We start from the raw sequence: 72,089 nt of genomic DNA, 5'->3' as shown, positions 1-72,089 counted from the left end.
GTTTCTGGGAGGAAGCTGGGATGGATGCCAAGAAGGATTGCCCAATTTCTAGGTTGAGCAGCTGATTGTTTCCCAGGATTGCGCAATTTATGCGTTGAGCAATCTTATTGGGCTAGATTGCGCAGTTTTTCCAAGGAAGGTTGACAGGCACAACTGTGCAATTCCTGAGGCCAACAGGCTGCCAGTCAATATTGCACAATTTCTAGAGGGAGGTTGGTTCCCCTCCATAATTGCACAATTTCTTGAGGGAGTTGTTTAGCCTGTAGCGGGACAAAGTCTGGGGAAGCAACCTGTGAGGGGAATGCAACAAGATATCATGCACAGGCTATCATGTTGCTAGAAAACCATTGAAGCTTCTATACTTGGTAGGGAAAGACATGGTGATGAGGATGGTTGGTAGGGAGGCTCCAAAATGAAGAAAAGGAAAAATTTTGGAGGGTGTTTGTAGCTGCTACAACACTTAGCAACACACTGGTGGAACTCCAACTCTCTGAATGGACCTTGTTTGTGAAAAGCAAGTCTAACACCTCCAAAAGTATTGGTCAGTGCTTTGTTTATCTTGGTTTTCAAACTTTCTTGATTGTAAGATGTAGCATCTTCCAAGCCCTTGGTCGGTTGACACACATTCCAAGCAAAGCCAACACAATTTTTTCAATTAGAGTTGAGGGGTATATTGGTGCACAAGCAGTATAGTCATCAGAGTTTTAGTTTCATCTTTGGTGTTGCTCCACTGCCAACAGGCCTGAACAGTACCTCAGCAGAGTCATGTAGAAACACAAGCATCACTCTGCTGCCAACAAGCCTAGTCAATACCCCAGTGGAGTTACTTGCATCACCTCTCTACACAGGAAGCCTTTCTCTTCTTTCGCCTTATTCTTTTTTTCATTTTTCAAAATTTTTCACTTTTCATTTTTTTCATTTCTTCATTTTTCATAACTGTGCATAACACCTATTCATTTCAGGGGGGGGGGAGTTGGATCCCGACTTATTGAGAGCAGAAGAGGTTGTTCCTTCAGAGAAGTAGTTTTATATGTACCTCTGACGTACTTGTTAAGGTTTTCCCCCTCACCTTACTCTACTTGACTAAGCTGACAAGGGTTAACCCAAAAACAACCGACTAGAGTAGGTGACACTAGTTAGCGCTGTTGGCTTAGTGGGGCTTGACCCAGGTTTGGAAGTGATTTGGCTAAGAAAATCTCGGTACTATTGGCCCTTTCGGCAACAGTCCGTGGAGCGCAAACTGAGGTCTCACCTGAAGTAGTATGGGAGGGTGCTAGAACCAAGTTTTCGCACCCTGGGGATGTCTGATATGAGGTGATTGATATGCGGTCCAACCTTCGCACTTACTGCGCTACGCGCACTTGCGGGTATCTTGCACCCTGTGATATTTTCTTCGCACGGTTCCATTCACAGCATGACCCGTGTTATTTACCCAAGTCTTCCTTAATTAGTCTCTATTAGCTAATTACTTAGATTAAATTCACATATAAGCATTCATACAAGTATTCATCAAGTGCGCGTAGTAAATAAACAGAGTACAAGTAATGAATAACATCAACATAAAGATTCCAAAACAGATGCACAGAATAAACTTCGCTTTATTATCTTTTAATTCCAAGTACAAACCCAACTCCGCCCTACACACTCAGCTGCGGACTCTACTAGGCCTTTGCACAATTAGTTGCAGAGCCTCTTACTACTACTACGACCCACTACACTTTAGATTCCACTCTAGGCTCTAACCATGCCTTTGCTATTCTATCTATTCTCTACTTCTCCGCTCTCTTTACACTTAGAGCCTCGCTCTATTTATACAATCCCATGATCCATGGACCATGGGTAGGCTGACACAACTTTACATTAAATAACAATATTTTAGGGCGGACAACCCTATGACTCATCCTAGACTTCACTCTCCGTGCCCGCACTTCGCGGAGTTCTACACCATCTTTGACCAAACTTGGGCTTTGAGCCCCAAAACCTACTGCGGGGGATCCCATGCCTAACAAGCCCCCAACACAATCATCGTGACTCGTCGCGAGTCACTCTACTGGTATGTTGATCTTGGCATAGAGCCCCTCCAACTGTGCCTGGGTTGTACGAAGGTGTGCAGTGCACTGTTCTTTCATCTGCTAGATCTGCTCCATTTCTGCTTTTGAATCATCTATGTCTGACTCAAGTCTCTTCTTTGGTACCGGCTTCTAGTGCTTTTGTTTATAGTCGTACACTCCTGTCTGGCTCCTCAAGTCGCGAAGACTGTGCTTTGATTGGTTAGCCAGATAGCCATCCCACCTGTGTAAGGCTTCAGGCGACTGCCATTTAATTTTCCTGGGAAGGGTTCTCCATTAAGTTTGACTAGCTAGACTGCGCCTCCGTCTGTGACCTCTTTTACCACATATGGTCCCAACCAGTTCATTCTGAATTTTCCGAGAAATTTTTCAAACTTGCTGTCATACAACATCACTAAATCGTTTACCTTGAAGGTGCATAGCTTTATATGGCAGTCGTGCCAGGCTTTCTCCCACTGCTTTTGTACCTGCTGGTGATATCCGGCCAGAAATCGTTCTTCCTCGAGTTCTTCTAATTGCGCGAGCCTTTCTTCCAGAGCTTCACAGTTCATCATGCTTGTGAGTGTTCCTATTCGCGGACTAGGTACAATGTATTCCATTGGCATGATTGCTTCCGTACCATAGACCATCCGGAATGGTGTCTGTCTCGTCAATTTCTTGCATGTTGTCCTGTACGCCCATAAAACAACGGGTACACACAGGTCCCAGTTGTTCTGCTGTGCGTTACATATTTTGGTCAACACAATCTCCTGTATTTTATTGAATGCTTCTACTGTTCCATTAGCCTGTGGGTAGTATGGTGTACTTTTTTTGTGATAAACCTAGAACTCTTCTGTGAGCATGCTGATGGTTTCATTCAAGAAATGTGTTCCGTAATTGCTCATTAAGATTTTCAGGCAGCCAAATCATGTCAACACGTTTTCGAACAAAAAACTTGCAGTCATGGCAGCCGTGCAGTCCTTGACTGGTTGTGCTTCTGCCCATTGTGTCAGGTACTCATCGCGGTGATCATGTAGCGTGCACCCGTCTTTCCCTGAGGTTTGATTGGGCCCACAAAATCGATTTCCCATTTCTCAAATGGCTGCAATGTCATTTGGGTATTTAACAGCATCTCGTCCCTTCGTGATGGTTTTCCCGTCCTTTGACATATATCGCAGGTATTATAATGAGATTTCGAATCTTGGTGCAAGGTCAGCCACCATAACCCTACACGCAGAATCTTTTGTGCAGTCGCACATCCTGCATAGTGTCCTCTTGCAGCACCCCATGTGCTTCTGCGAGGATCTGACCTCATTCAAATTCGGGTACGTATCTTCGAAATATCTCATCTTTGCCCATCTTGTAGAGGTGCCCTATGATGATAGAAAAGTCCGACGTGCGCACCATCAATTTCTTCTTCTAATGGATTGAGTACTCCTTTGGCACAGTCCCTATTGTTAAAAAATGGATTATATCTTCGAAGTGTCCATCCGCGACGTATACTGTAAAGAGCTGTGCATCAGGTAGTCCCTCCTCCAAATTTGTTGGTTCCTCGCCTGTCTCAATTCGTGACAAGTGGTTTGGTCCTGCGTTTAAGCGTCCCGGCTTGACTATGACCTCAAAATCATATTCTTGAAATAGTAGCAGCCATCTGCATATGCGCCCCCCCAACACAGGCTTGTTCACCAAGTATTTCAATGCGGAATGGTCGGTATACATCTTAAAATGTCCTCCAAGTAAATAGTGTTGGTATTTCTGGAGTGCGTACACCATTTCCAACCCCTCGCGTTCAGCGATAGAGTAGTTCTTTTCTTCTTTGGACAATCTTGGACTCGCAAACGCGATCGGGTGATCCACATCCTCTGTGCCCTCCTGTGTGAGTACGGCTCCCAACACAATACATGATGCATCAACATGTACATGAAATTCCACGTCCCATTTCGGGAAGACCAAATTGGCGTGGAGGCCAGTTTCCCCTTTAGGACATCCAAACTATTCATGCAATCATAATTCCAACAATATGTCACATCTTTTTTCAATAGCTTCTCCATCAGCGCAGTTATTTAGGCATAACTCTTAATAAACTTCCTATAGTAGCCAGTGTGCCCCAAAGTAGTGCGTAACTGTTTGACACTGCGCGGTGCTTTCAGATTCAGAATAACAACAATCTTCATAGGGTCCACCATCAGGCCTTGTTTGCAAACCACATGGCCTAGCAGGTTGCCAAATGGAACGAGGAAGGTGCACTTTTTAAGGTTCAGTGCAATCTGGTGTCAGGGGAAAGTATCTAGCATCAACCATAAGCTCGCTACATGGTGCTTAACTAATCCAAAGAGAATTCAATCATCCAGATAGACCTCCAAGAACTTGTGGATGTATTCTTTGAACGCCGCCACCACTATGCGCGAAAATACCGCTGGTGCGTTCTTTGGTCCAAAGGGCATAACCGTGTACTAGAAGTAGCCCCATTCTGTTGCAAAGGTTATTTTGCTCCTATCTTCCGAAAAGATCTTGATCTAATGGTACCCTGAGAAGCCATCCGTGAATGAGTAAGCCTCATGACCACCAACATTATCCAATACTTCATCTGTGAATGGTGTCGAGAATGGATCGTGAACACAGGCATCATTAAGATTCTTGAGGTCCACACATATTCTTATTTCGCCTTTCTGTTTTTTCTCCTGTACTACCATAGGACTCACCCAATCAGATTCTTCCACTGGTTCAATAATTCTGGCTACGAGCATTTTGTCTAATTCGTTGCGGACCTTTTCTTTATACTTTGGGTTCAAGCAGTAAGGTCGCTGCTTAACGGGCTTCGCGTCTGGTTTCAGAGTGATCTTCATCGTCCCTAAGTCGCCAATGATCCCTTTTAAGTCCGTGATTTTGGTCGAGAAAAAGTCTTGGTATTCGCGGAGTAACTCAGCGACCTTATCTACCATAGCATCTCCCCAATAATCCCCAAGCGTCGCATACTTCGGCTCTGCTTCTATGCCAATGTTTACCTACTTTGTTTTTAGCAGCACGGTGATGTTTGGATCCTCAATTTATGGTCCTTGAACCTCGTGACAGCCTTCGGTTTCTGGAATATCAATATTTCAAGGTTCGTCATCATCGTCCTCCACGTGCACGTTATAACATTCTAGAGCACTGCTTAACTGGGTTGCCCATACTGGTTGCAGCATTTCCAATGGCTCCTATGGTATTTTGAAGATGGCAGATTTTACTACTTGCAGCGCATCGTCAACAGTATCCTACCACCGGTATTCAAATGTGAATGTTAACAAAAATCCCTCATGCAAGACATCCCATTCGCTCGTACCATGTCGAAGTTCTGTCTCAATATGCTAGTTCATGGGTATGACATCCAAGGTATGGTAGAATAAGTGTACCCATTCGGGTTGTGGTTCTTTCCCGTAGACCTTGATCCATTTTGCAAGGTGCATACGCAGGTCATCTCATCCATCGTATTTGTCTTCTAACCATAGCTATGGCTTCCCAAACCGTAGGTGGATCATCCTTCTACATCTGCGCCAATCCTTGAAAATTTCCTTGATGTGTACCCCACCATCATGCGGGTGTTGCGCGCAATGCCTACTTCAATGCATTGAACCACTACTGTTCCGGTACTGTGCTTTCGAATTTGCTCAGGAATTCATCCACCGCTGTCAATCGATCATATGTTGGCAGCTCTCTTGCTTCCGTTGTCATGCAGCGCAGTGATCTAACCATCATGTTGCAATTCAGTGTTGTCACTTCATGTGACCGATTCTGCCAGCATTCTAATTCTTCATCTGAGTCCAAAGTGCAAGAGCTTTCGTGCTCCCACGAGATCCTCCCATCTGTAGTCAAATTCACCCAATCCTGGTCTCGCGTCGTTATCTTGTAAATACAATCAAGATCATTGTCACTGTCATCGTCGCGCACTGGTTCAGTGTAGTGCGCTCCTTCGACTGGGTCTAGTGGGACTACTACACCTAGTGACATTTTCTCGAAGATCATTTTACGCTTCTTCAGATTGATGACTCCATTCATATCGATGGCCTAGTCTATTCCTAACAACGTGGGATAGGGATTTCTGTCATCGACAATCTCTATTACTTCAAAATCCGCCTGTGGACTCGCGCCTTCAATATCAACTGTTACCTCTTGCAACCTCCCCTTGGGGAAAATCTTCTATTGGTTCGCCATTCGTAATTGAATAAGGGACCATTGTAACGCGAGCCTTCCCATGCGTTCCCATGTTTTCTTTGGTAATACATTCGCATCCGAACCTAGATCTAGGATCACCTGATCCATTTCATATTCCCCAATCTATGCAGTCAACCTCATTTCCCTTCCAGTGTGCAATGCATGCTTCCCCAATTTCTAGGCTACACGTGGTTCTCCTGACCCCACCACCTGGTGATCAGCTCTTGTAGTCCCTTAACTGCCTTGTTGTCGCACATCAATTTCATGCATGGCTCCATAAAGGTAGTGATCATTGAAGGATCCATTCCTGGCTCTGGTTGATCCTTACTATCTGAAGTGGAGGCCTCCACGAAGTTCTTCTTAGCTTCCATGAATGTATCCTTTGCGCATTCTAAGTTAAACTTGGGTTCCTTCGCAGGAGCCTTGCGAACCCACGTATTTTCCTCAGGCTACTTTCCCTTATCTTCTCCTGTGGCCATACCATTTCTAAGCATCATGTTTACATTTGGGTCCTCTTCGCATAGCTCAGACCTCATCATTTGTATATTCTGAGGTGGGGGAGGCTGGAATACCCCCTTTTTGTGCATCTTTGTGATCAATGTAGGACAGTCTATTATTTCATGGTCAAACTGAGCATAATACGAATAGGATATCCTCGTCGGGTTCATACAATCGCGGGCCTAGTGCCCTGGTCCTCCGCTATTGTAACAAATTAACTGTATGTGGCCCCTTCCTGGTCCCATTCCACCTTGTCCCTGACCTTGCCCTTGAAATCCAGTGCGCGCCATCCCCGCATCTGGGCTGAGGGCTCACATTTCAGTTGCATCCTATAGGTTGGGGTCCGATCCATCATTAGCTCATAACTGCGACAAGTGCACTCATCGTGGCCTATCGACCTGCAGAAATTATAAAAAAATTGTTGGGGTGTATGTGTATATTTCTGCAGCAAATGACAATTGTCTGTTGTGTGTTTCCCTCCTATCTGATAGATCGCACACCATAAAGCGGGTGCCGCACTCGGCCCTACCTGCGCCTCCAGTCTCAGTGGCATTGGCCCTCCTCCTGCCAAGTAGTTCGCGAATACTAGGCAATGATCCTTGTCATGGCCCTAGCCTTTGCACTTTATGCACCATACTTCCTCACGCGCCTCTGGCCACGGTGCCCTATCCTGCTTCAAGCTTTGCATTTCCAAACACAAATTTTGTAGTTGCGCGTGGATTTGTTGAACTCCCAACCTAGGGTCTTGTATCGAGGTCTCATGTAATCTCATCGCCATTTCCAATGCTTCGGCCTGAGTGGAAAGTTTATGTTGTGACAACGCCATCCTTAAGTGTGGTGTCAGAGATGCTACAAACCATTCGCCATGTTGTGCATCTATCAACATCATATTAGCTTCGCGGGTCGTACTCTTCAGCTGTTGATCCAGATCCCAGGAGTCTCACCTGGGAGCATCGCAATCTCTTTAAACCCGATGATTGATTGTGTTTCTAACATTGGTCTGCTAAATTCCATGTTCAGCGGGTTTTGGATCTCTGTTATCCCTGTGTTTGGGTGGTCGTTAGAATGCTTGATATACCATGTTAATGCACGATCCTGCAATGCGCTCACCATGTAGCCTTCTTAATATTGTCATCCATGACACCTTGTTTTTCCCATACTGCTCTTACCACAAACCAGAATTGGTCTGGATCCTCATTCCCTACCCCTCTAAATATTGGTAATTTGATCGCGCTCGCCATACTAAACCATGGAGGTGGTGGAGGTGGAGTGGGTGGAGATTGAGGTGAGGTAGGTGAAGCGCATGCCGGTGTGGGTGGAGGTGGTAACCGCGAAATCCGCTGCCTTATCAAACTGACCACGCTTCTTGGAGAAACCTTCGCAAGCTTGTCCTCGCTCTCCCGCGAGGGTGAAATTAAGGGACTGTTTTCTAATTCTTCATTACTTCTGCTTCTATATCTCTTTCCACTCCACGTAGTCCCAAACATTAATTTATTCACATAACCCGCTTTTCACATAACAACATCTTAATCCAGGTATTCAAATATTTAATATACTTACCTCGTGGTCCCTTGAGAAAGCGTCTCTCTCCCTTGCTGCAACCGATGGTCGTGTCCACCATGAACTCAGTGATAAATCCTCCTATTATTCGGTCGAGCCAATGGTCTACAACTCGTGCTATATTATCCTCTGAGGCTTCTAGTCTGCGCACTAGTTCCAGAGTCCACACTAGTGGTTTGTCAAGCCTACACCTTCCTTGGCTATCTGCTAACTTCACGATCCACTCATACAGCTCTGATGGAAAGGATCCAAAGAAAATCTTGTGGATTTTTGTATACAAGTAGTGATCCAACCACTTTTTCCCATATGCTTGCGAAGTTTTGTTTTCCTGTGTCGCGAACTCATGAATCTTCATATCTAACTGCTCTTCAATTTCTTTCTTTGTAGGATTCCAGTGGCATGACATCAGACATCCCTTATGCAGATCCCAGTCCCAGCAACGAAACCATTTGTTGGCTTAGTGGGGCCTAACCCAGGTTCAGAAGTGATTTAGCCAAGCAAATCCTGGTACTACTGGTCCTTTTGGCAATAGTCTGTGTAGCGCGGACTGAGGTCTCACTCGAAGTAGTATGGGAGGGTGCTAGAACTAGGTTTCCGCACCCTAGGGATGTCTAATATGAGGTGATTGGTACGCATTCCAACCTTCACACTTACTACGCTACGCGCACCTGCGGGTACCCCGCGCCCTGTGATACTGTCTTCGCGCAGTTCTAGCCGCAGTGCGACCTATGTTATTCATCCAGGTGGATGTTGGTGGCCACCCACCTATCCCATTTGGACCCCCACAACTGTTTCTTTCAGTTTTTCAGTTTCCTTAATTATAACACAGTTTACTATTTTTAGTAGTTTTTCGGGTCCTAAACTTCTGGAGCCGTTTTGAGGCCCTAAACGACGTTTTCTGGGAAATCTACGGCCAACAATTTTTTATCAAAAAAATTTCTTTTCCGTCGTAGTCCTCAGAGAGATCTTTCCAACGGGCTATCATGCACGTCAAACGGAGATAATATGACCAATTCGTGACCCCGGGAAGTTGGCTGTCCAACTCACCCCAAAACGGGGCCCACAATTTGGCGTTTCATCTTCTAGGGTTAGGTTTTGGGATGTGAAGGGTTTTCCATTGTTTCTAAATAATAAATAGGCCTTCAAGCCTCATTATAACACAGTTGAGAACAGTTCAGAGGCAGGTAGCCACCACATCTCTTCTCAGAGATAAGCTACCATCGCCTTAGCTGGTTTATTTCCATTACTGTTTGTAAGCATATTTCAGTATTTTACATTAATGAAATGAAGTATTATTTCCACTGCATATCTATGTTTATGGTTATCTCTGTAATTTGTTGTGTCCCTGGTTAAATCCGAATCAGTTATTTACCCAAGTCTTCCTTAATTAGTCTCTGTTAGCTGATTACTTAGATTAAATTCACATATAAGCATTCATACGAGTATTCATCAAGTGCGCGCAGTAAATAAACAGAGTAAAAGTAATGAATAACATCAACATAAAGATTCCAAAACAGATGCATAGAATAAACTTCTCTTTATTATCTTTCAATTCCAAGTACAGACCCGACTCTGCCTTGCGCACTCAGCTGCAGGGGTCCGTGCACTCAGTTGCAGACTCTACTAGGCCTCTGCGCACTCAGCTGCAGAGCCTCTTCCTACTACTATGACCCAGTACACTTCAGATTCCACTCTAGGCTCTAACCATGCCTTCGCTATTCTATCTATTCTCTACTTCTCTATTCTCTTTACACTAAGAGCCTTTCTCTATTTATACAATCCCATGGTCCGCGGACCAAGGGTAGGCCAACACAACTTTACATTAAATTACAATCTTTTAGGGCAGACAGCCCTATGACTCATCCTAGACTTCGCGCTCTGTGCCCGCACTTAGTGGAGTTCTGCACTGTCTTTGACAAAAACTTGGGCTTTGAGCCCCAAAACCTGCTGAAGGGGATCCCATGCCCAACAAGTGCTCAAAAATTTTGTTTTCAACAAGGTTCACTTTGAACAATACGTATTTTCCATCGGAGCATCATGCACTGAAGATAACAAGTTCTTCATACAGAGGCAGGATGATAGATAACCAAGTAGTGACAGTTTCGTAAGGCCTCTTGTACTTCACCCAATGTGTTTCAAGAGTCACACATGGTTGCATGTGAAACTAACATATGAGCACAAAAAAAGCAAACAAATAATAAAACAAAGCAGAAGCAGAAGTGCATGTGAAAGCCAAGAAAGTAAGCAAACAAACAAACATGCGAGGTAAGTAAGCAAACAAGCATGCAAACAAACAACCAAAAGAAAAAAATACTCCTACTCCTAAGCTAAAGGTGCATGGACCTAATCATGTGAAGTGATACTTCCAATGAAACCACCGGCGCATTGGTTGACCAATGTTGGTGAAGGCATGGTCTACAAGCAACCCGATTGTGCAAACCAAAAAACAAGAAAGATATAACAATGAAGACAAACACACTCCATGTTTAAATGTGTCCACATAACATGAGTGAGTGCAACTGCATGACATGTAGTCCGTGGGCTTGGCATGGTTCTGTGCGACACTACGTGCACCTATGAAGCATACGCATTCTCTTGATTGTGACATGCAAGAAAAAAAAAGAAAAAAAGACAACTTGTGTCGTGCACGTTTTCTTGCAATGTAAGATTCATCCAATGCATGAGTGATGGGATCGTGTGGTTCGAGTGGAGGAAGTATGATCTATGTGTGATTTTGATCTTCAATGCATATAGATGAGTGATGAGGAGCCTTGGGTGTTTCAAAAATTTCCCGATCGGAAGTGAAACCGACCAGGTGCATGGACCTAATCATGTGAAGTGATACTTCCAATGAAACCACCGGCGCATTGGTTGACCAATGTTGGTGAAGGCATGGTCTACAAGCAACCCGATTGTGCAAACCAAAAAACAAGAAAGATATAACAATGAAGACAAACACACTCCATGTTTAAATGTGTCCACATAACATGAGTGAGTGCAACTGCATGACATGTAGTCCGTGGGCTTGGCATGGTTCTGTGCGACACTACGTGCACCTATGAAGCATACGCATTCTCTTGATTGTGACATGCAAGAAAAAAAAAGAAAAAAAGACAACTTGTGTCGTGCACGTTTTCTTGCAATGTAAGATTCATCCAATGCATGAGCGATGGGATCGTGTGGTTCGAGTGGAGGAAGTATGATCTATGTGTGATTTTGATCTTCAATGCATATAGATGAGTGATGAGGAGCCTTGGGTGTTTCAAAAATTTCCTGATCGGAAGTGAAACCGACCTCAAGACAGTGAGGGCCTGAAATAACCATCAGCTCAGGCTGAAGTGCCTCGACAGTCTGGGGGGTTTCAACTTCATCGATAGATAGATCATCATAAACAAGTGGCTTCGATAAATCAACTACGATAGAATCATCATCGTGATCGGATATGGGAGTAAATATATCACAATAGCTACAATCAGTAAAATCAATGATTTCATCGACATCCTCATGATCTGATGAATCAAACACAGGAGCAGATGAGAAACGGACAAATTCACCCTCTGTGTTGTCGGAAAAGGCAGATGAAAATTCAAGTGGATTTTCAATGAATAGTTTATCCTCTCCATTGTCAGATGATGGACTGGAATCCAGTGTGTCCTATGAATGATCAACAATGGCTGCATCTGTAGACAGAGATACACATGCGAAATCATGGATGGCAGGTTCACCGAAGATGTTAGGAAAGAAGAGAGGAGGATCAGACAGAAGGGAGTCATCCTTTGCCAAGTGTTGGTGCTCAAGCTCCCAGTCATACTCCTCATGAATGACAATGCATGTTGGTTGTGCAACACCAACTCCATCGATGGCTTGATCCTCGTTCACAATAAGTGTAGAGTCCGAAATGGAAGAACAGAAGATAACATCATCCGGAGGATCATCCGAGCACGAAGACGGAGGTTGTGGTACAAAATGCATGTGACGACTCAAAGGAATCACAACCAAATCTGTTCAAAAATTAAGCGAAGTGATTTTGGGAGGATGTGATAGTTGAACAAATGTGTGTGCATGTTCTCCCACATCACTCTGCAGTGGTGGAGCTATTTGATGAGGGACAACAAACAGTCACTGGTGATAGTGACCGTATATGTCTGTGATTGCGTATCTCAATCACTGAAGTATGCTGAGTGAGGTTTGCGCTCAAACTTCTTCTTGGGATGGACTGATTTGTTAAGATAGAACTTGAATCTATCCCAAAGATAAGGAAATTTCATCTGGCTCTTTAGAGCTTCAAACTGCAAAACACGGAAGTGCTGCCAGAAATCCATAGGCAATTCATACAAGGCCTTCTATTGTTGTAACAGTTTTCAGTCAAGATGTTCTGGATCAAAATGATGGAAAGTATCTTCAATGAGATCACAGAAATGCTCAAGTGAGTGCACACTATTAGCGAGTAGGCTGTAGCACCACCGTCATAGGGATTCACAAAGTGTGTGTGCAAGCAGTAGATTGGCCTATTCATCAGAGCTTCCATCTTCCTCGTCAAGCATGGCAAGGAAGTCATGTAAGAGTACAGGCCAGGCCACTTCGCCTTCACCATCATACGTGAATTCGAACAAGAGATTAAAAAACTCCCTCGTGATGTTGAGATGTTCGGCATGCGAAAAACAACGTGGAGGGGTGAGAGTAACATAATCCATGATAGATGTGAAAAGGTTCAAAACAGGATGAGAAGACATAAATTTTCATCTGGCCCTCCTTCTAACACCAGAAATGTTGACGGTGATGGACCCTGTTGGAATTATGATATAGGTGTTGTCCTTGATGGAAACTCACATATATGATGAATGATAGCAGTTCATAGTGAAATAGGTTAATAACAACGGATTACAGATCAAAATCCAGATATTGAAGAAAGAGAATTGTTTCAGAAGTATACGCTGGTTCAATTTTTTCCAAGCAGCATACACAAGTGGGTTAATAGAACAAAAGGAGCATTATAATATGCATGCACTTTCACAGAAGGAAAAGCATGTATGGGATGGAAAATCAAGGTTTTGGTCTGAGGTATTGGTCCGAGGTTTTGGTCCGAGGTTTTGGTCTGAGGTATTGGTCCGAGGTTTTGGTTCGAGGTATTGGTTCAAGGTTTTGGTCCAAGGTATTAACAAAGGATCTAAGTATATAAGAAGGAGAAGATCAAAAGGCTAAGTGTGCAAGTAATGAATATCCTATGAAGAGAAAATATGCATGTTATGGGTTTCTGGTGCTTTGCTTGATCTGAACTAAGGATGAACCTAAGCGGTTCATGATGGATGAGATCTAATGATGGATCAAGATCATGAGACCTAAAATGTATTATCATTATGTGGTATGATCATGGATAATCTAGATCTGGATGCTAACACATGTTTTATTCTGTAAATGTTATGATCTAGGTATGACTGAAGTCTAGAATAGTTGTGAAGCTTTTAGTTAGTATTTGCAGATATACGCTGGTTCACCTTTTTCAAGGCACGTATACATGCTGATTTGGTACTTAAAACTAGCATATACATTATGAGATGTGATGTTTGAAGTTGTAGTTGGTTCTGGTTGTTGATGCAGAGTTTTGGGTTCTGCAATGTGTTTTGGTGACCATGTTCTGGTGATAGTGTTCTGAATGTTCAGATTGAATGATTGTCATTTGCGTCATTGTTGATGGATTTTCATTGATTGGTTGTAATGAAGTGGTGATTGATTTTGAGCTTCAATGTTGCTGATGGGTCTAATATGAAAATTGGATGAAACACGGCCTTCATATTGTGTTATTGTGTACCAGGAGTTTCCAGTCTGAAAATTTATGAAACGTGGTACCTGGAGGAAGAGAGAAGGTCGTAGCCTTCTATAGTTCAATGCCTACATAATGGTAAACATATTGGCTAGTACAAGAGCTAGGGGGTTGTAGCTCCCTTCCAGTAGCAGCTACAGAACAAGTGAAGGTTGGAGCCTTCTGTGGGCTGACGCCTTCGTACTAGTAAACATATCATCTAGTACAAGGTCTAGGGGGTTGTAGCCCCCTTCCAATAGAAGCTAGAGAATGAAAGAAGGTTGTAGCCTTCTACAGGTGGGTGCCTATGTAATTGTATGAGTCTGTGCCAGTACAAGATTGTAAACACGTTTTTCTTATATTAGAAGAAGATAGTGATAACAGCAGCAGGTGGTTTTTCTCCCGCATTGGGTTTCCACCTTAAATCTTGGTGTTCATGTGTGTTGCTTATGTGTGATGGTTTATTATGTTATTACTACACATGGTTGTTGTTTAAATGGTTAAAAAAGTACATATTAAAGATAAACATCTGATGAATTAAATATATCATAAGTTCACTGGATATACACTAGTTTCCTTAAATACAGTTGTGTGCACATACGAGTTCCCTTCATTGAAGTAGCGTATATAAATCTGAGTATGAAATGAAAAATTTAATGATTTGATAAACACTGATTCACCCCCCCGGTATTATTCCCAACACTTGGTATCGGAGCAGTTCCTTTGACAAAAGCTTGATCGCTTGAAGGAGATCTGTAGAAACAATGGGAAAGAAGCTAAAGAAGAAAGTGCCTCAGAAGTTCTAAGAAGATTCTCAAATTAAGTCAACAAGTGGAAGAAGGAAGAAAGGCTGAAGAAATCATGTAGAAGCAATATCTTGAAAAGGAAAAGCAATATCAGGTTGAGGTAAATATCCTAAAAGGTAAATTAGAAGAAAAGGATAAACTTTTATGATTTCAAGATAGTACTAAGATTTTTGATGACATTCTTAGTAGTCAAAGGTCTCCTTCCATCAAATTTGGTCTTGGTTTTCATGAAACTGTTAAAGGTGAATCTAGCTCACAAACTAAAGGAAGGAACTCTGATGCAAAATCTGAAATGCTCAACAAGGAGATAAGAGGTCAACCCCATCAACAACCAAGGAAAGAAAGTCTTCAAAGAAAACCATTTACTCCTAATCATGGAAGTGATAATCGATTCTTTCTTATGATGAATAATGTTGAATGTTTTGTATGTCATAATTTTGGGCATGTTGGAGAAATATGCAGAAGTAGAATGGTTCAAGCTAATAACCATCACACAGAAAGATCATCAACTTCCAAGTACTTTAAGGGATATTGTTTTTCTTGCAATATGTTTGGTCACAAAGCCATTAACTACTATAAAAGGAACATGAAACATATAAGATGTTATGCTTGTAACAAGTTTGGGAATATAGCAAAAGAGTGCAGGAGAAATTTTTGGCCAACATATCAAAAGGAGAAAACATCATCATAATCCAAGGTATGGAAGAAGAAGGAAGTACAGTTAGAAGGATGTGGCATAGCTCAGTATACAGACATAACAGACTCAGGGGGAGCTGAAAGTGTGAAACTTAAGTATTCCAATTCTCATACGCAGTTATCATGAATACAAGTCACGTATATTCACAATTTAAAAGTTGCACAGTCACGTATATGGTGTTTTGAGGAAGAAGTAGTGGGACAGACTCAGGAAAAGGGGTCTGATATGGTTCAGTCAATTATCAATTATCATTTATGTTCTGATTGATGATGTCTATAGTCTGCTGATGATATGTAGAAGTGCTTTTGGCCCTCATAGGTTGTTAATAACTTGATGAATAACTAGTTAATGATGATGCCTTGATGATTCTTATTGACAAATGCAATGATCACATCTAACAGTCAACAAATGGCACGGGTTCAGGGGGAGCATATTCTTCTAATAAATCATTGTTGGCATTATACATGATGATACTTATACTACTTGATTCACATAGTTGCGGTGATTTAGATGACTCTTTTGATGATGGACATATACAACTTGTTGATCTTGATGTTGCTGAAAGATGCTTATGGTACAAATCATATATGGTGTATGATAGTTGCTGATGACTATAATGGTCTTGTTTAGATCATTGGTCCTTGTTATAAATGTCATGTATATCATTTGATGTAAAGGTCATGTAAAGACCTAATTTTCAGCCCCACTATGCATGGGAAGGATGATGTAATAATTGTTATTTCAGTCATGTATAAACATTTGGTATATCCCCACTTGGTTGGGTGGATGAGCCAAATTTGGTGTATCCCCACTTGGTTGGATGATTGATGTATGTATGAGTCATTGGTCTTAGGGAGGTCATACTCACTTAGTTGAGTTATAGATTCAAGTTATTCATTTGAAACATATCTTTGTAGACTCTGCATGTACGTAGGGGGAGCATGGACAACATAGTGTATCTCAAAGGGGGAGAATATCTTGGTCTGCCCTTTTCCCTTGATGTCAAAGGGGGAGAGTATCTTGGTGTTGTTTGATATATCTATCAGGTTCTACGGCTTGATGTAATAAACACCAATATGGTTTCCATCAACTCCAAAGGGGGAGATTGTTGGCATTATGATACAGGTGTTGTCCTTGACAGCAACTCACATATATGATGAATGATAGCAGTTCACAGTGCAACAGGTTAACAATAAAGGATTACAGAGTAGACACTAGAGATTGAAGAAAGGGAATGGTTTAAGAAGTATATGCTGGTTCACTTTTGTCCAAGCAGTGTACACAAGTGGGTTAACAGAACAAAAGGAGTGTATACATATGCATGCACTTTCACAGAAGGAAAAGTGCGTATGGGAAGGAAAATCAAGGTTTTGGTCTGAGGTATTGGTCTGAGGTTTTGGTCCGAGGTATTGTCCTAAGTTTTGGTCCGAGGTTTTAGTCTGAGGTTTTGGCCCGAAATATTGACAAAGGATCTAAGTATATAGGAAGGAGAAGATCAAAAGGCTAAGTGTGCAAGTAATGAATATCTTAGGAAGAGAAAATATGCATGTTATGGGTTCTAGTTCCTTGCTTGATCTGAACTAAGGATGAACCTAAGCGGTTGATGATGGATGAGATTTGATGATGGATCAAGATCATAAGACCTAAAATGTATTATCATTATGTGGTCTGATCATGGATAATTTAGATCTAGATGCTAACACATGTTTTATTCTGTAAATGTTATGATCTGGGTATGACTAAAGTCTGGAATAATTGTGAAGTTTTTAGTTAGTATTTGCAGATGTATACATTGGTTCGCCTTGGTCAAGGCACGTATACACGCCAGTTTGATACTTAAAATTAGCGTATAAATTATGAGATATGATGTTTGATGTTGCAGTTGTTTCTGGTTGTTGATGTAGAGTTCTGGGTTTTGCTCTATGTTTTGGTGACTGTGTTCTAGTGACAGTGTTCTAAATGTTCAAATTGATTGATTGTGATTTGCGTCAGTGTTGATGGGTTTTCAGTGATTGGTTGTATTGTAGTGGTGATTTTTTTTTAGCTTCAATGTTGCTGATGGGTCCAATATGAAAATTGGATGAAACGTGGCCTTCATATTGTATTGTTGTGTACCAGGAGTTTCCAGTCTGAAAATTTATGAAACGTGGTCCCTGGAGGAAGAGAAAAGGTCGTAGACTTCTGTAAGCTAGCGCCTACGTACTGGTAAACATATTGACTAGTACAAGAGCTAGGGAGTTGTAGCTCCCTTCCAGTAGCAGCAGGAGAACAAGTGAAGTTTGGAGCCTTCTGTAGGCTGGCACCTACGTACTAGTAAACATATCGGCTAGTACAAGTGCTAGGGAGTTGTAGCTCCCTTCCAATAGAAGCTAGAGAACAAGAGAAGGTTGTATCCTTCAGCAGGTGGGTGCCTACGTATTGGTATGAGTCTGCGCCAGTACAATATTGTAAACATGTTTTTCTTATATTAAAATAAGACAGAGATGACAACAGCAGGTGGTTTTTCTCCCGCATTGGGTTTCCACCTTAAATCTTGGTGTTCATGTGTGTTGCTTATGTGTGATGGTTTATTCTGTTATTACTACACATGGTTTTTGTTTAAATGGTTAATAAATTACTGATTAAAGATCAACATATGATGAATTAACTGAATCATAAGTTCAGTGGATATAAGCTGGTTGCCTTAAAAATAGTTGCGTGCACATGAAAGTTCCCTTCAGTGAAGTAGCGTATATAAATCTAAGTATGAAATGAAAAATTTAATGATTTGATAAATACTAATTCACCCCCCCTCTCAATAGTATTCCCAATAGACCCGCCAACATGTGAGGAGATCTCCTTGGTAAGAAGTCCCAATTAGACCTCAGACTGTTTGGTGTAGGAGTCCCAACAGTGGGTCGTACGGTATCACCTTGACCGCAATTTCGCACAAAGGCAAGTAAGATGTTCCTATTGGTAGCAATGGTGTGACATATGAGGCAAGTCAAGGAAGGTGAATGAGAGGTTCTAACACGCGGAGGGTGAAGTGAGTGCGCCCCTGGGAAACCTGAGATAGCACGGAGTTAAGAAGGGAACACAGGAGAAAAAATGCACCAAAACATGGAAGGCAAGTTAACTAGAAATCCAAAGTGATGGTTAAACTAACTACACATTTTAGTAAGATTCATATATACATATACAGAAAATAACTACACATGCATGCGTAAGAAAACATATACATATATCATTTAGAGTAAATAGATAGCTGAAATACAATATAACATATGCATGAAATGTGTTGGCTCTATTATATTAAGAAGTGTAAGTTCCAGTCATACAATACAACCATGAAAAACCACTAGTTCCAACAGCGGAACATTACAATCACTGCCTCCTACTACTCCAAATATATACTAGCTCTACGCAGTGGAGAAGTTAAGGCTCATTACAATAATATCCAAGGTTTCTCTAAGATACTCCTAGCAAAAGCTTGGTTGACCAAAAGCCTTTATAATGAGTTATGAGGGGCTATTTATATCAAAGGGTGGGTTGGCCCTTGACATTCCCCTTTGTGACAGTTCATCTACCCTCATGACTCTTCATCTACTCTATGACTGCTACATCCAATTATCAACACTTGAACTTACACTTGAGAAGACATTACATACAATCTGCACATGTACACATGTGAGACAAAATAGGCGTGGGCAAGACATCACTATGACTTGGAAAACTGTGAGAAGACTAGCTCTTCAACATCCTCATGGTGGTCGACAGTAGCGAACTGATGCCATGATCAGTAGTCTGCAATGGTTTCCGTGTACTCTAAGGTGACATCTTTCTTGAAACGAACTCTTGCATCCATAGCATCTAGGTAAATTTCTCGGGGTCCTCTATACAACTCGTCTAATAACATGTGCATCATTGTTTTGAGTGCGGCCGAACCAACAACATACTGGTGCATGGTATCTGCAATGATCACCAAGTCTGGGCTGGTGGCTATGCACATCAAATCGTTAAAGTACGACTCAAGCTCCAGTCAGACCTATGCCTTTTTCTTTGCCTATGTGAGTGTCCCAATATATGGGATCACATATGCACGAACAACAACATACATACCCTTGAATACCCATGCATGGGAAGCCTATAGACTAGTGATGAGTTGCAGGAGGTCTTCATAGTTCTGGATCTGACTCCGGATGCGTGCCTTCATCTCAACCGCTCTGGGCTTCATCATCTTGGGCAAGTGTAATGGGGCTCCCTTATATCTCATTGTCCATGTTTGCATGTAATCAACAACAACATGCACGTTCGACAAGATACACACTCTCCTCACACACCGCTGCTGTCAACCATTGAGATGCACAAATGCCTTAAGCATGGTACCAATCTTGGAATAAAACAACCATATGACTGTGTCAAGGGAAAATTCTTCATCCAGTATTGCCTTATTCAACTTTGCTTGGGCAGATGTTGTAACCAATTCTCCTCCCTACTTTGCCATCTGTAACTCCTTAGTCATTCACTCATTCTCAACTATCAAGAAGCGAACACTCAAGCTAGTGGCTTCGACATATGCTCTAGTAGCATCAACCAATGCTGTTGGATGCTTGGACACGTCAGACATGATCACTCGTTCCTCAAACTGCATAGGAGATGTGTGATCATACGGAGTCAACACTCTACGAGATTGCACAACTCTATGTTGGGACTCATCGAATGAGATGTTGTGCATCTCTCCCTCCGAATTGTCTCCAAGGATCTACGTGTCTCTTTGGTCGCTTGGGACTTGCTCCGCTTCTAGATCTGGTGAAGCGGTGGGTCGAACTCTTAGTCGTGAGGCATGAGGTCAATGTCTTTCTCTGAATCCTACTGCTCCATATCCGTATCCAGCTGCTAAAGTGCTTGTTCAATCTCTTGTGCAAAGTCCTGCTCCTGCGATTGCTCACCCTGTCTTCTTGGTGTCAGATGATCGAATGAGTCGACTACCTGTACAAACGCAGTTTCATATGTTTATACATGTTGTGCCCCCTATTGTACCTATTCCTACTACACTTCCTTCTCTTGTCTACGCAGCTCCTATTCCTTCCAGAGTTGCTCCTTCAACTCATCCAAATCCTTCTCTATTTCCTCCATTCTCTGTTTTTCTCTCTGCCTTTGTGCGTTCCTCTTGTCACGTTGTTGCCTCTTCACCTCTATTACCAAAGATGCTTTCTACACAAGTGGATCTGCTCAGAACTTGCAACTTTGTTCCTCCTCCATGTTGTCGACAATCTTCCTCTTGCCTTTGTCGCGCACTTGTATGTTCACCTCTGCTGCTGGTGCTCTCCAGGATGCTGGATCACGTTACTTCGCTAACCATTCCACAATGATGCCAACTGGTTCACTGGGCCTGGAGAAGCTATAACAATATCTCCATGGGTCTTCCTCCACCCATTGAAACGGCCCGTGGATCCACTGAAACTGTACTCTCGTGTAGTGATATTTGAAAAAATAATGTGGGTCATACGGATTGAAGCTTCGGGTGTCGAATGGATATTTCTTGATTTCCTCTGCCTCGACATCCACATGCTTGAAATTCTATATCTCGTATAACTCGAACTACAATGAAAGAGCGGGCCAAGGTGCCTTCTTCTTTTGGTGCAGCCTAGCTAATAGCCCTACCGAGTTGTGGTATGATACTTCCTGCATGACAAGCTTGTCCAAGGCAAACTTCGGTAGAACATGTGGAGGCTTCTCTGTGTTGTACATCCGTATGAAGGTGTCAGACAGTGAGGCATACCAATCTGCTATATCGATCAGTGCCTCCATTGTTGCCTTTGACATGCAGGGTGGATCCTATTCAAATATCATCTTGTACACCAGGGTGACAAAATGATCGGACAGTTGTGTGATAACTCCTCTGAAGCTGCATTCGGACAACATTTTACAATAAGTGTTCACAGAGGTCTTCACCGATGTCCATGCCCACTTCAATCTCGGGAACTCCTGATAGGCATAGATGGCATCTGAGATGTAAGCGGACATGTAGATTTCTGCTTCCTGACCTTTGGGTGGTTTTGGAGCTCTTGTTACCTATTCCTTTAGCCGGTGATCCAACATGTCAGACCAATTTCATGCTCCGCCTTCACAGGCCAGTTGGTCTAACGCGATCACCCAACTATGTGGGAAGGTTTCTGTGTTGTCTTGGCGATACAAGCGACATGAAAAGATGTCCAAGTATTGATATGCCTTCCATAGTGTCTTCATCTTGTAAACCTTGTTGGGTGTCATCCTGAATTTGGCTGGCTCCTTTACCCAGTTCTTCAAGATATCTCTGGAGTTGGCATTGTTGTTGGGTATGCTGAAGGGTGTCTCCATGGTGATCACGGGCTTCGACATATGGTACATCTGTTCATAATCCTGTTCCTTGAAGGTAGAAATATACGTCCCACTGACACTGCTTAATGTCATCATCTCGAGATCAGTGCGCGAGATGATCCGATGTATCATGTTTGCGCATGGGAACACAGGATACCTGCATGCAATCCAGTACAAGCTGGACTTGTGAATTTTCACATAAACTTGGTGGTCTTCGAGGTATTCTCAAAATGTTCCTGCAAATGCATCATTGACCTCTTGCCATTTCAACTTGATGTCCTTTTCTACAATCAGCTTGGTGTCTTCATAGATCGGGAGACTTGTAGACACAAGCTCAACTGCTGCTCTAGTTGCACTTTTGTTAGTGTCCTTTGGTCTTGCTCCCTTGGAGGCCATTGATCCTGAACTGCTGAGAGTTGGAGGAGCACCCGCTAGATCTGGAGACATAGCGACATGCATGGAAATAAATTTGCTAGCTAAAACCAAAATAAACTTGAGGAATGACATGCAACATACCTGGGGATTGGCTGGCAAGGATTGTGCAATTTTTCGTGGGAGGTCGGGAGACTGGATGTCAGAACTGCGCAAAAGGTAGTCTGAGCTACTGGGAGGTTGGTTGGCTGCTAGAATTGCACAATGCGCAATTTATACTGGCCTGTTGGCTGTTGGGATTGTGCAATTCAAAATTCCAGCTAGCAAGTGTTGCAGGTCCAGTGATTGCATTACGCAATTTTCTAGGCCAGCAGTCACTACCTCTTAGAATTGTGCAATGCAAGACTGGAGGGCATTCACTGGGAAGAAATGTGCATTTTCTAAGAGGAAGCCAAAGCCTTCCATCTTAGGATTTTGCAATGTTGTCTTGGTGAGGCAGAGCCTAGGCCAAGGCTGCCCAGACCTGCCGACGGGAAACTGAAAGCATATGTGAATGTGAATGCATGGCGATACTGAGTGTAAACAAAAGTGAATGATCGTGCATGAAAACAGTGAATGAAAGATTTAGAAAACAAAACAAGATGCATGTGGGTGAAGCGAGTCATCGAATCAACGACCATTCGTGCAAAACAGTGTCATGCATGTGATAGTCGTGAGATGCTAATGAAAACTTAAATGGTTCTAGTAAAAGCTAATATGCATGCAAAATATAGGAAGCATTCACAAAAATCAAGCAGGCAACACTCACACAAGCGAAAACACAAAAAGCGACAGAAATGTTGCAAAAGACAACTTGAGAGGACTTAGCCGGAAATAGTTGAGTTGGATGTATCGAAGACTCCTAGATGGGTTGTGGGATGTCAGAGCTCCAAGATCGATGTGAAGAAGTGAGCTCTGAAGCATCGAATAAATAAGTTTGAGGCTCAAGATGCGCATGCCACAAATCTAGGAAAAATCGGTACTTGGAGGAAAGATTCTAAAACGATCTTTGCATGTAACCTCCAACTACTAAAAATAGCTCCCTAAAATCTAGGGATGCTTTTTGCATGTTGGATTTTTCTATTTTGGGGAAAAGAAACCCATGCATCATAGGTTGATCATTATATGACCCATAGAAATTCATTACAAAGAAATCAAAATCAATATCTTATGACCCATAGACATTCATTACAAAGAAATCAAAATCAATATCTTTTTCTTTAAACTTGAGAAGAATGGAAGAGGGAAAACTAGAATATGTGATGGCCTAACAATTAGGGATCCACCTCGAGATGAGGTTGTCGGAGTGTCCATCGATGTCTAGGTAGCATAAATACTAGTCCTTTAATATGTTTTTTAGGATATGTTTGGCATTATCTGGAATAGTATCATTTTTATAGGTAGTAAGCAACCTTTTGAGTGCTAGAGCTTTGTCGGTACCCCCCAACCCATGAGCATTAAAGGAGAGTATAATCATTTTTACAGGCTTGTCAAGGCTCTACTTAATTTAAGGTCCCGAGAAATGGGTAACTATTTCCCTTTCATAATATCTTGTAAATCGTTTTCTTAGGATTTATGTAGATTATATTTTCAACCCATAGGGTTAAGGAATAAAAAATCATGGGCAAGGCCTCTCGACAAGGGAGGAAAATGAAAACATTTGGCACATGAGCACAAAGCATAGGAATTTTTTGTCTCTAGAGAGGGAGGAAGGGAAGGGGCAGATGAAAGACAGGTAAGGGGTGGCTAGATATGGGAGAGGGAAGGGAAAATGAAATAGTGAGGGAGAGAAAGAGGAGAGAGTCTTCATTCTCTAGGGAGGAAAGGGAGGGGAGAGGGAAGAAGGTTAGAAGCAAGAAGAGAATAGAAAGAGGGAGAGAAAGGGGGAAAAAGGATGGTAGGGGAGGTGGGAGGGGGGGAAGATGAGGAGTGGAGAGGAGTAACCAAGGAGGGGAAATAAGTTGGAGGGTAGGGAGGCAAAGAAAAGGGGGAAGGGGGACCAGAGGAAAAGAGGGAAAATTGAGAGGAAAGGGGGAGAGACATACCTGAAGTGACCAAGGGACCATGATTTGTAGAGTCTAAACCCTCTTAATTGTTTGATTGTTGATGATTAGAAGAGGTTCCTGGAGAACCCTATATAGTGGGAGCAAAACCTGAGAATGAACTAGAGCCTTTTTATGTGGCCTAGAAATTTCATAAAGGGACTGCTACCATCATACCCTTGCATTGAAAATATGTTGCAAAATGTCCAACATCATGGAATGAGTAACATCTAAAGGAAAAATTCCAATAATCTATCATCTATAACCATTTTTGATCCAAGAATTCTATCTCTAGATCTACCAATAACCAGGCTTCCTTTAAGTTGACTTCTACTTGGATCCAAGGCTACCGATGATCGATGTTGGTGTTCCATCAAAGCTAGAGACCAATGAAAGAACCAATTTTGTTCTCTCTAGCCTTGAGGATGTCTTATGACCATAGTTGGAGGGGCGGGCCTATTAAAATGGCCCATACTTTTATACAATCTATAGATTAGCTAGATCTAATGGTCAAAATTTATGGACCTTGGTTTAAGGGAGAACCCTACTTTTCCCCAAGCCCAGGGGAGCTCAAAAATTTTGTTGTGATAACCCTCCATTCGAAAGATGAAGACTAACCAGTCACGAGAAAGGAAATGAAAGGAGAGATGTATCTAATGAGGGGGAGTCAATTTTTAGAGAATTACTACCCTAGTCTCAAGAGCTTAATATGGCTTTCGCCAATGTGCCTGACTATAGTTTTTCCATTTAGGTCCTAAGTCTAGGAGAGGGGGATTTTTTCCCCATCACAAAATGAGATTATGCTTGTCTATGTTGAATTTTGCATCTACGTCGCTTGGCCAAATTCCCAACATAAGATTGAGTAAGAGGGAGATTAGGGAAGGTGATAGAGGGAGAAGGGTATGAAAGTTACAATGTGACAGAGAGGTTGAAGTGGGGGATGGAAAGGGAGTAGAGGAGGGGTAAAGTGAAAAAGCGACAGAGGAAGAAGAAAAGTTTGGAGGCAAAAAATGGAGACAACACGAGAGGGGAGCAAGTGGCGAAGAGTGAGTCCAATGGTAGTCGATTGGTGATGGAAAAGGAGGGGCAGATGGCAAATGTAATAAAAATATCTTATGTGGAGAAAGAAAGGCAGAATAGGAGGATGGATTGGATGAGTAGCCCACCACGTCCACGTCCGCCTAATCCATCGATTCGACGAAAAGAAAGGAAGTTATTGGTTGTCAATCCGAGTTGAAAAAGCAAGAGGACAAGGCATAGTTGGGAGAGTGATGACATAAACCCTAGTCGAAACGCTTTAAAAGTCATAGGAAAGAGACGAGATTGTCAAGTCGTAAAGCCATCCTAATTCCCCTAAAATATAATAATCCAAAGATGTCCCCCATAAGATTTGAAACCGAATAAAAAGAATAACATCACATTATACCAATCCCACAAGAAAGAATTTGTTTTTTAATTTAAAATTAAATGTCTAATATTTATATTTATTTGAAAATATTTATAAAAAAAAAATAAACATTTTATTTACCATTAGAAAAATAATATTTTAGAATAAATATATTGTTTACTTAAAATATTGGAAAATATAACACTTATATAATTCATTAAAAAAAATTAGCATCAAAATCATTAAAAAAAAATAATATAACAATAATAATCAATTAGATAAACTTACACAATAACCATAAAAATAAAAATAAGAATATTTTATTTTTTAATCTTATCTTAATATAATCTTTAATAATATAAAAATAAGTATTAACATTCCCATGGAAAACATGATCTCTAATAATATAAAAATAAGTATTAACATTCCCATGGAAAACATGATCTCTAATAATATAAAAATAAGTATTAACATTCCCATGGAAAACATGTGTTTATGACTTCTTGAAGATTTATGACACGTCCGACTAAAATGATTTACCTTTATTCAAGGTTTCAGCAAGTTGAACAGGGAGATACTTTCTGGGTTTTATATTTATTTCGTTAGTCATAATGCTATGATTTGTCATCTTACAAGCCCTCATCAACTTTGGTAGAATGAAAGACTTCTATTAAGCTTTGTATTAATTTGCGTAATGGAATATTTACTAGCAATTGCACCAAATGTTGCAAAGGAAACGTCGTAAGGAATCAAGTGTAGAAGAATTGTGACATATAGAAGATCATTGAATATAAAAGTTAGTAAAGAAAATGCCATTCAAAGCTAGAAGATAAAGATAAATCACTTACATTATGTTAAATTTAAAAATTCTATAACCTTTCCAACATAAATTGCCTCTCAATCTTTAAAGATGCTCTTTGAAGTTCCAATAGTAAATAGTTGATGAAGAAGATGCTCTTTTTCAATATTGAACCATCTCAATTGATCAAAAGCTTACATTCCTTTACCACTTGCGCTTAAGGTGATTAGATTTTCCTTTGTTAACTTATTTTGGGCATTTTTACTGGTTTGTGACACGAGGTTTATATTCAATAGCACTAGATGAACTAGTTTAAAGAAAATCTATGAAATAGATATATCAATAAAGCGAGTCACTTGCATAACAGCTTTACATTATTCGATAGGAAAGAAATGGATATTTTATTGAGAATTGATTAAATAAGTATTTTATCTGACATAGCAAATTTAATTCACTATTTAGAGGTACCATGGTGAACTCTTATGGTAGCATCCATTAGCGTTCCTTTATATTTATTCAGCATGATATTCTGGGAGACTTGGCTATGTATTTGACCACAAAGGGGCCTATAAATAAACGTGAAAATATTTTTATGACTCAAAACGAAAACTATATTCCCAAAAAGTGAAAAAAGTTTGAAAAGTGTACATTTGACGTTGATATTATTTACTTCCGCACAGGTTTGGTGCATATCTCTTTCACCTCTCATAGTCATTTCTCACCATTTTTCAATATTGAACTAACTCACTTCCAAAAGATTGCAGTCTTTTACATTCTACCTACACAATTTGATTTTGAATGTGTTGATTTCTGCATTATTGTATGTCAAGGTACAATGGAGGAGAATGATTGGTGTCATATATAAATTTCATAATTATCATTAAGTTAATCGAACAAAATGTCTGATGCATGGAAAAATATAAAAATAAAAACATAACTGTACATGTGCATTTTCGTATCTTCTAAGAAAATATTTTTCAATTTTTGCTTCACATTGTTCAATCCACATTCTTTGGAAAAGTTATGAGCTTGCACCATGCTACATGGGGATCCATCTAAGCTAAGACAAGGGAGTCAATCTCATGAATCTGCTTTGCAATTTTTTTTATTTGTAGGTTCTAATGCTCTGAAATGCCCACTCTAGGGTGGGTATATCTACTAAGAACAAACAATTGTCAAACAAATAAATATAGATTGATTAGTGCTTCTGTAATAAGATAAGACACCTCTACCTCATAAGAGGAATGTCTTGACATCCTAAATCTTGGCATGCATTAAACTGCATCGGGGTAGTCATGGCAGAAATCACCCCCGTAGCCTAGTTGTCTTGCTAAGCATCCCCATGAATAATAGATTGATTAGTGCTTCTACAAGAAGACAAGACACCTCTGCCTCATAAGAGGAATGTCTTGACATCCTCAATGTTGGCATGCATTAAACTGCATGGGAGTAGTCATGCCGATAATTAATGCATTCATTGTTATGGGGTGGAAAAAATCACCCCCTAGCCTACTTGTCTTGATAAGCATCCCCATGAGGGAATTTTTTATTAATATTATTTATTTGGGTTTTCTTTATTTCTTTTAATTTATTGGTTTATTGATTTATTTATAATTTTTATGATCATGTCTATGTGTAAGTTATAGTTTTTAAGATGTTATGATTTTTAGTTTAAGAAAGGAGTATTAGTGATAGTATTTTTGTTTGATTCTATTATTGTTTTTAATATTTTGGTTTAAAATGTGTTATTTAATTTTTTTAATTTAAAAGGTGTTATCCATAGAATATTATGGATTTACTATTCGCCAATCACTTTCAAAACTGAGAGTCAATTTTAAGGCTAGTTTCAGTACTTAGTTGTAATAGTAGTGATTGTTAAAAAATTGTACTAATATTACTAACACTTTTTTATTTGTGAGTTTATTTTAAAGTTTTTGTCAACAACATTATGAAATTATTAATTCCATTAACAATTAAATTAAATTTATTACACCAATTAAATTTAATTAACTTACATAATTGAAGTTTAATAAATAAAATCTATGAAATAGATATATCAATAAAGCTAGTTGATGTTTTTAACAACACTATTGTTTAGATATTCATTTATAAGGAAGTGATAAAATGGAGGAAATAGACATGAATGGGAGGTAATTATCAAAGGCACCAAACATGTGTTCACATTTCTTGTTGGTGGTTGTGTGGGGATCTTGAGTCGATCTAAACAACTTTACATTGTTTGATAGGAGAGAAGTAGATTCTTTTGTTGAGAATTGATTAACTATGTATTTTAGCTAATATAGCAACTTTAATTCACTATTTAGAGGTACCATGGTGAACTCTTATGGTAGCATCCATGCGCATTCCTTTATTCTGGGAGACTTGGCTATGTATTTGACCACGAAGGGGCCTATAAATAAATGCAAAAGACTTTTTATGACTAAAAAAGAAAAATTTATTTGCAAAAAGTGAAAAAGGTTGCAAAGTGTACATTTGATATTAATATGCTAAGATAATTTCCTTCCAGGCAGGTTTAGTGCATATCTATTTCTGCTCTCATAGTCGTTTTTGACCATTTTTCAATATTGAACTATCTCACTTGACCAAAAGCTTATGGACTTTTACATTCTACCTTCACATAATTTGATTCTAAATGTGTTGATTTCTGCATTATTGTATGTCAAGATACAATGGGGGAAGGATTGGTGTCATACATCTATTTCATAATTACAGTTAAGTTAATCAAACAAAATAAAATATCTTATAGATGAAAAAATAAAATAAAATTGTACATGTGAATTTTTGTACCTTCTAAGAAAATAATTTTCAATTTTTGCTTTACATTGTTCAATCCACATTATTTGGAAAAGTTATGAGTTTGCACCATTCTACATGAGGATCCATCTACAAGGGATTCAATCTCACTTATGAGCTTGCACCATTCTACATGGGGATCCATCGACAAGGGATTCAATCTCACGAATCTTCTTTGCAATTTTATTATATGTAGGTTCTAATGCTTGAAAATGCTCACATCATAGTGGATATATCTATTAAGAACAAAAAAATTTCAAACAAAGAAATATAGGTTGATTGGTGCTTCTGCAAAAAAAACACCTATGTGTTGTTGGGAAAAGTATCCAATACGGAATGACCCTATCCCACTCTAAGGGTGATAGTACCTCAGCAACAATCAAAGAAAAGCTATTCGAGATTACTTCTTTACGAGATGTAAGAGAGGGGAGAAAGAAATCCACTAACCGTTGTCTTCCGCTAATGATTGATCCAATCTTCTCTCTTTGCTGCTTGCTCCCAGCTCCTTGCTCTTTCACTGGCCCAGCTACGCCAAGATCCTGCAAAATGGCAAGAGAGGGAAACTACAAGAAGCATACATTCATAACTGATTCAAGGATTAGAATAAATCAAATACACAAGTATAGCAATACACCATTGAGACACATGCATATAGAAGAACCTCAAATGCTTTATTAATGGAAGAAGTAAAGTTCTGAGAGTGTTACAACCATAAAAGGTCCAATCCAGCAACACCTCCCAGCAGAAAGAAATCTCATCTTCACCTCCTTCAAGAAAATCACCCAATAGTTCTATACTCAAACCAACAGCACTTCCTTACATTCACAAGATTCCCGCCCATTTAGACCTCATGAGAGAGCTCTATATATAGGAGTTTTGGAGAAAGGATGAGTCAGCTTGAGCTTGGCATGGAGCTGACTAGTGTCCTCTCCCACTTTAGTTATTCTTCAGTTCTTGAGTCCACTTGGAGGTTCTTGCTTCCACTTGGAGATCTAGATCCTCTTACTCATCACAAGGCGAATTCCCTTATCCAAGTGTCATTTTGGAAGCTTCCTGGGCATTGACACCTTGAAGAATGACTGTGCCACTTGGCCAATCTCACCCAGCACAGGTAGTCTTCATTAAAGTTGACATTCAGCGTAGGTACAGAGTGGAGCAGTTGACATTCAGCGCAGATGCTCAGCGGAGCAGTTGACATGATCCAGAATTAGCTTTTTTTTAGTGTTTTCAGGTGGAGAACTGATATTTAGTGCTGTGGTTTGCTGACCTTGTTCCTCTAGGGGCAGGAACAACATGTTTAGGGACTTTGGATCCCTTAGATTATTGACATTTCATGCTTCATGTTGTAAGGCAAAAAAATGTCTATAACAGTTGCCCCCTAAAGTATGAGGTCGTTTATCGGGTGAAATGCTTTATCAGGAGGATCCGAAGTTCATTCAATCGCTGAGAGGTGACCTGTAATAAAATACAATACAATACATTATTTTTCATTCTGCTTTCATGATCTAGCTGAGGCGGGCATTCCCATGCTCAGCTTTATAAATTCATTTTGGTACATAGAACAGACGATCGTCTGTGGTAGACTGATAATTCTCTGCTGAAATTATCATCCTTTGAGTAGGATGATCATCTGCTACAATGATGTACATATCAATTGTCTTTATATTTCCTGAATATATATCGCAGCCCGGATGGATGAAACTAGATCCGGGGTCTTCAAACTCGTTCGATCTTCACTCTAAGTACAAGTCAATCCATGTGAGAATTGCGCTGAAGTCGAACATGGAAAGACATCGCTTGATTACCAGTCAATAATGTAAACCGTTAACAAGCGCGAGAGGAATCACCGATAATGATAATGACCCTCAAGGTACTGCAGTACAATTCACGTGGTGTGAATAAAGGACTTGGCGTCGAACACCACGCAAAATCTTCTGGTCGAAGGTCATTAATGTATACCTGTCGCCGGAAGTGAGAAACTTGCCATTGAGGCATGCAAGCTTCAAAGTACTGAAGGGGGTGTTCCTAGATCAACTTCTTGGATAATGAGCTGAAGTCGACAAGAAGCGATCCGTCAAAGGAGGGCCTTAATGAATCCCACATCAGTGACACGGAACGGAGCTAATGATTTTAGTGGAGGTGAAAACAATCTGTGAAATATGATTCAGGGTGGCGATCATGGGTGGATGAAGGATAATCTATGGCAGTGGATGGGACACGGTTGACTCTTTCTGAACAACATCTCTTGAACATATAATGACACTGATGTGATGGATCGGTAGCATTACCCCAAATGTGGATGGTTTGGCGAAGACCATGGTGATGAGACCGGTGAATGAAACAACCCAACCCGATGTGATACAGAGGACAAAGTGTCATGTTCAAGAGCGACTTGCTACCATTAAAGCTTTGAGGTTCTCCCAATTTTTCCCCAGTCATTTCTGACCAGTACCTCTTTATTTTTGTCAAGCTTGAGGAGGATAACATATGCTTGTTCTATAACCTGCCCTTCGGGCAAGCCCATCGCTATGTTTTAACGAGCCTAGCGATAGGGAAACTCATTCTCGTCTAAAGACAAGTTTGTCGCTATTTAATCATTTTAACGAGTCTAACGACATGGAAAACTCGGTCCTTTTCTTTTTTTAGAGAGTCTGAAAAGGTACAGAAAGTTAACTCTAAAATTCCTTTTTCGTCATCTAATCCCTTAAGTCCGAAAAAGTATAAAACAATACAGAAGGGATGAATTTTCGATAACTTTAACGAGCCGAATAAAACAAGCGCTCGACCTTTTTGTGCAATAATCCCTCGGGTCCAAAAAAATTAAAATCTACGGAGGGATAGCTCTTCCGGTCCTTTTAACGAGCTGGAAGGCCAAAACTCGGCAAACTTTTCATATTTTACGAGTCAGATGAAAAGAGCTCAAAGAAGACTCGTCTTTTGAGGAACGAGTGATAAACAGGGATAGCAGCAGATTCCAGGTACATGTTGGAATTTTCCAATCACGGTAGTGTCACAAGGATGGCTAGGTGAAATCACTCTTCGCAGCTGTTCCTCAAAATAGGTAAACAATCATATGGAGGTGAACGATTGGCCAAATGGAATGGAGGTGGCGGGTGCAAACACGACCAAGGCTTTTTATGGCTAATAAATTTACGATCACAATGGTTATTTACCGGGGTATGTTCATTTTTTAATGAGCTTGACTGCTCAATCTTATGTTTATTTTTTAACGAGCATGAACTATGTACTAAAACTGCTCGGATCTCGCTTTTCTATTTTTTAACGAGCATAAATTCCGCGGTAAAACTGCTCGATAATACCAGTCATAAGATAAGAAATGTCTCCTGCAAGATTCCATTTTTTATAGAGCTCGCACCTCACATAAGCTATGCTCCCACTCCTCCTTTCTTTATGCAAGTTCGGAAACGGCTAATCCCAAAAACAGATAAATAACCGCTCTTAGCTTGCACTCCAAAAGGTTTGCATGCCCCCAGGTATAAAGTACAATTTCAAGGCTGCCCCTACTTATCTGATAAAACATTTGTTTCAAAGGGTGAGGCTTGCCTCTTTCTGGTTACCCAAAGATTGTTTTGTTAACACCATCAAACGAAAACATTTCCTCGGCACCGTCTACCGAAGTAGACAATGGTGAATGACCTTTGTCAAACAAGTAACCTTGACAAAAGAATCCTGTTCTAGAACAACCCCTCTTCCTTCCACGGACGGGGTACGGACTAGTCATATTCTTTCGTGGAAATTCTACCTTATACCCAAGGTTTCTTCTGCCCAAAGCAGACCAGGATGCATGCCCCCTGGGTTCTAGTCCCATCTTTCCGAATCACTCGCATTCATCGGGAAGGAGGACTGGGGGTGGAGACATTTCTTTGGTGAATAGACCATTCAGGGTTGGTATTTGACTATTTGCGATGCGTGATCCCGGAAATGAAAGTTGGTCTACGAGCTTGACCATTCTTCCTTCGTGTGGAAAACACATTACTCTAAAGAGTGAGGAGACTATAGCTCCCATGCAATATATATAGTCTCGTCCAAGGAGTAGGTTATAATCCAAGGGTCCTTGAACGACCATCATGTTCATTTGAACGGTCTTCCCTTTCAATGTAACAGGCACATTGGGGAGGATCCCTAACAGTCGACTGGTTCCTTTATCAAAACCCGAGAGATTTCTTATCTTAGGCAAAAGCTCCGGGGAACCCAATGCTTTCCAAGCAATAGAGGAAAGGATACTCACAGATGCCCCTTCATCAATGATAGTTCCAGCCATTACCATTCTGTAAATTTGGACTATGATTCTGAATGGTACACTGGCCGGCAACCGGGGTCTGCCTAGTTGGTTCCAATCAAAGGACACAACCAAGTTGCTTGGTGGTGGGACCAAATACACGGTCGGATATGACCCTGATGATGTTCCTTCCTGCGATAAAGGAATGGGCGCATTGCCCTGATGCTCATCAGAGTCGGTGTTGATGAAAAGAATCTGGATGGTGTCATCCTTATTCTCTTCAGTGAGGGTGTCATTTGAAGATGAATCTTCCTTGACGGTGTCATTTGAAGATGAAACCTCTGAAGGCGGAACCGGGTCAACTGTCGTTTCGACCTTTGGACTTTCGTCCGGTCTGGATTCAGTAGGTTCATTTTCAATGACTGACACTTCAGCTGACCACTTGAGCGGACCAGCTATATTTTCAACCAATGAAGGACTTGGCACGAGTTTTTTGTATCCAGGAGGAAGTCTTAACGGTGAAACCGATTGATCTTCCAAAACTCTCTTCGCTTCGTCTAAGAAGGGACAACGGTGGATGGCGTCATTGCCTTCACACAGTCTGCAGGGGGATCTTGATCCCCCTCTTTGTCTTGAACCTTCACTTTCGCTGGTTGATGGTAAGCATTCAACATGGCTATCAGAGGTTGATGCTCCCGAATTGTGCAAACGAGGGGACAAGTCCCTTAGTATCCGGGGAATACAGAGACAATCTCTATGGAAGTGGTCTCCTCTACATATGACACATGGCGATTTAGGCCCGGTCTGTGCTGTGTGTGGATTTTTGTCAAATGTCTTTTGCTTGACCCCAGTCGCCTTAGGCTCCTTCTTCTTCTTCTCTCTCTCCTTCTTCTTCATGGGAGCTTGGCTTTTTCCAACTCTACCTTGCGAAGATGAAGGATTAGAGGAAGAGTTATAGGAAGTAGAAGGCTGGTGGACAACTCTAGACTCATCTAACTGTTGACTCGACTGTTCAGGAACCATGGTGTTCTGAACTACATTGGTTGAGAATAGCCAAATAGGCAGGCCAATTGTCAGTCCTGGAAGCGACAATGTGGCCATGTGGGGCGCACCAACTTCTCCCCAAGAGGAGAAAGGACTAGGATTTCCATCTTGTGGAATTCCTTGGTTGGGGCGTTCCATGTTCTCAACCTACAGATCAACGCAGGAATAGGAGGTGATTATGTTCCGTTTAAAATAAATTTTATAACGACGCTTTAGACACAACTTGCTTTTTCACTTTTTAAGAGTCGAGAAAAAGCTAAAGATGACTCTAGTCTCCTTCGATGTTTTAACGAGCCCGAAGTGGCAAATGCTCAGATGGACTTTTTCAGTTATAGAGTTTGAAAAAGGCCAAAAGAAACTGCTCTGGAGATCTAGGCAGAGGGCGTGCCAAACTTTTCACAAACCACAGAATACGTTTTACGGTACGAGTGGTCGATCTTCGTGAATGCTGTGTTCACTGCATTGCGATCAGTAGGGTGGCCGACACGGTTTCCTATGGATAAAGGCTTTATTCCTATAGGGGTCTCCCAATATATACGCGACGGTACGTGGGAGCACAAGTCCGTATTGATACTTATCGCTTCACCGTGGAGGAATCACCCAACCACTCGACGCTAAGATATCACGTTTAACGACGCCGGAACACGTCTCTAGCTTAGACCTCTATGTGTTTGCGTTATGTTTCAATGCGTTGTTATGTAAATTCAATTTATTTTAAGGTTGATCTTGTTTAGCAGTTTGCCTTTATAGATCACCACGAGATGTACGATAACACTCCTAAATGCAGTCTAAGATGATAAGCAAGCTTTTCAATCTTTCAACTTTGAAAATCTTAACTACTAAGGGAAAAGAAAGACAACATCTTTTCACACAGATCATAGAGCACACACTAATGCACTTTTTCCTAAATCAACATGCAAGCTATCAAAATGTACATGCACAATGCAGGTATTTCTTTTCTCTTTCTTAATGTTTGTGCAATACAAAAAGAAAGCTGTTGTATAATTTTGAATTCAATTTCAAGTGAAAACAAACAAGCTTGTCCAAAATCAAAAGACACCTTAAGATTTACTTGTTTCGACACTAGAAATATATAAATTCAAACCATGTGACGAAAGCAAAAGCTCAATCAGCTATGAACAACAAACAAACTAACTCTTAAGATCAAAACGACACTTTATCACAGGTCTAGATCCAAGAGGCCACAGCAAGACTAGTTCACTTTCGTTATGGGAAACTGCAAATGATATAAGAAATACACAAAGAACAAATACAGTTTCTTTATACAACCGAGGCGGAATAGTGGCAAGGAAAGTTGGTTTCAGATAGGTACATTGACTGGTAACAGGCTGCAAAAACAAGGGTGAAAACAGGGCAAGAAACAGCAGGAAACCCCAGTAGCACAAGGCAAGACTGGTTCAGCGCAGGTAGTACACTGTCAGTTTGACATTCAGCGCAGGTAGCCCCTTCGGGAACTGCGCTGAAATGCAGACAGCCTTCACACAGCCTGCACTGAAGAACGAAACTTTCGTTTCTCTTGGTTTCCGGGTCACAGATTGCTCAAAAATTCACAGTTTTTGGCCAAATCAGAAGCTATCAGTCAAATACACACTAAGGGATGAAAAGGAGGATGAAAAGCTATCACTAAGAGCTGTTCAGAGTCCTTGTGGATTAGCTCTTCAAATCATAAACATGCCCAGAAACTGAGCTAGAGTAGCTGCCCTCTACTTTGCATTTGAAAGATCCAAATGCAGTTCGATTCGGTACTCCCTGTGTTTATGAAATGAATAGCAAAAACACAAACAACCAACAAGATACGTTCCCCAGTGGAGTCGCCAATTTGTTGTTGGGAAAAGTATCCAATACGGAATGACCCTATCCCACTCTAAGGGTGATAGTACCTCAGCAACAATCAAAGCAAAGCTATTCGAGATTACTTCTTTACGAGATGTAAGAGAGGGGAGAAAGAGATCCACTAACCATTGTCTTCCGCTAATGATTGATCCAATCTTCTCTCTTTGCTGCTTGCTCCCAGCTCCTTGCTCTTTCACTGGCCCAGCTACGCCAAGATCCTGCAAAATGGCAAGAGAGGGAAACTACAAGAAGCATACATTCATAATTGATTCAAGGATTAGAATAAATCAAATACACAAGTATAGCAATACACCATTGAGACACATGCATATAGAAGAACCTCAAATGCTTTATTAATGGAAGAAGTAAAGTTCTGAGAGTGTTACAACCATAAAAGGTCCAATCCAGCAACACCTCCCAGCAGAAAGAAATCTCCTCTTCACCTCCTTCAAGCAAATCACCCAATAGTTCTATACTCAAACCAACAGCACTTCCTTACATTCACAAGATTCCCGCCCATTTAGACCTCATGAGAGAGCTCTATATATAGGAGTTTTGGAGAAAGGATGAGTCAGCTTGAGCTTGGCATGGAGTTGACTAGTGTCCTCTCCCACTTTAGTTATTCTTCAGTTCTTGAGTCCACTTGGAGGTTCTTGCTTCCACTTGGAGATCTAGATCCTCTTACTCATCACAAGGCGAATTCCCTGATCCAAGTGTCATTTTGGAAGCTTCCTGGGCATTGACACCTTGAAGAATGACTGTGCCACTTGGCCAAACTCACCCAGCGCAGGTAGTCTTCATTAAAGTTGACATTCAGCGCAGGTACAGAGTGGAGCAGTTGAAATTCAGCGCAGATGCTCAGTGGAGCAGTTGACATGATCCAGAATTAGCTTGTTTTTTAGTGTTTTCAGGTGGAGAACTGATATTTAGTGCTGTGGTTTGCTGACCTTGTTCCTCTAGGGGAAGGAACAACATGTTTAGGGACTTTGGATCCCTTAGATTATTGACATTTCATGCTTCATGCTGTAAGGCACAAAAATGTCTATAACACTATGCCTCATAATAAGAATGTCCTAACATCCTCAATCTTGGCATGCATTAAACTGCATGGGGGCAATCATCCCACATCGATAATTAATGCATTCATTGTTATGGGGTGGTAAGAATCACATCGATAATGAAATTTTATTATATGTAGGCTCTAATGCTTGACAATGCCCACACCATAGTGGATATATCTACTAAGAACAAAAAATTGTCAAACAAAGAAATGTAGATTGATTGATGCTTATGCAAAAAGACATCTTTGCCTCATAAGAAGAATGTCCTAACATCCTCAATCTTGGCATGCATTAAACTGCATGGGGGTAGTCATGCCACATTGATAATTAATGCATTCATTGTTATGGGGTGGCAAGAATCACCCCCTAAACTGCATTCAATCTTGGCATGCATTAAACTGCATGGGGGTAGTCATGCTACGTTGATAATTAATGCATTCATTCTTATGGGGTGGCAATAATCTACCTGATATCTTTCAATCAAGTACTTTGTATAATAACAAAACATTTTTTAGTTAAAGGTCTCTCTATTGATAAGAAAATTTAAGTCATCTAAACACATTATAAGTTCACATTAACATATTTTCTTATTACAAATGGAGTCTTTTTGTTGGCCTTCACATTTAATTGAGGAAATTAGTTTTGGTATCACTTATATTTATTGCATGATATTGATTTTGGCACATATTAACAATTAGATGAGGTGATTAAAGTTGAGAATTATTCAGCCACTCACTTGAAGTTTTAGTCCACAAATCCTTTAGGAGTTTGGGATCCTCCATGAGGAAATTCTTTGAACCTCACTTCACTCTATCATTAGTATAAAAATGAATTTTATTTCTTTCATAGAAAATATTGTTTTAGTATAAGTGGGATGTAAAAATGAATCTCATTCATTTCAGGAAAACAAATATCCGATGTCAACGATGGTGATTCTTTACTTAATTTACAAGCATAAAGTGTCATTGTTTTCTAGTTATGATATTTGTTTTCTTGATGTGTTGATTCCATGTTGGGCCTACTATGGAATTTGGAGCTTAAACTGTAATGAAGTTTGATATTTTATTAGGTGTTTACTTAATTTACAAGCATAAAGTGTCATTGTTTTCTAGTTATGATATTTGTTTTCTTGATGTGTTGATTCCATGTTGGGCCTACTATGGAATTTGGAGCTTAAACTGTAATGAAGTTTGATATTTTATTAGGTGTTTATGTAAATTTCACAGTCAAGGAAAAGTATATCTAAATTTGACGGTAAGAAGTATGAAGTTTGTTATTTGTAGACTATGGCTAGTTTAGTTAACTAATCGAGAAGCTTTAAAAAATCTCTTAAGAACTTCCTGTCATATTGACAAAGATTAAGATTTTACCAATTCCTTAACTAATCTATGAGTTTTTAAAAATCTCTTAATGTCAAGATCTTCCTATCATATTGAAAATATACACGAGATCGATGTCAATATGCCAAGAAGATCAAGCCATTAACATATTTTTAAAAGATCCCAAACTGAACAATGAAGTATTTTATCAAAATATCAAAATGCAGGTTGGAGATATCCGATATTTCATGATTGGATTCTAAATTGAAAAATATCACACAAACAATCTCTATTTTTATAATGAAATGTTTTTCAGAGAAATAAATCTCCTTATACCTTCAGTATATTTTAAATAAAAATTTATACAAAAATATATTGATTCATAGTTAGAATTTGATGTTTGTTGTGAACATGGAATGAATTTTATTATCAAAAAGGTAATTATTATGTGAATTGGTTAATTGTTAAGTATTTTATCAAAATCTCTATTTTTATAATGAAATATTTGTATAAAAATTTATATAAAAATATTTTGATTCATAATTAGAATTTGATGTTTGTTGTGAACATGGAATGAATTTTATTATCATGACGGTAATTATTATGTGAATTGGTTAATTGTTAAGTATTTTATCAAAATCTCTATTTTTATAATGAAATATTTGTCACATAACTATCTCTCTGCGTAAAATTTAAACTGAAAAGAAAAAATAAATTAAATTAAATTAAATTAATAAAAAATAAAAATAAAATATAAATAAATAAATAAATCACACAAACAATCTCTATTTTTATAATGAAATATTTTTCAGAGAAATAAATCTCCTTATACATTCAGTATATTTTAAATAAAAATTTATACAAAAATATTTTGATTCATAGTTAGAATTTGATGTTTGTTGTGAACATGGAATGAATTTTATTATCATAAAGGTAATTATTATGTGAATTGGTTAATTGTTAATTAGTCAGATTTGAGAGATTTAGGTCAATTAAAATAACTTTTACTTTAGTGTTTGGTTGAGATATTTTCTCGACGAATTGATTGTATAATTAAGATAAAACCTATATGGTTGTATTTATAATATTTATATGTGATGTTCAATAAAATACAATATAAATTTTGAACATTATTTAAAAAAAAATCACACAAACAATCTCTATTTTTATAATGAAATATTTTTCAAATAAGTAAATTTCTTTATACATAAAGTGTATTTTAAATAATAATTTATACAAAAATATTTTGATTCATAGTTAGACTTTGATGTTTGTTTTGAACATGGAATGAATTTTATTATCATAAATGTAATTATTATGTGAATTGGTAGATAACCCAACATTGAAAGTGAGCATAGGTGAAAGGGTAAAATCTTCTTGGAATTAAGAGGTTATGTGAAAATTTGTGAAAACATTTCATGGTTAAATCAACTCTACAATGTTAACTAAAATTTAAATATTTTTTTCCAAACTAAAATTGAAATACATTTATCTATAAATTTATTATAATTTTGAAATAAATAATAATTTATAAGCTTTGAATTAGTAGAATAATTTTCTTATAATCTTTACCCAGCTAGATAACCCAACATTGAGATTGAGCATAGGTGAAAGGCTTAAATCTTCTTGGAATTAAAAGATTATGTGAAAATTTGTGAAAAAATTTCATGGTTAAATCAACTCAATGTTTCTTTTCAACCAAGATATGAAAATAAAATGCTAGAGACAAATAACTTGTAAAATTTCATAAATATCAAGGTAAATTTAAGATCGTGTAAATTTAGTCAGTTTTTTATTAAAATATTATAATTGCAATTCTTCAGCGTAAAACTTAAACTGAAAACACACTCACACAAACAAACTCTTTTAAAATTATAGGATAAACAGATATCCACGCTGTAAAGTTAAAACAGTGGGTAACAAAACCTAGAGGTGAATTATGTACATCCACAGTTTTTGCCGATAGAACACATGACTAAACAGAGCATGAGCCCAGCGGTTTAAAAAAAAAGGGTGGGGCGGCTAATAAGTTTCCAAAAAAGCTAACCATCGATACAAGGCATAAATATCTCTTTTCCAAATAGATAAATATGAGAAGTAGAGTAAAAAACCGGTTTACCTCTGCTCTCTTTTAATATCTCTTTTCCAAACAGATAAATATGAAAAGTAGAATAAACAATCGGTTTACCTCCTTCCTGTTGATATATCCCCTACCCTTCTTTCATCGATTTCAATTCTTTCGTGCCTGTTCTCTTTATTTCCAAAACTGCGAATACATTAGCTGAAATCTGCAGTTTGTTTTTGTGAAGCCCTGCCATGGGAGCAGTTCACCCCTGCCATGGGAGCAGTTCACCTGATTCATGCTTCCAGAGCGTTAATGTTGTATGTGTTGTATTTCCGTTGAAAGAACTCAGTCTTGTGACACTCTTGTCCTCCATTACTATACAAGCAGGAAATTAAGTCCCCAAAATTGAAGTAATGGGACACTCTTCGCGGCAGTGTCTGCAGACAGTGTACAATTTTCATCTCATAACAGTTGTTGCGATGAAAATAAAACCAGTGACGCAGAGAACTCTTGCCAGGTGTCATACTGTGCAGATGCTCAATGTGAAAAATCAGAGATATACTACAACAAAAACCAAACAGAATAAAAGAGAAATTAGTACTTGCCAGAACACAGGACTCAAAAAAATTCAATTTCGAACGGTATATAAATACCCTCACCATGCTTTGCGCAGTACAAAAATGGAGTTGAGACTAAAACTAGCCAGTGCAAAGCTTGCATAACTGTAACATGCGATGAATATGAAGACAAAGATAGCAATGTCACACTAGCATGTCTTTGCCATTCTATTAAATTGCCCTACATATTGTGCTGTCCTGGACTCTTTCCGTCTTCCTGCAGCGCGTTGAATATCTTTGTACCAGATTATAACTGAATGCCAGATTTTAATTTGATCATTGTACCAAATTATAATGGAAAATACCCAATTTTAATCTGATGGTAGACGTTATTCAACGTCCCACAATTGTACATGTGGCATCATAGGTAATTCATTTCACAACGGAACGCCTTACGGCGTAATTAAAATGGTAACAATAAATTATTGTAAAAATATGTAATTTATGTAAGTGAATTTTAGGCTATTAATTTAATATAATTATTAAAATAAACAAAATTGCTTTAAAATTATTCTTTACGGTAAAAAAAAAAAATTTTAAGAGAAATATTTATTTTTTAATTATAATTAATATATTATTTTAAATTAGAGGTAACAAGAGGGGGGAGGTTCTCTACAGCTTCGAGGAGGACAAAGTGTTCATAGGGCTTGGTCATATCACAAATAATCAAATAGAAATATATAATTTCTATGAGGGACTTTTGTTAGCCAAAGAACATCAGGTGGACACACTTATGGTTATGGGAGATTCTCTCTTAATTTTGCATCATCTAGTCAAAGTCTCCCTCCTAAATGATAAATCTATGGAAAACATCATGAAAAAAATCAGGGAAATTGTGGAAGATATCTCATCCAAAAAGTATTTCCATGTCCTAAGAGACTTCAACAGAGAAGTAGACAAGTATGCTAACGACAGGTGTAAATTGAAGATAGGTGAATTAAAGATTAATGGCCAAATCAAACCGACTATAATTCCCTAATAGCTGGTGAAATCAACTAAAAAATGATTAGTTAAATCGATTGATACAAGAAAATAGAAAAATAAGGGGCCCAAATGACTTCATGGCATTCCCAAGGAAACACATGCATGCATACAAGTCGTCATGAAATATTCCATAATCAATTAGTAGCATTATGTGTTTTAAATTGTGTTTTTTTGGGGTAGTTTGTAAGGTATCCACCTACAATTCCGTTTTTTTCTTATTCAAATATATTTTTCTCGGGAAAATCATGTATTCCTATTGAAAAGAAGAAAACAATTAGAATTCTTTTATGAATTATCTTAGTAATGACTAAAGTATTTGCTACGAACCAAAATGCATAATTATCCCATACAAATATATATGAAATCACTAAATTTTATTTATAAATAATAATGTTATATATATATATATATATATATATATATTTATTTTATATATATATATATATATATATATATATATATATAATAATTGTTGGCACTAATAAATTAAGAGATTTTTAAAAATATTATTTATTAGAAGTAATTTAATGTTAATAATTTCATTGTAAAAAATATTAATCTTGTTTAAATTCAATACAACTTCATAGGTTTTAAAATCTCTAATTTTAATTAATGTAAAATTATCACTTAAAGAATAAATATTAATAGCTAGGATATTATTTTTTTATTTAAAGGAAATAAAGTGTGAGGTGTGGGGAAATTTTTTTCCCTTAGAGTGGAAATTGGGGATTTTAACAAAAAAAATTTAAAGATTATTTCTATTTAGTTGTTTTTTTCTAGTTCTTTAATAGTCATTGGAGACTTTCTAATTATAATAAGGCACATGACCAAAGAATGAAATGCCAAATATCTTTGATTAGAAGAAATCTTGGGAAGGATATGATCTAATATAAGCATCAATTATCAAGTGGAATGGTACCATCTAAGAAGGAAAAATAATATTGTGGTATACCTGCAAGCCAATCAAGAAATAAGTTTAAAAAAAAATATGTTTTTCATTTAACAACTTAAATTATGATCAAACTATCCCCTAATCAGGAGCTTAAGCCAAGAATCATGTCACAAAAGACCCACAAATACCCATTTCCATTAGGTTACAACATGTAGTATCATTGGAAGACATAAATCCACCACCTCTTCCCATGATGGCTATATCTTTCCCCACTCATGTTAACCAACTCACCCATCATCTCCCATGCTACTTCCATGCCATATTACTACAAGCAACCATGGAGGAAGATGATTCATAATTGTTCTTAGAAAATACCCTTTGTCACTTAGAAAATTTAATTGACCTCTAGAAATAACACAGGTTGGAATCCTCCTTTCAGTTTTCCTCTCTAGTTTCTTTTCTCAAGGGAGACCCCCCTAATCTCTACAAGCAACGTACAAGTATTCATTGATTATGGGGAGCTGCAAGCCACCTATAGTTCCATTAGTGATCATGAGTCGAAGATAAAGGAATTAAAGCAAACTTTTTTTAGGTAAAAGTTTGCCTACTCAAGCTTGAAGGAAACTCGAGTTTGGATGTAGTTATGTGTATTCTTCTACAACACAATTACAAGCTAGACTCCTTGGAGTGTGTGGTGCAGGAGCAAGTGAAAAATACACATCCCTCTTCAGATTTGTTACCCACCTCTCTGCCTCTGGGTATGGATAATTAAGTTATTAGTCCATTGCATTCAATTACTATTTTAATGGGAACAAAGAATGAGAATGTTTCAAAGGTTCATAGTGGTGCAGAGGCGCCTTTTAAATAAATTTTCAGCTATATGTAGTCCTCTTTTAGATATTTTTTTGTAACGTTGCTTCAATTATCAATTAAATTTGTATGATAAATAATATGGACTCTACAAATTAAAATGAGAATAAAGATATTTGGAATTACTTAGCTTTAGATATTGATGTCCGACATTGTAAGAAGATTTTGATCTATATTACCTCCGGAAGTTTTGGCCACAAGCTTTTTTATTAATTATGGCAATAGGTGTTACCTTTTGAAATTGTTCATTGTGTACCTTCGTCTACCCTTTTTCCTTGGTCCACCATATCATTTGTTACACTTTCAACTGTTGATCCAAAATGTGTGGTTTCTACTGCCGATTTTACAGCTCCTTGTTACACATAGCAAGGTTTTATTAAATGCGCAATTTTAGTTGGTAGTGCCTTCTTCTGCATAGCAAGGTTTCGGCCATCGAGAACAGTTCACCATATGTCGCGTATGGATTGGAGTGAAGAAAAGATGAAGCATATAATGTTGTTGATATGATTTGAAGCCCTAACTAATGTATCTATTTGTCTTCTTGCTATCTTGCTTCCCGTAGCTTAACAAATGCGCTGCCTTCAGGAATTGATGCTTATAAATTGGTGATCCCAATTGGAACAAGTGAAATTTTATTTTAAGCACAATATTAGGCATCATACTCATTCAACAAGTCCTTTGTTAATAATTCTTCGAAGTGTCAAAATTATATTTTAACCTTGGTAGGTTAATCATATCGCATTTGTGGTTGGAGTGAATCAAAGGTGAACTCTGCAATCCTGTTTTATTTATGATTTTCTAGTCCTTGGTTGAAGTGAAGCAAAGGCGAACCCTGTAATGTTGTTCGATACTATTTGAAACCCTAACCAACTTATCTATATGACTTCTTGCTATCTTATTTCCAGCATCTTAGTAGTGCACTACCTTATGATATCGATGGGGAATTGATGATTATCAGTTGGTGATTGACATTGGAACAAGTGCGTACTTCTAGCTAATTGGAAAAAAAAATTGTTTGTGCTATTAGTATAGACATTATATCAACTATTAAACTATCTCTCGTATATTTTCCACTTGTGGGCATGGTTCATTGGAGGAACCAATAATTCTTTAACATTCTTTTGTGTTTTAGATGCAAAGCTAGAGACAGAGGTGGTTAACAATGTTGAGGGGGAAGAGAGAAGGGCGATAGCACCTCAAGAAGCTTGCAATTGTATTACAAATGTGGTGTAGGATGTTGTAAGGAAGATGGAAGTTATTGCATAGGAGAAAGCTCGTGTTTTCAAAAAGGCATGCCCTAAATTAGATATGTTTGATAGGGAACTTGAAGATAAAAGATGAGAGCTTGCAGAGTTGCAATTTGAGAGGAAATGTAAAAATCAACAAATGGAGGAAATGGATTCTATTGTTCGATTAAAATAGGTCGAGGAAGATATGTCCCAACTCAAGGTTAATGAAGCTAGACTAGAGGCAGACAAGTTGCAATGCATTGCACTCACAAAATAAAAAAGTAGAGGAATATGTTAGAAGATACTCAAAATTATGACTAAATGAGGTTGAAGTAGAGAGAAGATATCTATTTGAAAAAATTCAACTTCGGGAACATTCACAATGACAGTTAGACCCCTCCCAAATGCTCATGTTGTGCAAAATACAAGATTTGCTCAAAACTGTATATGATGTTCCCAAGACAGAACCACAAAGTCAAACAAATCATTCTGGATCCATTCCTTATAATAAGGAGTGAAATTTGGTGAAATGTTTATTTGAAAGGACATTTTAGTGGGATATTGATAAGTAGGACCTCTATAGAGTCCCTTTTCAGAGTTGTCAAGTTTTTTGAATGGAAGTTGAAATAGTATGTATCTTACACATGTTAAAAAAACATTTATTAATGATATTATGATGTAAACCGAAATCTATAATTAGATACCTATGTGGGATCTATAACCCTACTTGTGAGATGCCTATCCTATTCTTTTTTTTGTTATTCTTGTGCATTAGGGAACCATGAGAATATAAAAATGATTCATTTTCCAAACCATATATTCATTCTTTTGCACTAGATTGGTGCATCTTACCAGTATTCATGTCTTACGTTGGGTGACCATTCCCTTTCAATTTCATTTTTTACTAGTTCAACCATCCACAACATTTTATTGTAGCTACCTCACCCAAACATTAAGTGTCTCAAACATTGAGGCTAGTGGGAAAATGACACCCTGTGCTCAGATAAAAAACCAATTCATTGTTATTATTCTTATCTTGTTTCCATTTTGAGCATGGGATATGGAATAGTTTTTCTAAGTTATGGTGTCGAGTTTCAATCCATAAGTGTTTGTCAAAAAGTATTAAGTTATTTTTGAACCTTAAGTTTAGTTCTCTGAAAATAAAAAATAAATGATAAAATTGAAATTTTTTCTGCTAATGTTTTGAATCATCAAGTGTGGTTCATCATTCATTTATTTTTTAAGATGAATCATACTTGATAAATGTCATCTATGAAAAAAAAATCAATGTGATATATTTAGAAGAAGAAACTCAGATCATTTCAAATCATTAAAGCTTCAATTTTAGAATGTGTGTGTGAAAAGTTTTACTAATTCCAAAAGATTTTATGATGAATTTCCTTCGCACGCCCTAAGAAGGATATTGAGTATTCTAACCAATGGTTATTGCAAATGAATTTGTATATACTGAAAATGAATTTCCTTCGCACACTCTAGGAAGGATATATAGCATTCTAACTGGTGGTAATTGCAAATGACTGTATATAGTTAAAAGAAGAAAGTGAGGAAAAGGGGTCGTTTTTCAATTTGAATGATCCTCAACTAGGGGTTCCAAAAAAATATGCCCTTTTGTAATTTTTGATATAGCCAAGCTGAGATGCAACGTCTAAATTGTAAAATTATTCACCAATTTAAGCAAATATTTAATTACTAAATGTCTCATCTTGAATTTGAATTTAGAAATGTAAAAACCTAATGTTAAGTAGCAAAACAATTTGAATGGGCTGAAATACATTGTGAAAGTTAATGCAGGGAGTGATCATATTATATGCTATATCTCTTATCGGTGCCTGATATTTAAAATGACACAAATTAAAGTCTGATATTGGTCACTATTGTACTTGAGCCTAGACACCGAAGTAAAAAACCTTGACAACTGTAGGATTTTTATTCTTCTCAAAATATTAGTTTTGGATAAAAATTTCTTATGAATTTACTTGTTTCCTATATTTTCAGAGTATGCATATACAATACAAGTGACTACTATTGGAAATGTCTATAGCTTTGGAGTGATCTTACTTGAAACTCTCACTATCTGGTTCCCAGTAGAGGAAGCCTTTGGTGAGGGAATGGATTTGGTCAAATGGGTTCACAATGCATCTTCCAAGAAAGAGACTCCTGAACAGATTCTTGATGCCAAGTTGAGCACAGTGTCCTTTGCTTGGAGACAACAAATGCTTGCAACACTCAAAGTGGCCTTGCTTTGTACTGACAACACGACAGCCAAAAGACCCGAAATGAAAAAGGTGGTTGAGATGCTTCAAGAAGTAAATCAAGGTGCATGATGAAATACTTTGCTGCAATTTTTCCCTATCCAATATCACTGTCTTTTCTTGACATTTTGGTCACTTTTTCCTGCTTCCTTTCTTGATGATCAACTACTACTTTCAGTAGCACATGAAGAGAGAGGTCTGTAATGTTGTACATCTCTGATATGGAAGCATATAAGTAGATTAAAATCAATGCCATGAGGAATGGCTACATGATGTTGCAGATTGGAATAATGTCTAATATTTATGGTTTATATTTCACAAAATATGGAGTGTAGTTGAAAAGTGCATCTTCAATATTATAATTGTAATTTTTCTTTCTTAGCTTTGTTTGGGATATCTTCAACTACCATGGTAAAGACACCCAAAACTTTTGGACAGACCATTGGGGAATACTCTGGAAGGTGAATATGTGAGACCTTGGAAAACTCCTTGCCTTTTGTGTAAAGGAAAATTAGTGGAGGAGATCATTTATCCTTGGGGCATTTTCTCTATGCATTATGAAAGCAACCACTCGTCTTGCAAGCATTCTCACTTGACAAGCAATAAAAATCCTAAAATCCAAGGTTTCCAAAATATACTCAGTAAAAAATACATTTGCTTCTTATTAATTGAATGTATTGGAAATTTTTAGTGTTTTGATACCATGCACAAGAGTCCTTTGTCTCAGTCATGAATATATGTTTGATCTTATTATTCAATTAAACAAGCTCATGTTGCAACAGTTATGTTGTATAAGACAACACCTATTATGCATGAAGAGAGATTGTTTTTCTCTTATAGCTCATATCAATCAGATTTTGCAAAACATATATATTTTGTAGTGTATTGCTCAAGTATGCCACACAAAATCGTGGAAGTGAAATGTATTATAGATTTTATTACAAGATGGATAGAAGCATTTAAAGTTTCTATTTAGAACATAGAGCAAGACAATCCAAACAACATATAGTTTGTGCATCAACCAAAAAGGATAAGAGAAAAACAAATATCAATGGCTAATTTTGTGCTCATTTTTAATCCTTAATACTTGAGCTCAACCGAGAACCTTTGGATAATGGAAATCTATTCCTTCAAATCACCCATGGACCTATCCATTTATATAAGAATCTGCTTTATTTCTTAACTATTCAATATAGATCATATTCAAAGCATCAAAATAAACATTGTTTATCATCGTTGACATGTTTATATCATGTTTTTGTTAATTTATGTTCATGCTTTGCAAACAATAAATAGGTGAATCTATATGTAACATAGTTTCACGATGTTCTATGGATATGTTTACTCCAAAGGAAGCGAGTTTTTTTCATTAAGAGGATAGGTAGCAAGGCATACCATTTTTTTGAAAAATATTCACCTAGTTGGGGTTGGTTGTCTTCTTCTTTTTTCCCCATAGATTGGGGTGTGGGTAATTGTTATTTTTAATTAAAGTTTTGAAACTTGTTATAATTTAGTTTTTTTTTTTTTAATATTTACTAGCAATTTTTTTAATATTTGCTAGAATTTGTCTTTAAATGTGCAAAGGTATACCGAAGGAATAAAATATTTGGTAAGAAATTCTCTCCATAAACAAATTGCACTTCTAAATGCATCCACATATGGTATATCAAACTCTCTAATGCAAGTGCTACGAGTCGAGCCCATTGTTCACATCGTATGCATGAGCACAAAGTGTTGATAGATCTTTCCCCAATTGTGTCATGCCCTTTTATCTGTCTTTTCTCTGCCACATGGTGCTGTCAGTCCTAGATTGAAAACCCAAGTACAATTTTTTCAATTTAACATTCTTATCGGTGTCACTTTGCACCTTTTGGGGAAATTGCTAGTATATATATGTTTCAACTTTTGCAAAAAAGGAGGATTATTTTTTATTTAAATTAATAATGATCTTAATTTTATATTTAAATATGTTTTAATTAAACTATGCGTATAATACTTTTATAATTATTTTTAAAATACATTCTATGATGGGAGTGGTGGGCCAGGATGAAAATGGGTTCAGAGGGGGCACCCGCTGCCCCACCAACTTTCCATGTCATTAATAGGGGGGTGGTGTGGCCTTACCCCCCGACATGAGGTGTGTGAGGAGTAATTGTGTCATTTTGTGGAGTGCTCTATCCTGGATCTTCATTAATTGTCTACATTGATGGGAGGGAGTATGATCCCTATCAATGTAATTTCTTTGGTGCAAGTGGGATTTTGAGTTCCTCTCTAGAGCAAGGAAGGGGGCTATGGTGGTGTTTATCAAACCAGATGCTAGAGCTAGAGATGGGGAGACCTTATATTATATTGGAATGTCTAGGACAACATGGCGTTATGAGATTACAATGCTTGTAATTCCCTAGTTTTTTGTGCTATTTGAGGAGAGGTGTGTCATGTTGGCACTAGAAATGCTAGTGAATTGGTAGATTCAAGCCTCATGGTGGTTGTCTGACTTGATGTTGTTGATGTTCATTGGAGTTGTTGGGGGTGCAACCCGGGTTCTCTATCACTGAATTACTATCTTTTGGTGTGTACTTGCGGGTTTCTGTGGGTAATTTTTCTTTATCGGGCCAATATTTCTATTTCATTACTTTTCTCTACCTTTTGAATTGAGTAGCCTTCTTCAAAAAATTTGTGAATGGGTTTGGATTTTCTTTGTTGTTTCTAAGTCGAGGGACACTTTTATCTAGGGAGAAGGTTTTTATCTTTGGTTTCTTTTCTCCTCCTCTAAGGGGACTATGGAAATTTTCTCTTGACAAAAAGTTTAGGAGGTGGGGTTGGTCTCGAACCTTTAATTATCGTCTATTGTTTGGTCAATCTATTGGTATTTTTGGCAGATTAGTTTATAGAGTGAGGGGATAGGTTTTCCTAAGCCTTTCATTGTTTCTTTCGACTCGGAGGGTTGGTCACTGAAGTCAAAATTCTGGTACTGGTGGGGTTTATTTCTTTGTCATTATATTGAGTTTATTCTTGTGGTGGTTACTATGCCTTTCCAAAGTGTAAAGGGGCATTATGGGGTTGATGGGCGTGGCCAGTCCAAACAACCACATTCCCAGTCACAGGAATAGGAGGCACCAATTTCTTATTGGTTAGCTACCTCTTCTAGTACTCGGGTGGAGAACAAGAGACTCGAGACCTGACAACACAAGAATGACAAGTTTATTCTAATTCAAAACTCCTTTAGGAGGTATCCCATTAGCTTCTTGACCCTGGTCACACTAGGGGAAGAAGGATTCAGTACATGCATTTTCTTACTCTTCATTGCAAAGTGAAGACCCTATTAGGGCATGTAATCAAATAAAAGCATGAAGAAAAAATGACATTATCACCTTTCTCAATGATATTCAATGCAAATAGTGGAAGCAGGGAGAGTTTTTGGATTTCTTAGAAGTTCATATATCCCACATGGAGAGACATATCAAATATTATTTTAATCCTGTAATTTCACCTGGGGTAAGTGTGATGAATCTTACTCCATTTTTATCATTAGACACCTGATTTAGATTTGGTTGTTATGTTTTTGGATTTGTTCCTGAAGGCTTTCTTATATCATCTAGTCTTTTCTATTGTCTTTTTTCCTTGCTCACTTTGTAGATATTTTGTAAGCTTAATATCAGCCAAAAACTCTGTTATCATATATGGTAGAGGGCAATTGGTAATTTTGGAAAATAGTTCAACAATGATGTAATCTGAGTTTCAGAGGAAGTAAAATTCAATTTACATTATCTATATATATATATATATATATATATATATATATATATATAGATATAGATATCTTATTAAGGGTTCCTCAGATGGGGTGATGAGAATAGAGGAGGAAGGGGAGGGCTTCCACCACACCACCTAACCAATAGTCAAAGGGGTGGGCTAGCAAAGCATAATGACGGTAGCGATAGTGGGGCTATACTAGTTATTATGGGGAGCAAGCCACAAAGTAATGGTTCTTGGAAATTAGCAATTAGGCTCAGACATCCACTAGGATTTAAAATAGTTAAACTCAGGCAAGGGATAAATTTGGAAGATAAGAATGGGAGGATCCAAACTATAGAAGTCTCATACCTACAGAGAGATTCCTCAAAGATTGCAACATATCATTGGGAAGGTCAATTTTCTTATAGAAAGAGGATACATTTTAGAGTAGATATTCCACTTACAGAACGAGTCGCTTCTGGGTAGCAACATGATCGAACGTTGGATTTTTTGTAGCTCACGAATAAGAAAGGATAATACTATGTGTTTCACCTAGGTAAAGTCCCTCCTAAGGCTTGACACTCCTATATTTTTTGTGATTACAACCAACTATCTAGAATTCTTAAATAGAAATTCCACTCCCTTACCAATGTGGTTCTGGGGGAACTGAACCCCCACATTGTTGTTTCCCTATTTTCTACATAGGTGTGCCACAAAGAGGGGAAAGGAAAAGGAAATTAGAGAGAGTTTTATTCGTTGGATGCAGTGTTGGTAAGAATAAAATTTTGGAAGGTGGGGGTGTAACCTTTGTAGATTCCATAGACATGGTGTATAAGGGAGTCCCGAATACCAAATACAATGCCAATGTTCTAACGTGGCTCTATCTCTGGCTTAGATTTCATACATCTGGAAATCCAGGGGTGAAACTCAAGGCCTACTTTCTTGACAAGTGTAGCAAGAAAGTCTCAATTTGACTTTGCCTTGGTGAAATTGACAAAATTCGAAATTCAACATTATCAAACAACTTGGATGTATTTAAATTAGGTGACATGGCTCTTGTCACTCAGTTTTCTCAGTAAATTTGACTTAGAGGCATTGGAGTTTAGTTATGCATGTGTGATTGCTAATTTGTAGCAATCTAGTTCAGGTACTTCCAGTTGTATTCAATTAAACTAGTTGGATGTCAGTTGTGTAGTGGGACAATAGTCTAACTCAGTGATCATCCAGTTAACTAATCAATCAACCAAAAGTAGCTAGTGCATGAAGAGAATTCAATTTCCCCTGCTATGTGTATATTCCAAGACAATGTAACATTAATTTTAGACTAGTCTTGTTTGTATATGTGTTGCATGCAGTCAGAGGATCAGACTTGGGAATTGCACAATAAATTGGATGAAAATTCCTAAAACATAAGGGCCTAATTCCTCAGGATTTGCACAAGGGAATTGAGGCTCAAGCAGAGCTAGAAATTGACTAAGTCTGGGTTAGAGCTTCTCATTGAGTAGAGAGATAGGTTATTCACCTGTAGTTTGTGCTCAGAGCGATCAATCAATTGTAATACATTCTCTATTCATTCGATTAATGCAAGAAGCCTTAAGGGGTTTTTACCAGTTGGTTTCCCCCTAAAAAATTTATGTTCTTGTGTATATGATTGATGCATGTTTGTGATTGTTTCTCTAAATTGTGAATTAAATTCCATAGAGCAGTAGAGTATAATTGTGTCTCTTGATTTATATTAAATTTCTTGAGCAGTTTCAATTCTATCACCATATTTCTACATGGTATCAAAGATGGATTCACATTAGAACAAGAATTTAAAAGTTGTTCCTCAGGAAGTTCGAATTTGTCGCTTCAATGTAGCAACATTTCTTTAGAGTTAGGAGAATGACTTTCAACGGACTGAGATTAGAGTATTCCTTGGAACCTAGCTCAAATTTCATTGCATGGAAGGATCGCTTGGAGGCAGTGCTTGATGACAATGAATTGCTGGAATATTTTAAGATATACATTCCAAAACCAGGATCAGTTGATTCCCAAAACCTAGCCCAATAGAAGAAAGATGTAGCCAAGGAAAGGAGAATAATATTAGAGGGAATGCGAGACCACATTGTCTCAAATATCCATGGGAAAGAAACTCCTTTCATAATGTGGAAGGCACTGACAAAGCTATTTGATAATATAAATGACCATAGAAAACTAGCCCTCAAAGACAATCTTCGAAACATCAGGATGTAGAAGAATGATAATATTTCTCAGTATCTCACCAGATTTACACAAGTTCAGGTAGAGCTTAGAGGGTTTGGTGTGAATGTTGCAGAAGATGACCTGGTCAACCTATCTCTTCTAGGCCTTCCTAAAAGTTGGCATAACTACTAGGACTTGGTGAACAGGAGGGAGAAATTACCGAATTGGGAATGCTTGTGGTCTGATTTGGTACAAGAAGAGATCAAGCATAATACTAGAGGTTGAAATTCATCCAAGGGAGAGGATGAAGAAAATTTAGAATTGGGTGGAAAGGGAAAGAATGGAAAAGGGAAGCAGTCTCAAACCAAACCAGAATCCAGCTAAGGGGGCAAGAATAAGGACTTGTCCAAAATAAAATGCTTCAATTGTCATGAATTCAAGAACTATGCTACAAAGTGTCCACACAAAAAGTCTAGAAAGAACTCAGGAGGAGCAATAAGTGAAGCAGTGGCTTCACAAATTGAGCTAGACTTCACCATGATCATATACATTTCCAACGCGGTTATGGGGAGTGTTTGGTACTTGGATTCAAGTGCCTCGTTCCACATGAAAGGGTGTAGAGAGTTTTTTAGTGACCTGGAGGAGAAATATATCTAGATGCATATTGAGCTTGGGGACGACGAAAGGTACAATGCTACCCGAATTGGTACAGTAACCTTTAAGAGGGAGTTGGGATCCCCTCTTTTCCTCAAGTATGTCATGTTTTTTTCAGGCCTAAAGAGTAACATCATCTCTATTGTAGTTTTGGATTACTGTGGTTATGATGTAATCTTCAGTAAAGGGAAACCCTTTTTGAGACACATAACTATTGGACAAGTGAAGCATATTGGGGTCTGTGTGAAGAACCTATATAAACTTGACGTGGAAGATTGTGATGCGTGAAGAAGTAAGGAAGAGAAATTACAGAGTCACGATGTGGGTGAACTCTGGCACAAGAGATTGGGTCATTTGCATCACAACAACTTAAAAATTATGCAGTAAATAACCATTGGCATCCCTAAAGGATCACCTGAGAAACATGATGTCTGCAATGGTTTTACCTTGGGCAAGTATGTAAAATCCACATTCCATGATCAAGACAGAAAAGCACATGCAGACATAGAGAGAGTCTACTCGATGTCTATGGACCCTTCTCGATAGCCTACACTACCCTACATAAATATTATTTTATTTTTATTGACGATTTCTCAAGGAAATGTTGGATCTTCTTCATGCAAAACAAGGATGAGACATTCTCAAAGTTTGTAGAATTCAAGGCACTAGTTAAGAAAGAGACTGGAAAGAAGGTGAAGGCTCTCAGGAGTGACACTGGAGGTAATTTTGTTTCTAATGAATTCAAGTATTTCTATGTGAAAGAAGGAATTCTAAGAGAGATCACAACACCCCACAACCCATAGCAAAATGGAGTAGTTGAGAGAAAGAACCAGAACATTGTGGGAGTTGTGAGAGCTATGTCACATGACCAAGGCTTGCCACTGCATTTGTGGGTAGAGGCATGTAAGACAACATTATGTTTGTAGAAATAGAGTCCTCATCAGATTCTTGGTATGATTACATTGGAGGAGGCTTTCTTGGGGAGAAAGTCAGATGTGTCTCGTATCATAATTTTTAGAGCCTCTGTTTACTGCCATGTCTCCAAAGATTCAAGGAAGAAAATTGAGCTGACAGTAGAGTTGGGAGTCTTTGTGGGTTACTCCAAAACTCCACAAAATTACTGTGTGTACTTACATTCCCTCATAATGAAAATTGTGTGAAGGGATATAAAATTTTATGAGGAGAAAGAAATGAGATGCTCCCTTGAGAGGGATCTTTAGATCCCATCAGAAGAGGAGATTTTAGATCCAAAGGAGGAGCCTCAAGAAGTTGTGGAGCAGCCAAAAATGGAGGATTAGAGAGGAGGAAGAGTGGAGACATCCATTCAAGAAAATCATCCACAAAAGGTAGAAAACTAACTAGGGAAACTGATAGATTAGCACAAGGTGCAAGGGAGAATAAGGGAGCTCCTTAAAATTTGCGCGGGCAAAGGAGGTCACCTAAGAGGTACACTAACTACATGCTCCAATGATTGAGCTTGTTGAGACTAAGGCATCCTATTTTGAGGAAGCACTTGAACGACCAATTTGGATTGATGTAATTGTGGAAGCATACAAATCCATCATGAAGAAAAATGTCTAGGAACTGGTCCCAAGACCAAAAAATAAATCAATTTTGGGTTCGATATGGATCTTCAAGGTTAAGCATGTAGCAGATGAAAACATAGAGAATTGTAAGTCTAGATTTGTGGCCAAAGGATTCTCTCAAGTTGAGGGAATTGACTATGAGGGAAAATTTCTCCTGTAGCAAGGTATTCATCCATTAGAACAATTGTTTCACTGGTTGTGCAGATGGGGTGGAAGATCCACTAGATGGATGTAAAGAAACATTTATCAATGGTGTTATTGAGGAAGAAGTGTACATCGAGAAACCATAAGGTTTTGATACATTTGATTGGGAGTCTCATGTTTGCCAATTCAGGCGATCATTGTACAATCTCAAACAAGCACCTCGAGCTTGGTACACTCAGATTGATAGTTATCTCATTGGATTGGGCTTCACCAAAAGTGAATTGGATGTGAACCTCTATCATATTTTGGAATAAGGTAAATTGATTATCATTGTTTTATGTGTTGTTGATTTAATATTGTTAGGTGATGAGAAGTTGATCAGCTCTTACAAGGAAGCCCTGCAAGGGAATTTGAGATGAAATACATTGGTCTCATGCACTACTTCCTAAGGCTAGAAGTATGGGAAGGCGATGGGGAATTTTTTGTGTCTCAAGGCAAGTATGCTATCAAGAAATTACAGAGATTTCATATGGAGAGTTGTAAGACCATGGGAGCACCTCTAGCAACCAACCGAATGAAGAAGAATGCCAGTTCAAGTGAGGAGGTTTATGATACCATTTACCAAAAGCTAGTGGGTTCACTAATTTGTCTTATGAACAGACGACCAGATATGTGCTATGTAGTCAACCAGCTAAGCCAAGATATGGTTAGACTGAAAAAATTGTATTGGAAGGAAAAAAAACATGAATTATGGTACCTCAGAGGCACTACCCAATATGGATTATGGTATAGATAGTTAAATGGAGTGAAGTTGTGTGGATTCACATATGCATATTAGGGAGGGAGTCCATCCAACCGAAAGAGTACGTTAGGTGGAATTTTCAGTGTTGGGTTCGTAGCAATTTCCTAGTACAGCAGGAAGAAAAGTTCAGTGGCACTCTACTTGGTAGAAGTTGAATACATAGATGCAAGTCAAGCAACATGTGAGGGGATCTGGATGAGAATGATACACGTGGGATTATTTGGTCAGGAGATGGATCCAATTGTTTTCTATTGTGACAATCATAGTTACATTAATCTCTCTAATAATCTGGTATTGCATGATCGATCCAATCATATAGATATACGGTATCATCATTTACGAGACTATGTGCTGAGGAGGATAATGTTGTTACAATACATTCCAACATAGGAACAAGATGTTGAAAGCTTGACAAAGGCGTTGTCAAGAGGTAAGTGAAAATTCCATAGGTGCAAGACACGGGTTGTTGATAATCACTTTTTTTCTAAGAGGGAGTGTTGAGAAGTGTAGCAAGAAAGTCTCAATTTGACTTTTCCTTCGTCAAATTGAGAAAATTCGAATTTCCACATCAACGGACAACTTGGAGGTAGTTAACTGAGGTGACATGGATCTTGTCACTCATTTATCTCAGTAAATTTGGGTTAGAGGGCATTATGCATGTGTGATTGCTAATTTGTAGCAATCCAGTTTAGTTATTTCCAGTTGTATTCAATTAAACTAGTTCTAACTATTGATAGAACTAGTTAGAGGTTAGTTATGGAGTGGGACAGTAGTATAACTCAGTGATCATCCAGATAAATGATCAATCAACCAAAAATAGCTAGTGCATGCATATAATTCTAGTTCCCCAATGATGGTGGAGATTCCAAGGTAGTGTAACATCAGTTGTAGACTAGTTTTGGGTGTAGAGGTGTTGCATGTAGTCAAACGACCAACCTTGCGAATTGTGATCTAGAATTATGTAGGAATGAAATAGAACATAGATATAAACATAAAGAAATAGATGCAGAAAAAATAAAAATTCATTTAATTAATATCAGAGAACTAAAACATGCTTACATACAGAAAGGAAATAAACTAGCTCAGGCGATGGTAGCTTATCTCTGAAAAGAGATGTGGTGGCTACATGCCACTGAAATTTGTTACAATGAAGCTTAAGGGCATTTTTATTATTGAACAATAAAGGGAAACCCTAAAAAACCAAAACCTAACCCTAGGAGATGGAACAACAAGATTTTATGGGCTTCGTTGGGGTTAGTTTGCAAGCCAGCTTCCCAGGGTCATAACTTGGCCATATGATCTTTGTTTGGCAGGTGCGATACCTTGTTAGAAATATATATTCGAGTACTACAATATTTGCGGCATAACCATATCTATGGGCCTCTGGAAGACCTTAAAAAAATACCCTTTAGGGGGTCAAAATAGCTCCGGAAGTTCAGGATCTGAAAATATGGATAAAAATAGTAAATGTTATTATAATCAAGGAAAATTATGAAACCGATTGGGGGTGTAAGTGGAATAGGTGGGTGGCCACCAATACCAACCTGGATTAGTACTTCCCCCTAGGAAGTAATGGTCCCCATTGTGTGCACAACCTCCATGAGGTGAGTAATTTTTTGTTGAACCTGGTTCCTGGTGAGCCACTTGTTATCGTGAAGGAGTTGACTTGCTTTGAAAACCCAATGTAGCTAGATCCTCTGCTAGTAAGTGTTCTTAACATGTGTGTCCATTATCCTATCAGTTGTGGCATGTTTGATACAACTTGGTTTGAGCTTTGTTGGTGTCAACTAGTCATCAACATTGGATATGTCCAACAATGGGGGAAAGTATGGCCGCAACCAGTTCGAATTGAATATTGGGTGGAGGCCAAGAAATGGTGGAATGATGAGCTCAAAATCATTGTTCCCTATAGACTTAGTGATGGTGTAAAGCCCATACCAGAGTGGGTGAAGCGTGCAGTGGGGCCCAGTGAGACGCTCCTTCTGCAAATGTAACCAAACTTTGTTGCCCACTTGGAGATTATGTAGCACCCGATGTTGATCATGACGCTACTTGTAATTTAAATTTTCTTTGTCCAATATGTCATGGACCTACTGGCGGATGTGTTGAAATCGCTCAATGAAGTTTTTAGCCCTGTCAGCTTCGAAATGGGCATGATCCAAATCTACCTCAGTTATTGCAAATGGTATGACAACATCAATGGGACATAGTGGTTGGAATCCCAATACCACCTGAAAGGGGTTGTGGCCAGCTGAGCTGTGGAGAGCCTTGTTGTAGTTGCTTTGGACATAAGGGAGGCTCTCATCCCATGTGAATGGGTGTGTTAAGATTTACATGCACAGGATGTGCACGATCATCCTCGTAATGACCTTTGTTTGGCCATCAATTTGGGGGCGAAAGGTCGTGGACTTTGTGAGCTTCACATCCATCTTCTATTTAAATTATTGTTCCATATTGATAGCATATCGATAAGCGAAACCAAGTGAGGAGATGTCTAGGAACTCCATATCATCCTGGATGTAATTTTGTAGACAATCGTGGTACTTGAGTACCAAACACCGCACAGAATCCTTGATAACCAACTCCGTGTGAAGGGTATGAAAAATACTTGTGAACTCTGACACATATTGGTCCCTTCCCTACCGCAACATGGTCCACTTTATGTATTTATCTTCATAGCTCACAATTGGGTAATATTGTTCCTTGATGCCATCTCAGAAACAATTCCAAGTGGGTGCGGGTGAAAATAGTGAGGGTTCTCTCTCATCTTTCTGTTCACAATAGGTTTCCCACCAATCCTTAACATGGGGGACATATTTGAGGAGTACAAAAGTAATATTTTCTTGATTGGAAAAATCATGAACTGAAAAATATCCTTCCAACAGATTTAACCATATATCTATTGCATCTTCATCTCTGGCCTTCAAATATGGGAATGTCAAATTTGACTTATAGCTTAAAGGGAGTGGCGTCTCAAAAGTAGCTGTTGGATGAAGATGCGTAACCTATGGGTAGCCATAAAAGGATTTGGGAAAATTTGTCCACCATCATGTTCCTTTTTTGCTTGAGGGCTTCATAGAGAAATATTTTGAAAGGATCTCTTGCTCCCTTGTCTTTCGTTTCTTCTACCATGGGAGGTCATCATGGTTTGTGAAACTGGTCTTGTAAAGGTTCAACCAGTTCGAGCTCTAACTCCTTATACCTGATCCAGAATTATGCTAGAACTCAACAAAACACAGATATAAACATAAATATAGAGAAGTAGTAGAAAAAAAACCTAATTGTATTAACATCAAAGAACTGAAATATGCTTACATGCAGAATGGAAATAATCTAGCTCAAGAGTTGGTAGCTTATCTCCGAGAAGAGATGTGGTGGCTACATGTCTCTAAACTATGTTACAATGAGGCTAAAGGGACTATTTTTTATTGAAAAATAAAGGGAAACCCTAAACAACGAAAACTTAACCCTAGTAGATGGAACACCAAGAGTTTGTGGGACCCAAACTCTTAGCTTAGGAAGACATAAACATAACTATGAAAACCAGATAAACAGAGCTTGAGAACAAGAATTTTGTATATTTCACTGTAAGGCATCAATAGAAAGAAGAGATATCATGTAGATAAATATTTTTTACCATTAGAAAACAAATAAAATGAAGAACAAACACCATGAACTCACTGGGCTAGAGTTCCTTAAAAATAGTTGCAACTATCTCTGTATTAGCTGAAAAGATGATTACATGCAAGCCCCCTCCCCAAAAAGTCGAACCTTTCTCTTTGAAAGATAAATTATACATATAGACTCTCTTAGACCACTTTCCCACCTTTATGAGTTGAATTCCTTGGTGGAGGAAGTGACTCCAGGATTCTCTCAACCAACAGGTGAGAGTGAGAAGGTGAAACTCAAACACTTCTTGGAGAGTTTGTTTAGGAGTTTGCTTCCTTTATGAGGCCTAATAAACATCAAAAACAAGTGAAATTACATAAAGAGTCTTGACTTTGACTAAGTCAAACTAGAAACTAGAAATTTTACACAGTGAAATTTACAATTTAAAACATAGGAAAATGCAAAAGTGCAATGACAACTTTGAGCTAATTTTTAGGTGCCTTCCTGAGGTCCAAATATAGATATGAGAGAACAGTAAACTAGCCCTTCAAGTCTAGTTTCTAGAATAGTTTGAATTTTTGAAATTGACCCATGGGAAGGCCTTCAAAAATCCATTCTTCTAAGGTCACTCAAGGAGCACAACGCCTGTCAAAAAAGGGTCCAGAAAGCTAGTTTTTTGCCACTTTTTTCCATTTTTCTCAAAAACTAAGCCACCTCTGGAAAATATGAGCAAATGGGTTTTTAGAGGATGGCAAGAGATTTCCAAAAATGTATACTTTTCTTGAAATGGATGCATGAGGAAGAAGCACAACACCAAGGCGTTGTGCTCCTAGCACTGCTAAATTTCTGAATTTGGCTTCAAAATTCACAAAAAACCAAAATTTCTCAAAATTTTCTCAAAATTGGCCAAGAGCTATAAAATTATGTATTTTAGGCCCTCATAGATTCTTCAGCAAGCATCTCCAAGTTTCCTTCATCCTTTTGGTCCTTTTTGGCTTCTTTGAGCTTGTTTTCAAGCTGCTTGACCTTGACATTGTAGATCATGTTTTGAGCCTGGTGGTGGTGCGCCATGTGCCTTAGCAGTTGATTGTATTTGTTTGCCTTCTCTAGAAGCTTCTCTAAGTGATGATTCACCCTGTTGAGCCAATACTCCTTGTCTTGATTGACCTCAAGAGCAATTCTTTCCTCTAGGTCTAGCTCTTCATTCAGCAAAATATGTTTTTCTTCCTCTTGCAATGCCTTCTTTAGGCCCTTTGTTCTTAGCCTTTTCCTCTTACCCTTCCCTTGTTTTCCTTCAAGCTAATTTGACTCAATGATTGATTTTCCCTTGCCAACCTACTACAATAATTTGGTTTGCTCTTTTTCCATGATCAATTGCTTCGTTTTGAGCTGATTATTCTCTTGTTCAAGGAATGAAATGATATACCTTGCTCTATCCATGTTTACTATGAGATATTTGATCTAATAGTCTTTATCTCTGATCATCTACTGCATGCTTGAAGTCTGATCCTCTACCTCTAAATCAACCAGCTCAAATTCATACTCAACTATGTCTTTATCTCGTGTTGTCGATCCCTGTTTTGTTGATGTAGAAGGCTTGGCCCCTTTCTCACCATGAGAAGGAAACACAAGCCTCTTTCCTCTCTTGCACATACTGGTCACCTCAGCCTTAGGTGCTTTGGTTTTCTCAACTGATTTTCTAGAGGACGCCACTTCCATTTGTTGTGTTGGTAGGCTAGATGGTTGAGCATTATTTTCACACCATTTGAGAGCTATTTCCAAAAAGGTTTCCCAAGTCATACCTTTCTCTGCAAGATGGTGAAGGACTATAGTCTTGATTAGACTATGATGAAATAGAATAGGGTAGTGCTCCTTGTTCTTCATCTGAATCCTCTCTGACATTTTGGCAATGCTCCTACATAGGTAGTTGCACATATTTAGTGGCTTCTAAGAGGTAAAATGCATTAGGAGGCGAATATGATAAGCATACAATCTGGAGAATCTTCCTTCACATGTAAAGAACTTCATGACAATATTCATCAAGGGGGCATACTTCTCCAATAAGTACCTGAAAGGCATAACATGAGCATGTTTTTCCCTGTATGGTGTTTTCATAAGGGTCTATAATACTCAAGATATAGGCTTATCCCCGTGAACCAATATTCACCATTGTCTAGTAGCCTTGTAGAAAGTGAAATGGAGGCCACTGAAAAAGTGAATTCAACACCAGCAACAATAGAACTTTCACCTTTCAACTGAGTTTCAACCCAATCTGTCAATTGTTCATTGAAACCCACTTCACTCACCCTTTTGCAGAAATCCAGGCAATTCACATCTTCAAAGCATGTTTGATAAAGGGAGATGAGTTGATTTCACTGCATTTTGATGGCTCATATCTAAGGATTTCCCCTCCCTTGGGATGTCTCTTCCTCTCTGGTGAAGAATCTGCTTCCATGATGACAGGAAACCTAGCAGCAGGAAAATGAGAAAAACTGTGAGGTATGAGTGGAAAGTGGAATGATGGGTAGGTGAAGTTTGATTAAATGGTAAAGGAGGTTTGAAAGAGGTGGAAATTAACTATGGAGAGTTGGTGAAAATGAGTGGGAAAGAAATGGAGGAATGATATGCTTGTGAGAAGGAAAAAACAGAGTTTTTAGTGAAAGTGTCCAAAACCCTTATGAATGAACTAGGGTTTCACTTTTAGAGAGGTAAATTTCTATTTTGAGGTTGATTGAGTGGTTTAAATAGCTTATAAAACATGTATATAGGTGTAGGGAAACATTTTACATGTTTAAAAACCAAGAAATGAAAATGGCCATCATCAACCTATCATTTTTCATGAAAAATTCACTACAAAACCCTAATTGGAAAAATCATTGGCATGAGATGATTTTGAAAAACAAAGAAGGAAGTGCAATGATGTACTTACTTGTTGCTTGGCTTAGGAAGCAATGAAATCAAGTTAACAAGCTTAAAAATCGATTTTGGGAGAGATTTGGGCATTTTCTGGACACTCCGGCCTGAGTGCAACGCAATTAGCCTGAGCACAGTGCCTAAGTGCAGCGTAGTGTCCCTAAGTGTAGTGCCATGCCTCCAAGCGTAGCGTAGTCTTCCTGAGCGCAGCGCCTTGAGATTTTTGCCAGTTTTGCCTATGGAAATGAGTTTTTCTCTCTTTTGGGTAGGAGAGCTCGATAAACAAGAGTGAAGGAGAGGTAAACAAGACAAGTTTGGGGCTTTTGAATTTATATAGGCAAATTTATTTCTCCTTTTAAAAATAAATGGGACCCACAAACCTTTGAAAAAATTATTTTTTTCACTTTTGAAAACAGAGTCACCTTTAATGCTAAAACCTGAGCTGTCTTTTCACTTTTCTAAGCACTGGAATTTCTTCTTCTGGAGATTTTGAAATTGAGAACATGGTAAATGTGTGATAACTCAACAAATCAATGTCAAAGAGTAGCTTGTCATGCTCTATTCACTGATGGATTTATACATGGTAATGGTGGCCCTTGGAAACCCTAATGACCTAATGGAGGACATGAAACTGAATGGAATGATGATGATGATTGTCTTGCCTTTATTATGACACCTTCATAGAAATGTGATAGGTGACTAGCATGAGTGAATTCTGAAAATACTAAACTTACTCCTAGCCCGACCAAACAATGATCAAATTTAACTGTGTAAACCTAGTGACATGACAAAATTTGATTTTGAAAGCCCTGACAAGCTTAGTAAAATCACATTTGATCTAGGTGATAGGAAAACAAGACTGTCACTAACATTGGCTCCAAGTGGGGTTGGCAGCTCCTTGGAGGTGTCAAGAACACCATAGACCAAGTAGCCTTATCCATTGGGCAATGGAGTCAACATGCAGGAAAAGAGAGTTTTGACTTTAAATTGACTAATTTTTTGACATGAAAATGACTGAAAAGTAAAATAAAAACCAAAACAGTAGCTGACCAAAGAAGCCTTAGGGCCTTATCTTCGGGCTTCAAATTCCTATGACAACCACTTAGATTGCTGGAAACAAAATACACACCGGTATATACAGTGATGCTGAATTTTCAGAACTCTTTTAGACATAGTAGTGCTTGAGAATCCTACCATTGATCACTCCTCCTGAATAATCTCCCCCATCCATTTCTTCCAATAAGAAAACATTCTTTCCTATGAAAGCAGAAATTCTGTAAGGTCCCTTTCATAAATTTTCGAATTTTCCATGTTTACCCTTTTCTTAATTTATAGCATCCCACCGAAGAACCACATCTCCTATATTGAAGTTGCCTTCCTTGGTCTTGCGATCATAAATATTTTTAATCTTCTCCTGAAATTTAGATGTGTTTTGAAGAACCTCTTCTCTTATCTACTGTAAAAATAATATGATTTATCCTTCTTTTCATATCATTGTTCTCACTATCCAATTCCTGCAGAATTCTCATGACCGGGACAACAAGAGATGAAGGAAGAATTGTATCAATCCCATACACCAACTGAAAAGGGGACATACCTATTGATTTCTTTGTGCTAAACTTGTCCGCCCATAAGGCATTGATAAGATTTTTATGCCAGTTCTTCTTGTTCACTTCTAGAACCTTCTTGATGATGTTGACCAAAGATTTATTGGAGGATTCAACAAGACCAATCCCTTGTGGATGATAAGCAGTAGAATGTCCTAACACAATATGGTATTTGGCACAAAAGTCCACCATTCTCTTTGACTTGAAGGCAACAACATTATTAGTGATATTTTTTTGTGGGCAATCAAATCTAGACAAGATATTAGATTCAATGAATTAAATGATAATAGAATCACTAGCTTTCTTGGTTGGGATTGCTTCAATCCACTTTGTGAAGTAGTCGGTGGCTGTCAATATCCATTTATGTTGTGCTGAAGATGAAGGATGGATTTTGCCAATGAAATCAAGACCCCACTGCTGAAAAGGAGCTGAAATTGAGATAGGCTGCAAGGGAAATGGCAAAAGCTTTCTCTTTCCTTGAAAAATTTGACATTCATGGCAGCTCATCACTATTTTGTATACATCAAAAAAGAGGGTGGGCCAATAGAATCCAGCTCTTAAGATCTTATTTGTTGTAGTTTTCCAAAAGTGATGACCACCATAGTCTCCTTTATGGAAATCTTTCATGACATCCTTAGCTTCATTTTCTACCAAACAATTCAGCAGCACACTACTGGGATCTTTCCAATATAAAAAGCCATCTAGAATAAAATATTTTGAAGCCTTCAATTTTAGAGATCTAGCTTTACCTTTGGGGACTTCTGGTGGAGTATTCAAGTGCTGCAAGACATAGACAATATCGTAATACCAAGGAGAGGAAATAAACATATCTGACACCTGTAGGAAAGGATCGTCTTCTTCTTGTTCTTCAGAAATTGCAGCAATCAAATTGATGTCTAGTGCATGTAGATTTGATTCAACCATGAGTTTGTCTAAACCTTGTCCTTTGATGAGCCTTGTAGGCTTTATCTCCAAGTCATACTCTGGCATAGCTGCAATCCACATTCCCCTTCTGCCTTCAGGATATGTCTGCATAATAATTTCTTTCACTGCTGCATTAGGAACATAAGAAATGGTGTGAGAATGCAGAATATAAACTTGAAAATCCTTGAGAGCCCTCACCAAATCCAAGGCCTGCTTCTCAATGATATTGTATCCTAGTGTTGCGTCTCTTATAGTGCAACTATAAAATGCTATAGGCTGCTCATTTTTCTGATCTTTATTTTGCATTAGGACTGTTGCTAATGTATGCTCAGAGGAAAAAGAAAAGATGATGAAATCTAAAGCGTAATCTGGACTAATAAAAATAGGAGCAGTATATAATGCAAACTTAACTACATGAAATGATTTATTAGCCTCTAAAGACCACTTTGCTTCACTTTCCTTCTTCACCATGTTGGTCATTTCCTTGAAATGCTCAGCTATATTAGGAATGAATCTTCTCAGAAAATTGATTTTCCCATTGAAAGACTGAATCTCTTTCTTGTTCCTTGGGAAATCTAGTTGTTGAATGGCCTCCACTCTTGCAGGATCAATGTGAATTCCATCTTTAGAGATGATGTGTCCCAATAGCTTACCTTCTTCCATGGCGAATAAGCTCTTCTTTGGGTTGAGTGAGATGCCAAATTTTCTGCATTTCTGAAAAACAATTCTTAAATGATGTAAATGATCTTCATCAGATTTTGAAAACACTGTAAGATCATCTAAATAGATAACCAGAAATACATCTTTTTCATTTGCAAAAGCTATGTCCATAGCCCGCTGAAAAGTAGCTCCTGCATTCTTCAATCCAAAATGCATCTTGGCATACATGAATGTACCCCATGGCGTTGTAAAGGTTGTATTGAGCTGATCATCCTTGCGTACTAGAATTTTATTGTACCCAGAGTATCCATCTAGCAATGACATCCTAGAGGAGCCAACCACCCTCTGAAGTATATGATCCATCTTGGGCAGGTGATAATTGTCTTTAAGGGATACCTTGTTCAGATTTCTGAAATCAATACATAGACGAATCTCCCCGATGTTCTTTCTTACAGGCACTAGATTAGACATCCATTTAGAAAATTGAATAGGGACTATGATACCAGACTTATAAAGTCTATTTGCCTCTTTCTCAATCGATGGGAGCATCTTGGGATTGATCCTCCCTAGTTTCTTGCAAAATGGCTTTTGATCGGGCTTGATATGAATGGTATGCTAAATGATACTCTTGTCATAAACCTTCATATTTGAATAGTCCCAAGCAAATACATCAACAAATTATTTCATGAAAGATATGTACTTACTTTGTGTTTTAGGAGATAAGGACTTTGATAGCTTAACCATCTTAGGATTATCAGTTGCGCCAATGTTTACATCTTCAACTCTTTTTTTCTGTAGGAACCATGGTGGGCTTTTTGGAAACATCGTCACGATCAAACAACTCTTCCAAAGGCACCAAGCCTCTTGGAATGTTGTTGTCCTTGAGTTGTAATATTTCAATCTCATCTGAGTGGATATTTGGGTCATTCATATTGGATGCATCATCAATGTGAGAATTCTAAAATTCTCCTTCCAATTGCAGAAAATTGTCTATCTGTTTATCATCCCAAAACACTTGCCAAAATCTCATATTATCTGGGACAGCTAGGCGATGTTTGACATGGATGGAATACTTCTAATTAGGATGAATAGAAATATTCACCATACTTGCTGCAGTGGCAAGTGAGTCAGCTATGACATTTTGAGTTCTAGGAATAAGAGACAAAGTATATTCTAAAAAATTCTTAAGGATGTCAAGTACAGCATTGCAATAAGCTCTCATTCTTGGATGCTTGGCCTGGTATTCCCCTTTAACTTGTTTGATTACTAATTTGGAGTCGCCATAAACAAAAATCTTCTTTGCTCCCAACTTCTTCAGAATTTTGAGGCCAACAATCAATGCTTCATATTCTGCCTCATTGTTTGAACACTCAAAAGCCAACTTGTAAGAACTCATTCTCACATTTCGAGGAATTTTATTTGACTGATGTAATGGACCATGTATCTAGATACCAATCCCAGCTCCTTCTCTTCCCAATGCACCATCGAACTCCATGGTCCAAAGACCATTTTCTTCATCCGGAAAAAAGGATCTCTGAAGGCTGAAGTACTCACTCTTTAGGAAGCTAATCAACTGTCTCAAAACTCTCTGTTTTCTACACTATCCTTTCTATCTCCTCAATAGGATTCATTGGCTGAAAACACTCTTTATTCACCTCTTTCCCTTCAGTTGTAATGACTTCATGCATGCTTCTCATGACCTTAGGAACTTCTGAAATTTCCATTAGCTGACTTTCATCATCAACAGAATTCATATCGCTATATAAAATGAAAGAATCAAGATCAGTATGGACAACATGTATAGGATGATTGACTAGCTTCTCTTTACTACTAATCATGAATTTCATCTTTTTCTCCCTATAAAGTTTCTGGAGCTGATAAAAAACAGGGATAGTGGCATATGAAAAATCAAGTTGTAGAACCATGAAAGCAACATGCCAAACCTAGGAGGAATATCAACAACCACTACATCCATAAGCACATTCTTGGCTGAGATTTGGTCCAAGGATACTACCAAGTATTTAATTAGGCCAAGGCATTTGACTCTCCCGGAATCAAAGGAATAAAGATCATGGTAGGGTTGGGTGATACTCAATCCTAGTTTGTCCATGATGACTTTAGGCATAAGATTATGTGAGGCACCAGAATCTAGCATGGCATTATGTAGGATAAAATCATGAAGTTAAGGACTTAGATAAAAAGGAGGGATTTCACTATCTTCATGAGTTCCTTCTAAGGTTGGACCAAAAAGGATTATTGGTTCATCATCAGCCACATTAACTGTATTTGACATCTGGTCAACCTTAAGAATTTTTGCAATCTGAAATTTATATTTGTCATTCTTCACTAATTCAGTGAGGGGAATAGAAACCTTCAATTTAGAAATTTCATTTTCCAAACTAAAAAGATTAGATTGCTTTTCTACCTCCTTTGCAGTGATGTCCTTCTTTTTTGTCTGTCCTTTAGCTTGAGATTCTTTCTTGTGACTTTCAATTTGAAACTCTTTGTCCTTCCTCACATTGTTGGTAGAGGCTTCATTTGTTTTGTCCTGGTTCAGTATGACAATTTCCTTTTCTTTATTCTAACCTACAGGAGCTAGTTCCTTGCTTGGTGTGTCTTTTTGTACATTTTGTCTTTTCTGAGTCAAAGTAACAGGTACATTTCTATTCCTCAAGTTGTACTGCTTTTGGAGATGACTAAGGGCATTTAGATATCCTATTTGGTATTCTTCAATTTGAATAGCCCATAGATCATCACTTGCAAGCACAAGTTGTTGATCACTTGGTATGAAAGAATGTTCAGAAAACTGATCTTCTTCTGTTAGGAAAGTAGGTAGCTCATCTTCTTTAAAGAAGTGATTCGCTTCTACATTCTCTTCTTCATCTTCATCCTAGCCTTCAATATAATTTTCCTAAAATGGAGCTCTTACTTGGCCTTGAGGATCTTGGTTTCACTTGTCTTTCTGTCAATTTCTGAACTATTGTTGTTTCTTTCCATGAAAGTTAGGATTCCTCACTAAAGGTTCTGCTTGTCGATCAGTTATGGACATTCTAAGCATCATTCTCTCCATGGTTTTGATCAGAGTGTCAAGCTTTACATCTGAAGATGATGAAGGTTCTTCTTTAAACACAACTTTATTCTCAGTCCTCTCAGGCTTTGATTTAGACTTCTTAATAAGCAGATTCACTTCAACACTCACTGCATTTTGCTGCATTTCTTTAAGAGTAGCAGGGTCTCTCTCTTTGAGTTGATATGCCATGTCTGGGTCAAAGGCATCGAGATAATGGAGAAGCGCTAGGCCAGGTGGAGGCTTCATATCATCAGGAATAGAATTATATACCAAATTAAATCTTGTTGTAAATTCTTGAACTATCTCATTTGCATTTCTTTTCATTGAGTTATAGTCAACCAATATCTGTAGTGGATTCTTCTTCTCTTGCCAATGAGCTAAGAATAATTCAATCAACCTTTGAGAGTTGTTGATAGAATTAGCAGCCATACTTCGAAACCATTTCTTAACATCTCGTGAAAAACTTTGAGCTATAATCCTCATCTTGGCATTATCTTCATCAATTTCTTCTAAATCGATTAAATCCACTAATTTATCAACATGTTGTTGAGTTGTAATTTTTGCACTTCCATCAAACAAGGGGAGCCTTTGACCATAATTTTGAGGCAAAGAAGCAAGTTGACCAGGGAGTAAAAGAGGTGAAAATCACGCCATGACTACTGGAGATGGTGGAGGTACTACAATTGGTTGTACATGCAAAGATGGAACAAATGGAGGTGGTATGAAAGATGATAAAACTGAAGTATTGGGAGATGTAACAGATGTGCTTGGAGGTGAAATAGAAGATGAAGCAGTGGCTAGGTATTCAAGTTGATACTGGATGAAGGCCTTTTCAGTAGTGATCTGGAGTTGGTCAGCAAGGGATTGAAGTTTGTCAAAATTCAACCACAATTCATGATCAGTTTTAGCAGACAAAGATTCTGAAGAAATAGAGTGAGTTTCAACTGTTAAAGCCTCTAATGTCACTTTAGAGATGCAAGACTCAGACTTTTACCTCAAAAGAGACAATTCTATCTGAACATCAAAAGGAAGTTGCTCAAAGGCAAACAAATTTTCAGGAAGAGAGGTTGTTCTTTTAATTTTTCGAGCTGCACTTTTAGTGATGGGTAATCTAAGTTTTCTAAGTAGTCTTTCTAGATCTTCAACAATGAAGGGTGGATTTGGGTCAGGGTTTGACCTGGTATGTCTTTCAGGAGCGAGGATTTCACACCCTAAACTGATGAAATTTATGAATTCAACATATCTTTGGATACTGGAAGTTGTGAACTACAGAACTAGTTCTTTGAAAGATCTTAGATATTTCCTAGGAATGATTTATCAGTTGTTCCCCAGCAACGGCGCCAAAAATGTTAATCCCTTACAATTTCCTAGGATGAAAAGGAGACCGAGAAGGGTAACCTCAAACCACTTCAGCTCAGTAGCTAGCCCTACTGAGCATGAGAGGGATCTCTCAAAGTCTCTTATCAGTGGAATGAATTTAAAGCAAATAATTTTTAGGCCAGATATGTATAATTGTTTGTGTATTGGTGAAAGTTTAGATTTTAGGGTTTACTGGACTAGGGTTTGGAGCCACAAATAGGTCTAGGTTGTAGGAGTGCAGAAGCAAATATGGAAAGGAGCTAGATGTCAGAAGACCATGGTGTATTTAGAATATTGTCAATGTAGTATAGAAGAGAGATTGAAGAATAAACTAATGAGCATAAGTAAACATGATTTCATTAGCTTAGGAAGACATAAACATAACTATGAAAACCAGATAAACAGATCTTGAGAACAAGAATTCAGTATATTTCACTATAAGGCATCCATAGAAAGAAGAGATATCATGTAGATAAATATGTTTTAACCATTAGAAAACAAATAAAATGAAGAAAAAACACCATGAACTCACTGGACTAGAGTTCCTTAAAAATAGTTGCAACTGTCTATGTGTTCGCTGAAAAGATGATTACATGCAAGCCTCCTCCACAAAAAGTCCAACCTTTATCTCTGAAAGAGAAATGATACATATAGACTCTCTTAGACCACTTTCCCACCTTCAGGAGTCAAATTCCTTGGTGGAGGAACTCACTCCAAGATTCTCTCAACCAACAGGTGAGAGTGAGAACGTGAAACTCAAACAGTTCTTGGAGAGTTTGTTTAGGAGTCTGTTTCCTTTATGAGGCCTAATAAACATCAAAAACAACCTATCATGTACATTTATTCATGCCTACATCACCTAGCCTAGAAACAAGTTCCATTACGTAAAGAGTCTTGACTTTGACTAAGTCAAACTGGAAACTAGAAATTTTGCACAATGAAATTTACAATTTAAAAAATAGAAAAATGCAGAAGTGTAGCGCTGACTTTGAGCTGAGTTTT

The sequence above is a fragment of the Pinus tabuliformis genome, chromosome 5_2 (genome assembly GCF_031772625.1).
Source record: "Pinus tabuliformis cultivar Carrire ecotype Pingquan chromosome 5_2, CPIR1, whole genome shotgun sequence".
In the NCBI taxonomy this organism is placed as follows: domain Eukaryota; kingdom Viridiplantae; phylum Streptophyta; class Pinopsida; order Pinales; family Pinaceae; genus Pinus; species Pinus tabuliformis.
The sequence above is the reverse complement of the archived record's forward strand: the minus strand, read 5'-3'. Positions refer to the sequence as shown.